The 72089-nt window shown below is 36.3% G+C and overlaps 2 protein-coding genes across 5 annotated transcripts; one reads left to right on the forward strand and one right to left on the reverse strand.

The window, feature by feature from the left end:
* Positions 1 to 16789: 16789 nt before the first annotated feature.
* LOC104214074 (uncharacterized) lies at positions 16790 to 19667 on the reverse strand. The gene is made up of 7 exons (XM_009763681.2): positions 19322 to 19667; positions 18753 to 18957; positions 18125 to 18418; positions 17988 to 18075; positions 17727 to 17863; positions 17216 to 17432; positions 16790 to 17098 (listed from the first exon to the last, which is right to left on the reverse strand). Exons 1-7 carry the CDS (start codon positions 19665 to 19667, stop codon positions 16790 to 16792), a joined length of 1596 nt encoding a protein of 531 aa, XP_009761983.2.
* A 2160-nt stretch (positions 19668 to 21827) lies between these two features.
* Positions 21828 to 39296, forward strand: LOC104214073 (putative late blight resistance protein homolog R1A-10). Of its 4 annotated transcripts, none has more exons than XR_707803.2 (4): positions 21828 to 22469; positions 34007 to 36546; positions 37183 to 37237; positions 38845 to 39296. XR_707803.2 is itself a non-coding variant. In XM_009763680.2 (4 exons), exons 2-4 carry the CDS (start codon positions 34251 to 34253, stop codon positions 37185 to 37187), a joined length of 2226 nt encoding a protein of 741 aa, XP_009761982.1. In that variant the 5' UTR covers positions 21828 to 22469; positions 34007 to 34250; the 3' UTR covers positions 37188 to 39296. The 4 variants fall into 4 exon arrangements, 2 of the variants coding, with proteins under 2 accessions (XP_009761982.1, XP_009761980.1); XR_707804.2 differs by having other exon boundaries at positions 39006 to 39296; XM_009763680.2 differs by having other exon boundaries at positions 34007 to 36170; positions 36246 to 36546; positions 37183 to 39296.
* The last annotated feature ends 32793 nt before the right edge of the window (positions 39297 to 72089 follow it).

Genomic DNA, 72089 nt, shown 5'->3' on the forward strand with positions numbered 1-72089 from the left:
CTCTTCTTCCTTCAAATTAATGGTTTTTTGTGATTCTGACTGGGAGACTTGCCCAGATTCACAAAGATCTGTCAGCGGCTTCTACATTTCACTTGGCTCTTCTCCAATTTCTTGGAAGTCGAAGAAACAAACCTCCATTTCTCTTAGCTCCGCTGAAGCGGAATATCGATCCATGAGGCGAGTTGTGGTTGAACTAACCTGGTTAGTTTGTCTTTTTGAAGATCTTTCTGTCCCTATCTCTCTTCCAGTACCGCTTCACTCTGATAGCCAGGCTACGATACACATCGCCAAAAATCCAGTATTCTATGAACGAACGAAACATGTCGAACTCGATTGTCATTTCGTGAGGCAACAGTTTCTTGCCGGTCTGATCTCCCTTTCTTATCTCCGCTCCTCCTCCTAAATCGCCGATCTTTTTACTAAATCTCTTACATGACCTAATCATCACAATTTGTTAGGCAAGTTGGGGGTTCTTTCTCCCCCCTCCAACTTGAGGGGGGGTGTTGGTGATGATACAAAATTTAGCAAAGAAGAAGGTTTATCAATGGAGTTTAACAGAGAAGGTTTACCGATGGAGTTTTGATAGAGATTCTCGATACTTCCTATGTTTATGTCTGAAAGAGAATATTAGGTTTAGTGCCAATGGACGGATGAGATTAAATCAACCAGTTGGCACAGTGTTTTGGACTTAATGGATCATCAAATTTGCTCATGAACAACTTTCACTCGGTTGGGTTTTCTTAACAGCTTGGGCCCAAAATCAAAACAACTCTCTTTGGGCCTATTAAAAGGAAGCAGCAAACAAAATCATTTATCAATTTCTGTACATACAAATTAGTTTATTCTTTGATTTTATCCTTTAGTTTGTTACAAGACAGCTAATAGAAATTGTACAACTGGCTAGGTAGTTAGAGAATAAATTCCTTTTCAGTGTATTTATACAATAGGCTTTACAGACGTTTAACTCATCAGAAAATATACAGAAAATTTTCCTAAATTCTTCTTCAATTCTGTCAGTAGAATCCACCTTAAGATCCAGAAATTTTGCTCCCCGGGGCTGAATAAAATTATGCGTACTCCCACCGTCCAACAACACCTGAACAGGGGAGCCATTAACAGGGCCACAAAATCGTAAGGTGGTCGGGGAATTTCCACCCGCTAAGGCATGGTAGGATATAACTGAGTGTGATTGAACCTCGAGGCATTGAAGCTCCTCGGCCAAGATATCATCGAGAACAAATGAATCAGAGAAGTTAACCAAGTCAGATGTTTCATCTGTGATGATCAAGAGATGGGGAAAAGGTTCACATTTATGACCAGGAGAGTATATTCCATCGCAAGAAAAGCAAAGTCCCTTCTCACGTCGTTGTTGAATCTCAGCTGGGGAAAGGCGTTTAACAAGAAATGTCGAGGTGGAAAAAGATGGATTGGAGGTAGATGGGGGAGGTGGAGGTAAGGCCAGTCTGGAAGGAGGAGTTGGAAGCAAAGGTGGTTTAGACACCGAAGGGCTTGGCAACAGAGGGGGCTGTTTGGAGTAAGGAAATTTATTTATGGGCTCTTTAGACACTAAAGACTTCTGCTCATACTTATTGGCCAAAGAAATAGCCTGGTCTAGTGTTATGGACTCATGCACTGAAACATCAGTTTGTATGTCCATCCGCAGTCCAGAAATAAAACACTCAATTAAAAATTCATCTGGTAGAGCCACGGTCTCATTAGAGATAGCTTCAAACCTGGAGAGATATTCTGCGACGGTGCTCAACTACCTAAGTTTGGACAAATGACCCTCCGGTTTCAGCAACAAACACTTTTTGAACCGACTACGAAGCTTAGCCGCAAAATGATCCCAGTCAATCAATTGCTTATTTCTATAAAGCCAGCGATATCAATCCAAAGCTTCCACATCCAAATAAAATGACGCAAGGGTCAGTTTATGTGAATCCTCAATGGAATAAAATTTGAAATACTTCTCTGCTTGGAAAAACCAAGCCTCAACATTATCACCATGAAAACGTCCAAGTTCGACTGGCACCGGCTTATGCCGTAAAGTTGGATAGGACACCCCCTGGGACAAGGGATGAAGTTGTAGATCAAGACCACGGTGACGAGTAGTATCAGGTATAGATGGACGTTGCTGGGAAGGTAAGGTAGCTAGTTGAGACACAACATCTTGCATTACCTTCTGATTTTGTGCTAGAGCGGCGCGAAAGTCAGCCAGGTCGCGTGAAAATCCAGACTGAGTTTCACACATCTCTGTCAAAGGATCTGCGGGATCTTTAATCTTGTCCGACATAGAGAACAAGTCAATGAAAGCACCAAATGTTATAATCTCAAATATCACACAATAATTCAAAGGAAACTAACTGGATTTCTATTAAAGAAAAGTACTTGCAAACTAATAGAAGTTTGCAAGAGAGATTCTATCAAATTCAACCTACTACTACTATGCTACCAATATGCTATTTAACTGATTCCCACACATTGCTATTTAACCGTATTCCCCATTACCCATTACAGTTCATCCATGTTTCCTACTACACAGGTTTCCACACGTAGTCCTTCAATCTTTGGGCTAGTCGTTTATTTCATTTACTGCTCCTCAGTAGTCCAGTTGGCCCATCAGATTGTTCTCGTGTTGGCCCATCATCCATGTTGTCATCCTACTCAATATCATGTTAGTAAAAATATAAATGAACATAAACAGAAATAAAAACAGAAACAGAATTTTAACCCGAGCCCACTAAATTCACAGTATTTCCTTAAGGAATTTAATCGCCTCCTAGTACCTAAGGTTGTGGATTAGTTCCTCCTAGGATAGAACGAATTAAACACTTGTGTAGTGGTACTTCAAATCCCAGTATTTCAGCCAACACAAAATTCGATAGCAAATCACACTTACTGTTGTTTTGTTTGATGTTAAAAGTATGCAGAAAGAGGAGAAACTCAAAAAATCGTATGAAAATTCTGAGCAGAATAGTCTTGTATTTATAGCCAAAGTTGGGCTGAAATCTGAAGAGGTGCAACTCTTCAAAATGGCTATTTATGCAAAACGGCCACAGCATAAATGACATAACATAAATGGCTATTTACTCAACAATAAAGAGGGAAAATGAAATATGGTAGTTTAATTTTCAGTTACACAACTGAAAAACGGATTAGATTTAATATTAATATTCTATTATTAAAACAAATATTTAATAACATTTCTGTTAACAAATAAATTTGGTTCAATTCAATCATTTGACCAAATCCGAAGCCGAGCGAGCAACGACGACAGCGCGAGGCTTGCCTTCTTCTCAACTCTTTAAGAGCTAGAAGAAGAGCAATTGCTTATATACCCATAAAAAACATCTTCTTCCTCCAATGTGGGACAATGACCTTTTGCCAAGGAGGGAAACTTAAAATTTCACTTAAAAATTTCATTTCCCTCCATTTTCCATTCACCCTATTTTAAGCATATCATATACTTAAAAATCCCAACATATCAGTCATGACAGGAATGTTAAGAAATCATGACTGCCTCACTGTAACAACTACAGAGCGGAAATTCAAGCATTAAAGCTGGGATTGAAGTGGTGCATGGAACATGGGTTTTCCACTTCAACAGTTGAGTCTGACTCACTGTTTGATTATTCAAATGATCAAGGATGGGATTGCGATTTCCTGGCAGATTCAAGAAGAGGTCAAAGCAGGTTCAAGATATGAGTTCAAGAGGTCAACTACACTTCTCTCATTGTTGGAGAGAAGGCAATACTTCCGATCAGTTTGTAGTCTTTTAACACTTCGAGATCTATTTTTTTGAGAGCTAAATTGCAACAGTACACATGTAAAGGAGGAATCATTCTCATTTTTCTTTTGTACAGGGATATGTGTAGTCTTCCTCATATAAATTTGGAGATTTGGCAAAATGTCCATTCTCCACTTTTTGACTTATAATTCCTCTTTTGGCGGTATGAAAGTCGCACCCAACCGTAATTGGGTGTGATTTGAGGGGAAACAAGTGTCCACTTTGTTGAAGTTTGGCAAAATGCCAAAGTCCCACATTGGTTGGGAGTTAAGTTTGGGGGGATTTTTCCCCTATAAAAGAAGGCCTAATGTTTAGGATTGAAACACACCTCTCATTTGCCTTCTCATCTGTTTAAGGCATTTGTATCTTCTCTCTTTAGTATTATTTCACTTGTATTTTTGGAGTGGAATAAAATATTGGTTGTGTCCGAGGAGTAGGCAAAATTAGCCGAACCTCGTAAATTCTGGTGTTCCCTTTATTATTGCTTTATTGTCTTATTTATTATTTGGTGGTTGTCATAATTTTTGGTATAGTAGTTGTGACTTATTCACACTCTATACATTTGGCTTCCGCAACAATTGGTATCAGAGCCAAGGTACTGTCTAAGTATGCTCTGTGGTTGCAGCATAGTCTGATCTTCCACATCAGAAAAGATTTATCTTGGTAACTGAGTCAAGGTTCTGTCTGAGTATGCTCTGTGGTTGCAGCTTAGTCTGATCTTCCACACCAGAAAGGAAATAATCTTGATTTGTGTCGTCAGCTATTAAATAATATTTGTGTCAAAGATGGGAGACAATAAACAAGAAGAATCTACATCAAGTGTCAACAATACGTCATCATTGGCATCTTCGCTTATGACAAGAATTGTGTCAAATGCGAAATTTGCGGTCGAAATATTTGACGGGTCCGGACATTTTGGGATGTGGCAAGGCGAGGTTCTAGATGTCCTTTTTCAACAAGGGCTAGATCTGGCCATTGAAGAAAAGAAACCAGATGTTATTGGAGAAGAAGATTGGAGAATTATCAACCGTGTTGCTTGCGGTACCATTCGATCCTACCTTGCTAGAGAGCAGAAATATCCATACACAAAGGAAACTTCTGCAAGTAAATTATGGAAAGCACTGGAGGATAAATTTTTGAAGAAAAACAGTCAAAATAAATTGTACATGAAGAAGAGACTGTTTCACTTCACCTATGTTCCTGGTACCACGATGAATGAACATATCACCAGTTTCAATAAGTTGGTTACAGATTTGCAAAATATGGATACAACTTATGATGATGGTGACTTGGCCTTGATGTTGTTGGCGTCACTTCCTGATGAGTACGAGCACCTTGAAACTACTCTACTCCATGGAAATGACGAAGTTTCTCTCAGAGAAGTTTGTTCGGCTTTGTACAGCTATGAACAAAGAAAGCGAGAAAAACAGAAGGGCGGAGAAGGAGAAGCACTATTTGTGAGGGGTCGTCCTCAAAATCAAACGAGGACAAAGAAGGGAAGATCCAAGTCAAGATCCAGACCCAGCAAAGATGAATGTGCCTTTTGTCGAGAAAAGGGGCACTGGAAGAAAGACTGTCCGAAGTTGAAGAATAAGGCCAAACATAACAATGGAAAGGCCATTATGGATTCAAATGTAGCTGATTGTGATGATTCAGACTTCTCATTAGTTACAACAGAGTCATCAACATCTTCAGACATATGGTTGATGGACTCGGCTTGTAGCTATCATATGTGTCCCAACAGGGACTGGTTCGTGGAATTTCAAGAAGGAGAATATGGAGTCGTCCACACAGCGGATAACAGCCCTCTTACCTCATATGGCATTGGTTCAATACGATTAAGGAACCATGATGGAATGATCAGAACATTGATAGATGTTCGATATGTACCGGATTTGAAGAAGAATCTCATCTCTGTGGGAGCCCTAGAATCAAAAGGGTTCAAAATCATTGCAGAAAATGGAGTGATGAGAGTATGCTCCGGTGCACTAGTGGTAATGAAGGCTAATCGGAAGAATAATAATATGTATCGCTATCGTGGCAGTACAGTTATTGGGACAGCGACAGTGACATCCAGTGACGACAAAGAGGCAGAAGCAACCAAGCTATGGCACATGCGCTTGGGACATGCTGGAGGAAAATCCTTGAAAACTCTATCAGATCAAGGATTGTTAAAAGGAGTAAAGGCTTGCAACTTGGAGTTTTGTGAGCATTGTGTCAAAGGGAAACAGACAAGGGTTAAATTTGGTACAGCGATCCATAATACTAAAGGCATTTTGGATTATGTACACTCTGATGTTTGGGGTCCTTCCAAAACACCTTCATTGGGTGGGAAGCACTATTTTGTAACCTTTGTTGATGATTTTTCTCGAAGAGTGTGGGTGTATACAATGAAAAACAAAGATGAAGTGCTGGGAATTTTTCTCAAATGGAAGACGATGGTGGAGAATCAAACAGGCAGGAGGATCAAGTGTATTCGCACAGACAATGGAGGTGAATACAAAAATGATCATTTCAATAAGGTCTGTGAAAATGATGGCATCGTCCGACACTTCACTGTTAGACATACACCACAACAGAATGGAGTGGCAGAACGTATGAACCGGACCTTGCTGGAGAAGGTACGGTGTATGTTGTCCAATGCTGGCTTGGGCAAAGAATTTTGGGCTGAGGCAATTACATATGCATGCCACCTCATTAATCGTCTACCATCTGCTGCTATTGATGGCAAAACACCATTTGAAAAATGGTACGGAAAACCTGCTGTAGATTATAACTCTTTGCACGTGTTTGGCTCAACTGCATATTATCATGTGACGGAGTCAAAATTGGATCCAAGGGCAAAGAAGGCTATTTTTATGGGAATTACTTCTGGAGTCAAAGGATATCGCTTATGGTGTCCTATGACAAAGAAAGTAATATTCAGCAGAGATGTTACCTTTGATGAATTTGCTATGGTAAATAAGGTAACAGAAGATACCAAACAAAATGAAGGTGCTTCTAAGCAGGTGGAGTTTGAGGGAAAATTTATTTTTCCTACACAAGAAGCAGAGGAGGAAACAAATGAAGATTACCCTCTGGAAGGAGAGCCAGTAGAGGAGATTCCAACTCAGGAATCTCAACAACAACTTGAATCAATAGCAACCAGCAGGCCAAAAAGAACAATAACGAAACCTGTTCGTCTCATAGAGACGGTTGCTTGTGCAACCTCAATTGTAGCTGATGATGTTCCTACTACTTATAAAGACGCTGTTCAAAGTTCAGAAGAAGATAAGTGGAGGATTGCCATGAATGATGAGATACAGTCCCTTCATCAGAATCATACATGGAGATTGGCCAATCTCCCGAAGGGAAAGAAAGCAATTGGGTGCAAATGGGTATTTGCAAAGAAGGAAGGATTTCCTAACCAAGTAGATGTTCGCTACAAAGCAAGATTGGTGGCCAAAGGATATGCTCAAAAGGAGGGAATTGATTACAATGAAGTGTTTTCTCCAGTTGTAAAACATTCCTCCATTAGAATTATGTTGGCTTTGGTAGCACAATTGGATTTGGAACTAGTTCAGATGGATGTAAAAACTGCGTTTTTACATGGAAACTTGGAGGAGGAAATCTACATGACTCAGCCAGAAGGATTCAAAGTTGCTGGAAAAGAAAATATGGTGTGCAAACTTGAAAAATCGTTGTACGGATTGAAACAATCTTCTAGACAATGGTACAAGCGATTTGACGAGTTTATGTTGCGGCAAGGGTACAAGAGAAGCAAATACGATCATTGTGTGTATTTGCACAAGCTTAAAGATGGTTCCTTTGTATATCTTCTCCTATATGTTGATGATATGTTGATAGCTTCCAAGAATTCGGAAGAAATTGATAAGTTGAAGATTCAACTGAAGAAGGAGTTCGAGATGAAGGATTTGGGTGAGGCAAAGAAAATTCTTGGCATGGAGATAATTAGAGATAGACGTTCAAAGAAACTCTGTTTATCTCAAAAGGAATATTTGAAGAGAGTACTTCAACGTTTTGGCATAGATGACAAGACTAAGCCAGTTAGTACTCCACTTGCTTCCCATTTTAAGCTAAGTACTACTATGTCGCCAATGGATGAAGCTGAACGAGAGTATATGTCAAAGGTACCATACGCAAATGCTGTTGGTAGCTTGATGTATGCAATGGTTTGCACAAGGCCTGACATTTCACAAGCTGTTGGAGTTATTAGCAGATATATGCACAATCCAGGGAAGGAGCATTGGCAAGCTGTGAAGTGGATTCTACGGTATATTCATAATACTGTAGATGTCGGGTTAGTTTTTGAGCAGGAAGACAATCAGTTTGTAGTTGGATATTGTGACTCAGATTTTGCGGGTGATATGGACAAACGAAGATCAACTACTGGTTATGTGTTTACTTTTGCAAAGGCACCAGTTAGTTGGAAGTCTACTTTGCAGTCAACAATTGCTTTGTCTACAACAGAGGCAGAGTACATGGCTATTACAGATGCTGTGAAAGAGGCAATTTGGCTTCAAGGATTGCTAAAGGAGCTTGGTGTTGAACAAAAAGGTATCACAATTTTTTGTGATAGTCAAAGTGCTATTCAATTAGCGAAGAACCAAGTTTATCATGCAAGGACGAAGCACATTGATGTTCGGTATCATTTCGTACGAGAAATCATAGAAGAAGGTGGAGTCACGGTGAAGAAAATTCATACTACAGAGAATCCTGCTGATATGCTGACAAAGGTGGTGACTGCGGTCAAGTTTCAACATTGTTTGGATTTGATCAACATTGTTGAACACTGAAGATTGAAGATGAAGACACAACCAAAATTTGTTATTGAGAGAGAATTGAAAATGTGGAATTTTGCCAAGGTGGAGATTTGTTGAAGTTTGGCAAAATGCCAAAGTCCCACATTGGTTGGGAGTTAAGTTTGGGGGGATTTTTCCCCTATAAAAGAAGGCCTAATGTTTAGGATTGAAACACACCTCTCATTTGCCTTCTCATCTGTTTAAGGCATTTGTATCTTCTCTCTTTAGTATTATTTCACTTGTATTTTTGGAGTGGAATAAAATATTGGTTGTGTCCGAGGAGTAGGCAAAATTAGCCGAACCTCGTAAATTCTGGTGTTCCCTTTATTATTGCTTTATTGTCTTATTTATTATTTGGTGGCTGTCATAATTTTTGGTATAGTAGTTGTGACTTATTCACACTCTATACTTTTGGCTTCCGCAACACACTTTTCTTCCAAGGCCTAATATATAGACTAGTCATGAAAATTTCATTTAAGCACATCAACTAGAGGAGTGTCCTCTACAAACAAAGTAATAGGAGGTGAAGAAGATTCAGAGCTTAGAGTACTAGAAATACTTTGTTGAACTACAAACAAAGTATTTCTATCAAACATCTTATCTTATTCCTATACTATAAAGAGATTTTTACATTCATATGCGATATAGTAAACTATATTACCCTACATGCTTAAATTTTAATATAATTATCTTTTATATACTTAATTACCATTTTAGGATTTTAATGGTATTAATTAGTCTCTTAATTTTACTCAACAGTATATTCCCACTCCCCCCAAGTTTCTCTCTCCAAATCTCACCACCTCACTCACGTATCAAACCACGCCCCACGATTTCCTCTTCAATCACCCACAATTTCCTCTTCTAAAACCAGTGAAAATCTGGAAGACCTCCATTAACGCCTATTCTCAAGCTCGTGCTTCTAAAATCAGTCAAAATTTCAACTACTCTTCAAAGTTTATTCAACCATTAACGACCAGCTTCAAAGATTTTCAATGAAGAAGAACAAAGCTTCCAAAAAAGCCCTAAAAAGTTAAAGAAGCAGATGTTCATTCTTTCGATTTAGGTGATTTATCACCACATTCACTGAAAAATCATGAAAAATCTGCTCATGCAAATGAAAAAAAGAAGCATAGGCTTTCCTCTCGTGAAGCTAGGGCAGATGTTAGAACTAAAAAAAATATGATTTTGATGCTGGTGAATCTTCGAGGCAAATCAATTCAGCGAAAATGAAAGGCAAGGTGATAGATGTTGATGATGATTTTGTAGAAGATGAAGCTGTCATTAAACCTTCAAAGAAAGTTAAAGTGTCTCCTACAGTAAAAGCTCCTACTACAAAATCTCTTAAAAATATTCAACAACATTCATTTGTGAAGGTAAGAATTTAGTAATTTCAACAATAGTTTTTTTGTTTGTTTGAATTCTTAAAAGGCTCCACAATCTGTGTTTTTGTGGTTTGTAGATTATTTGTCTACATTGTGAAGATTAGTTGTAGTTTTCTGAATCTGTTTAAACTTGTAGATATATTGTTAAAATATTGTAGTTGTGTTCTTTTTGTTTTTAACGGTATTATGTAGTTGTAAATATATTATAGATATATTGTATGACAATTGTAGATATGGTGTATTTTAGATTGGAGCAGTGTATTAATAAGAGATTAATTATTTTTTTTGCAGAATCGACATTTTTTTGCACCTCATAATGTTGATTATGGGGTTCTTAGGTTTCAGACATTATCCGACCCTAGTATTCCTAGCCAAATTAAAGAGTTATTGTCTCCAAATGATTTACATCTTTTCAAGAAGACATGGTTTGGTTATTTGCTGTCAATTCCCAAAATATGTATGCAAAACCAAGCTATTCATCTTCTAATGAAGTATGAATTGAATGCATCTGATGCTTCCTATTTTTCAACTGAGTTAAAGGGTTAGAGGTTGAATTTTGGCTTGAGAGAGTTTGCGTTAATAACTGGTCTTAGATGTTTTACCCAAGTGACGGACTTTGGTTACACTCCGGATTATGACAGTAAGATAATGAGGAGTTATTTTCCAAACGAGAAAAAAGTGGAGAAGTCATACCTAAAACAGATTGTAACCAGCAAAAGCTGGGTAAATGATGAGTACGCAGTCAAGTTATGTATTTTGTATCTCATAGAATTCTTCATTTGTCCTTCAGACAAAGACAATGTTGGGTTGGTAGACCATTTTAGGTTTTATTTGGTGCACTCCGAACAGTATGCAACATACCCATGGGGTATTGAGTCTTACAAACAGTTGATTGAATCAGTTAGGCACAAGCTCAATCCTTTTGTTCATTCTTATCTCATTTGAGGATTCGCACTAGCTATGCAAGTATGGTTGTATGAGTGTTGTTCTACCGTCAACACTGATGTAGCTATAAGAGTTGTTAATTCAATCTCTCGCATACTTAACTGGTCAGCTAGTAAGGACAAGATATAGTTAGCTGCAATTGAAGATAGAATGATCAAACCTGAATGGATCAAGGTAAATGGTTTTTATTTATGAATATACAATTTAATACAAATTATCTACAATTTGTATACATATTCTGTTTAGTCAAGCTAATTTGTTTTTTTTCATTCAGTTCACCAACATAACTGAAGCAACTAAAGAGCTTTCTATGATGTCTTTGCCTGATAAAGTTGAGTACATACTTGAAGAAGTTGAACACATTTCTGAGGATCCGAAAGTTGATACTCCTCCATTGGAACCTAGAGAGTCAATTGGAAAAGAGGACAAGAAGTCTATTCTTAAACAAATTAAAAAATTAAAAGAAGGTCTTGAGAAGGTAACATGTATACATAAAATTGCATATGTTCTTTAATGTATGTTAAAGCCATATTTTGAAGCTAACTCTCTATATTTTTAATATGTAGGTTGATTCGGATCTTGCATCTTTCAGGAAAGATGTCTTTGAAGAACTAGGTAGCCTTCGAGCGCTACTAAATGACTCTATCAAGTCTGTTTTGCAGGTGATAAACAGTCGAAATGATAATGTTGATGCCAAGGTAATATTTATTAGTTTATTCATTTAACAAAACTATTTCTGTCACCTCTAAGTTATATTGTTATTCATAAAATAGATATCCTAACTAATATAAAATTTTCAATTTGCTGGGAATTCTACAAAAAATTCTGACCACCCAAAAGAAAAGAACAATCAACAATTTCAGTGCACTAGTGGAGAACCATTGCATGTCAGCAGCAGCAAAACAGGTATATACAAAAATACATACATTTTAACTACAAATTAACTACAATTTATCTACATAATACATACAACATATCTTCAACTTCAAATTAATTAGAATATATTTACAACATATCTAAAATATACATACAATTAAATACAATATATTTACACAGATCTACAAATTTATGTAGATCTCTATAATATACCTACTGTGATGACTCGACCGGTCGTCTTAAGAATTAACACCCCGATCCCCCGTTAACTGCTTTTCCCGTGTTTGTTTCTGCTAGTGTGAGTTGCCGGGAGGGTTTATTTGGAGTTTCGGAGAGTTTTGGGACACTTAGTCCCTAAATGAGAGCTTAAGTTTTAAAAATTTGACCGTAGTCGAAATAGTATGAAGACAGCCTCGGAATGGAATTCCGATGGTTCCGTTAGCTCCATGAGGTAATTTTGGGGTTAGGACCGTATTCGGATTGTGTTTTAGAGGTTCGTAGCTAATTTAGGCTTGAAATGCCGAAAGTTGAATTTTTTAAGTTTCCGGTTCGATAGTGAGATTTTGATCCGAGGGTTGAAATGGAATTCTGGAAGTTGGAGTAGCTCTGTAGTGTTGAATGTGACGTGTGTGCAAAATTTCAGGTCATTCGGACGAGGTTTGATAGACTTTTTGATCGAAAGCGTATTTTTAGAGTTTTTGAAGTTCTTAGGCTTAAATCTGATGCTAAATTGGTGTTTTGATGTTGTTTTAAGCGTTCTGAAGGTTGGAACAAGTTTGAATGATGTTATGGGATATATTGGTAGGTTTGGTTGAGGTCTCAGGGGCCTCGAGTGTATTTCGGATGCTCAAACGGGCATTTTTGGCCTTTGAGAGATTGTTGGTTTTCTGGTATTTTTGCAGCAGTGATTTGTTCATTGCGATCGCGTAGGGTAAGTTGAGGTCAGGTTTGTGAACTGCGACCGCAAAGGAAGGAGTGTGATCGCATAGGGTGAGCTTGTTGGTCACTGCGTTCGCATAAGGACCCTTGCGTTCGCATAGAAGGACTTGGTGTGGCAGTGAGGTGATGGAATTTGCTCTGTGCGATCGCATAGAGCTGGTCGCGATCACGTTGCCCGAGGAAGTTGTCTTATGCGATCGCATAGGTATTTCTGCGATCGCGTAGGGTTAAATCTGGGCAGTATTTAAATAGCCCATCTGCGACCCTTCTTCATTTTTCCACCATTTTTGAACGGGATTGAAGCTTTTGAGGGTGATTTTTGAGGGAACCAAAGGGGAATCACTCGAAGGTAATATTTTTGACTTCATAACTCATTATTATGTGATTAATGACCTAATTAGTAGTGAAAAAATTTGGGAAAATAGATAATTAGGGCTTGAGATTAAAAGACCTTAAAATGGGTATTTAAGGGGTCAATTGAACTCCGATTTTAGTATTTTTGTTATGTATAGACTCGTGAGAGTATGAGAATTCTGAAAATATAAATTTCACCCGATTCTGAGATGTGTTCTTGAGGGGCGTTTTGGTCATTTTACCTAATTTTGTGTATTAGCTTAGAATTTAATTGTAGAATCAGTTACTTGAAGTGTTATTTACATTATGCAATTGAATTGAATAGATTTGGGCCATTTAGAGTCGAGTATTGTGGCAAAGACGTGGTTTCAGGTTGATTTTGAGCTGATTCGAGGTAAGTGGCTTGCCTAACCTTGTGTAGGGGACCTTCCCCTTAGGATTTGATATATTTGGTAATTGAAATGCCTTGTACATGAGGTGACGAGTGCGTACTTGTGCTAATTGTTGAAAAATCCGATTTTCTTTAAATAATTTCAAGTGTGTTCCTTTTTTCTGTTTTATACTACTTTCAAATTTAAGCCTACTGTTAGCTTAGAAAAAGCATGTTTAATTGACTTAATTGCTTATTTGCTTAACCCGCCTTAATTGTATTATGTGAAGCATGTTATGGTAGAATGTCGAGCGGCACTATTAAACCATGTTTTATCACTATTACGGTTTTATTTGTTTTCTTCCGCAATTTGGTTTAATTTCCGCATTATTAGGCTTACCTAGTCGTAGGGACTAGGTGCCGTTACGATGGTTCATGGAGGGCGAACCGGGGTCGTGACACCTACATATCTCCTAAAAATGTCAAGCAACTACTATCTATTATAATTCAAATACTTTAATGAAAAAATAGAGCATGTGAATGACATGGAAAATAATGAGAATCTTTCAGCATGTATTGATTTATATTATCATTTTGAAGGTGCAGTTGATGAAGAAAATGTAGATATGAAATTGTACAGAAATTTTTCCTTCTGTTTCAATTTTTTTACTATTCTATTAAGATAGATATACTAAATGTAATAGTGAGGCAACATATGCATGCACATTCTCCAATTCACAGAGTCACAGTAACAATTCAAGGAGAACAGAAGAATGAGGAAGATGCTAATGTAGGTGAAGAAGTAGAGTATGTAAATGTAGGTGATTCAGACGACTCCAGAGGTGAGAAGAAGGAGGTTACACTTGATGATTTTGAGCTGCCAGATAACGTCTCCCAGTTGGTTAAGTTCGGCGAGCCTAACGAAGATGAAACAACAATGTGCATCAAGGTAGAACAAGGGCCCGTAAAGCATGCCCGATAACCATTTCTCCCTTTATACAGTTTTGGTGGCAGTACTTCGGTTGGACCTCCAATTTTTCACCTGAAGCACCCATTTACTAGTGTTATTGGTCAAGATGTTAATCTTGAGTTGTTGGAAGAATTCAACAAATGGTTATACTTTGGTACCGACAAAGCTTCAAAGAGGTTTGTTTTCACAATTTGACCCTTTGTTTTCAGTATTCATCTTTTAGATATCTACTTCATTCAACAAATTTATTTTAATTTCTATTTGTTTAAATAGGAGGAAGGCTCTGTATTATATAAAGGATAACCAAATTAAGCCATGGTTTGATCTTGGAGTGGAAAAGGTTGATAAGAAGGAGTGGTTCTATAATATGGCACACCCCGACCAAGTCCTCAGCCACACGGTAAACTCATACTCAAAATATGTAGTTATTTTGTTGAATTTTTTCATTATTTGTATCTATAACACTGATATAGTGTCATCTCCAGTATATGTAGTTATTGTGTAGATATATTGGAGACAATCTGTATAAATGCTTAACAACAAACTGAATTGTAGGTATATTGTAGATATTTTGTATTAATGACTAATATCAAACGGAATTGTACTTAGTTTGTATATATATTGTAGAAAATTTGTAATAATGATTAAAATCAAATAAAATTGTAGTTTTTCTGTGGATATTCTGTAGATAATTTAATGCGATTTTAGTTATTTTATAGATTTTTTGTAGATAATTACTAAAAGGAATAAATTACATGCAATCTGTTTTGTTGCAGCACATTGATGTTATAATGTACTACTTGAGGAAAAGGGAAAAGTATGGCCCCCACAACAAGATAATGTTTACTACCACTGATTGTATGTTCAAGACTAGAATTGAACAAATTTATAATAAGTTCATCAATTCTCCTCAAGAAAAGAAGTTTGTTGTTGTCAAACCCCAGGACGCCGTAGCAGAATACATATTGGGGTACAGATTACTCGCAAATATTGCATGGGATCTAGTTAATTATGTGATCATACTCGTCAACATTGTAGAGAAATTTCACTAGGTGTTAGTTGTTTTTGACATTGCAGGTAGAGTTCTTTATGTGTATGATTCTATGGTCTCCTCACATAATCACTCTATTGTTGAATCTGTAGTCACCAAGTTTTCTGTTATGATCCCCCTTTACTTGTCATGCACCGGTTTTTATGGCAAGCGTTCAGATATCAACTTCAAGAACACAAAGGCATACATTGAAAAAGTTGTTACCGATCTTATAGACATTCAGTAGATAGTCGGAGAGATACACAGCAAAAAGAAGGATCACTGTATGAAAAATCTTATTTCTTTCTATTTATTTAATATTTTTTTTGTTCATTGTTTGCTAAATATTGACACTTTTTTATTTTGCAGCGACAGTGGTGTATTGTTGCTGCCTTTGCAGAGTATGTCAGCATTGGAGAACTAGCAGTTCTTGCGGATGACCTTTTTGATATTGATCAACGTTGTAGACGCTATGGAGCGCTACAGTAGGACTACGCTAGGAAGAAACAAGAGAATGGTGCAATTAGTGAAAGTGAGGTGACTGGCAGATTAGCAAGGAAAAAAGACACACCAGTTGTGAAACGAGAAAACACAAGTCTTGAGGAAGAAGAATTAGTTGCAATTTTTTGTATGAAACATGTAGTTAAATTGTGTGCAACTAGTTTTGTAGAAAGATAGTAGACAAGTTTATGAACAAGATTATTGAAGTTTAATTGTAGCAGATTTGTGCTACAATTATTTTGCCCTTTGTTTTTTTTATTTTATCCAGTATACTAGTTCGATGAATCGGGAAACATTCTGTTATTTTTATATTCACTTGTTAAAAGTAAACAATACTTGATCGAATTATTGTTACTAGTTAATTCCTTTTCAACTTAATTATTATGTAGTTAGTCTGTCAACTCCAGATTATGTAGTTATTTTGTAGTTTTTTTATAGATAACTTGTAGAAGGACAAGAACAACTATCGATGGGTGCTTGAGATAATAAAACAATTGTGTACTACATATATAGAAATCATTCACAAACCAATCAAGCTATGAAAGTATTAAATCAATACAGAATACTAATTAGACAAAACAATTTCAAACTAACTACATTAAGAGTTGAAGGTGCCTCAACTATTATACATCAAATATAATTCTCCTGAATTCATCAACAATTTTTATGAAAAATTCAGTTTACTACATAAAATTTTATTTATTTTTGGGAGCATTCTTGCAAGATCTTTTGTTATGCCCTTCTACTCCGCAATTGCCACATGAAACCTTGTACTTCTTTGAATTTACTTCATCATATGTTTTGTATCTTTGTTTTTGAGGTCTTCCTGGCTATCTTTTCCCACCCGAAGGTGGATTTACAACTTCTTCAGTTATATGTTGTGGCACATTCCATTTGCTTTCATCAGGTAGGGGATTTACTTGTATTTCATAAGTACGCAAGAGGTTGTCCCTTGTGTAATAAGGAGAACGATATTGTTCAAAAGACTCATCCCTATATCTTAAAGCAGCCAAAACATGTGGACAAGGAAGTTCTTCAAGCTGGAATTGGCCACAACTACATCTCTTGTTTTCAAGACAAACAATATAGTGCATCACACCATCTAATACTGTATGGATGTAGTCTTTTGAAGCCCTCACCTACAATTACATTACAAACAAAAAACAATTCATATACTATTAAATATAAAATATCTACAAATTATCTATATTTTGTTTTAATAATTTATTTTGATGCAATAAATGATCATATCTTACTCTAAGCTTGTACGACAATGTTCTGTTGTCATCCAACTCTTTGTTGAATTTAAACCCAAGGTATGTGAATGTACTCTTTGCTTTCAATAACTTTTCATTAGTCCAACGTTCAAGAAGATTCCTCATATACTCTAATAGTTCTACTATCGGCAGCTCTCTTGCATTTTTTGTTACATCATTCAATGACTCTGCAATGTTTGATGTCATAGTCCAAGTTCTGTTCACCGTAGCATGTACTCAAGACCATCTATGGACTATGATAGTCAATATCGTATAAGTATGCTTTAACACGCGAGTTAATATCTTCAATCTTTGACATCCTTTCATTAAATTCATCAAGCGTGTATGATCGTGCCGTGGCAAAGTACAATTCGCTTAACTTTAGATGACCCTTCTTGAACTTTGCCCTTATATTTGTCCAAATATTTCACATGCAAGAATAATGTGGCATGCCGGATAAACAATAGATGTTGCCTTCAAAATACTCTCATTTCAATCTAAAACAACACACATATTTGGTCTTTCACCATATGCATGTTTGAATTGCTCAAAAAACCACTTCCATGATGCGTCATTTTCTGAATCAACAACATCATATGCCAACGGTAATATGGTACCTACATTATGTGGCAAAAAGCAATTAATTTGCTGCAGGAAAAATGTAGAGGAAGACATATACATACAAACTACAACTTTTCAACAATATATCTACAATAAATCTACAAGTACTACAAAAAATAGACAAGCTACAATATGTCTACAATAAAACTACAATGCATGTTGCATCCATTGTACTAGCTGCTAGCATTATTCCCTTGTATGTTGACTTTAAGAAGGTCCCATCAACTACTACAACTGGCCTACAATATTCCCAACCACATTGATGTACAAATCGCAACAAATGCATACAAGAAGCAGTCATCGTCCATCTTCTTCAATTTAACTACAGATCCCGGATAAGTCTTCTCCAGAATATACAAATAGCTAGGTAATTTGTTGTAGGAGTCAGCAGGATGACCTCTCAAAACCTCCAAAGCTTTTTTCTTTGCTCTCGAAGCTTGCATGTATGTTAAGTTCACGCCATGTTCAGACAACATATCAGTTTGTATGTCTTTTGGTGTGTAAATTGTCTTAGGATTAGCATATTTTGGAATAACTATGCTACCAACTACCATAGCAGTAGGTTTGCATTGTATGAATGTACTGTCCATCAAAGAGCATGTGTGCAAGCTGTTGAATGTTCTAACCTTGAACATTGCATAATCATTTATGCTAGTTGCCTTGAAGTGTCATGTACAGTTTTCACCAACACACACCAGCCAGTAGCTATAAAATAAAAACAATTTAAACACTGTTATAAAAAATTTAGATAAAAAATAGTTGTAGCATAAAAGATCATATTCTACAATTTATGTACAAAACAACTACAAACTATCTACAATTTTGTTAAATAATATCACCAAAAAAAAAACTGAAGAAGTAAAAAGTTACAAATAAACTACAAAATAAAAAAGAATTGCAAGTGCAATGTTCCTACCTTCTAGCACTAGATCTTTTCACCCTAAATTGAAACTTGTTCATGACAGAATAGTGCTTCATTGCACTTGCAATTGTTTGCTTATCTTGGTATATTTGGCCTACTTCAATAACATTTGGTGTACTTTCTGTTATTATTATACTTTCATATTCCACTATCGCCGGAGATTTTGGAATATCAATTAACTTCAGTGTTCCAGATGAACCTGCAATAAAATAAAGCCAAATACTGTTATGAACTATTTTTTGTAGATATTTTGTAGTTAATTTGTATACATATTGAAATTCTGAATTTCATATTGAGCTACAAATGATATGTGATTTTATTGTACAAATATTGTAGATAGAATGAAATTGAACACTAATATATATATATATATATATATATATATATATATATATATATATATATATATAGAGAGAGAGAGAGAGAGAGAGAGAGAGAGATAGAGATAGAGAGAGAGAGATAGAGAGAGACTTTGACATGTAGTTTTTTTGTAGAAATATTGTAGATAATTTGTACATAAGTAATATACAACCAAAATTCGATAGTAATGTTACAGAACAAACCTGCAACTGTGATTGAATTGGTGATACTCAATTCCAAATTGAAATCACGTATTGTTATATATAGCGGATAGGCCCCTAAGCTTTTGTTTTCCTTTTTCGTCTCCATGTATACACAAACACCCATATCATTCCTAATTTTCATTGGAGGACAATGTTCGTTGACAATGTATTTGATTTCTATTATTTTTTCGGATGTATCTATCATTAGATGCTCTGCTATTGTAGAATTCAATAGGCTATAACTCGCATCCTCATCGACTACAATTCCATCGACCTGAAAGTCTCTATATCTCCCATAGTTATCCCAATTCCTATTCAGTTGAAGCATAATTGAGATTTTCGACATAATTGCGGTTGTTACAGAAGAATTGTAGCTAATTTAGTCGCTTTTGAATTGTGAAATTAGAAAAACCAGTGAAACAGAGTATTGTCGTAAAAATAGAGTAGTGAATTTTGGAGAGAAACGGGCGAAATTTAATAGCGAGATTTGCGTTTGATAAAATCTGGAAGAATCGTTAATATCCCAACATTCGCGCGCCTATTAAAGGAATTGTACAGCTAACATGATTCTGTTTTTAATGATTTGTTTATATTTTGTAGATAAACTGTTAGCAGAGCGGATAATTTGCAAACTATGGACATTTTTCGTAATATAATTTCCTATATGGTATAGCAACGAAAATTTTCCTACTATAAATGAGGATAACCAGATAGCTCATGGTCAACATGTCTGCCTGACCCAAGAATAAAATTGTAACTTGGTACTACAGCTCAACACGTAGAGCCCAACTTTGAAATCAACCAAAGAGCATAGTACCTATAATATTTCGAAGCTTTTTTATTCTTATATATTTTTTAATCAATGCACCAATGTGGCAGTTAGAATTTGATTTTACTGATTTTGATTTGGAAGCGAATTCTAAATACTACTAATCCCTCCGTTCCAGTTTATATGAAATTATTTTTTTTAGTCCGTTCCGAAAAGAATGACCATTTTTAAAATTTGAAAATGATTTAGCTTAAACTTACAATTTTACCCTTAATGAGAAGCTTTTATAACCACACAAATACTTTGGACCCTTTTTTGACTTATTGAGGACCACAAATTCTAAAAATCTTTTTTTTTTCTTTTTAAACTTCGTTCCCAGTCAAACAAGTTCACATAAATTAAAACGGAGAGAGTATAAATTTTGTGCTTGATGTTTGGTGTACTTTTGTTTCTGTTGTTGATTCCAAAGAAATATACCTCATAACAACGCAAAATCCCTCTTTTGTGCCACTAGCAAAGTAGTTGGTATAATGGTATCCAATTCAATTGTCCAAAGAATCATAATAGTTCAGTTAGTAGGCGTTTGGACATAAGAATTGTAAAATTCCAAAAAATGAATAATTTTTTTTCAAGTGAAAATGGTATTTGAATTTAGAGTTGTGTTTGAGCATAAATTTCAATTTGGGTTGTTTTTGAAGTTTTATAAGTGATTTGAGTGAAAATTGTGAAAAATAGCTTTTAGGAGTTTTTTAAATTTTCGAAAATTTCCAAAATGCATCTTCAAGTGAAAATTTGAAATTTTATGAACAAACGCTAATTTTGAAAAAAAGTGAAATTTTTTTGAAAAAAAAAATTGTATGTCCAAACAGGCTCTTAGTTGGCTATGAACCCTTCTTATGTATGATAAATAAGAATTTTAAAAAGAAAATCTCATTGTCCTAATAATTGGAAGTCGCGCCACTAGTAAAAATATACTCTATGATAGTACAACATTTAATACAAGTACTGCAATCACTGTTTTAGCCCAAAGTTTCAAACAGCCAAGGCCATGTAGGATTCCACTATTAAAAAATTACTATTACTAACAAACTGAAATGATATTCGAATTTAAATTTAAATATAATTTGAATAGTTCGCAGGTTAACCCAAGTATAGTATCGAGACAAAACTACTTTGCAAATTTAAGATTGTAGACATGTGATTTTTGACCCTCCCCAAGATTTTTTATATTTTAGCATGTAAATATTTAATTTAGGCCTAATATAGCTATTTCAACTATTTTTGACTTCTTTACTTTATTTTCGTCATAAAAATGGAAAATTACAAAAAATATTTTAGCTTACGTATCTTTCATAAATTTAAATAAAAAAATATACAAAATAGTACCTTATTTTTATCTTTAGATAATCTTGAAAACACAAAAAATATATAATAGTTTCATGTTAGCTTTTGCATTATGTAGTATTTTTATCTTATTTTAAAAGGAGTCGATTAAGGTGTTGGATCATAATTTTAAGAGTTTTAGAACTCAGTTCTTGGCCCAATTCGGATTAGTCCATTAAGCCTAGGGACCCTTCTAGACTCTTTTTTGGAATAAAAAACAAACAAAAAAGACCCTAAGGACCTAATACACAAAAGACCTAGGGACTAATTGGCAAATACACACAAAAATACACCTAAAACCTAGACCTGTATTATAGGTAATGTGCCGTTTTGTCTTCTGGAAATAAAAGAAAAGCTAAAAAAATTTACAAAGAAAAGAAAGACCGTTTTTGGAAATGGAGCCCCTTCATCTTCTTCACAAAGATTTAACTCCAGAAAACCCTAGAACCTAGCTCCATCTCCATACTAGTCGCACCCTCACCACCAAAACTTCATCGCCGGACCTCCCTTCATCATGCAACAGCCATAAACGAAGCTTCACCCTCACAAAACCACCGAAGCTTCTTCTTCCTCCAAAGAACCTAGAAAAAGCTAGGTTGCTTCTTCTTCTGCCGGGAACCATCGCCGTTGTCAACTTGTCGACGACTAACGAAGCTTCATGGCTTCCGTCCTCTCCTCTCCTCCATGTGCGACGAGTTTCAGATCTGGTCGAGTGTTTGGTTAAATCCGGTGACCCTCCATTGAATCCGGCGAACTGCTATCACGCCATTCTCGTTTCTCGCCTTTTCTCTCTCTCTTTTCACTATTACGTTGCCGAAAATGACGAGATCCGGTAGCTTTGAGTGCCTCTAATGTTTCCCTGCTCGTACGTTCATTTGGTTGACTCTGCTGGGTTTCGTCATCGACGAGTTTTCAATTTGCAACCGGCGGAGTTTCATTTGAGTCGAGTTTGCCGGTTCGAGGTTCCGTCGATAACTTGTTCTGCTTCTTCATCAGGTGAAAAACCTTAATTCCTTGATCTTCAATTAACATTCTTCAAGTTTGTTGAATCTTCAAGTTCACTTTTGTGTGTTGATCTATTTTCATTCTGTCCGTAGACCTTTAATTTGATTGTTATCATATTGAAATAGCAATAAAAAAGGCGTGTATATTTGTTATGAACTGGATATGCGTTTCTGCATTGAATGAAACTTTTGTTATCATTGTTGCTCTGATTCGTGAAGTGAAGTATTGATTCTCTGTCAATACTTTGCACTGAAGTACTAATTTAGTTCTCTAGTGGATTGTTGTGCTTTATTCTGGAGACTAGGATTTGAATTAGCAACATTTGATTGAATATGTGCGTTGTTGTATATCAAGGAACAAAGCTGTACAAGTGACCATTTTTGGGTATAACTTGGCAAATTGCAATTGACGTGGGCATACAGACGATAATAAAGTTAATTTCTTTTACATTGTCACTTTATATAAGCACAATATAGGTTAAATAATCTCTTAAACATAGTTGTGAGGTCTTCTACATGTTAAATGCTGTTATAGTGCCAAAACATTCATATTATTCAAGTGGCTTGCACAGTCTGGTCTAAGCTAGTTCACACTCTATGGTATTTGCAAAGTGGTGGGCAGTTGTTGCTATTAATGCAAGTTCATCCCATATTAGTACCATATAACTAATATGCTTATTTATGAGTTTCATGTCACTTATTACTTATAAACATATGTGGTTTGCTTTAGTTGAATACATTCTTTTGAAATAAATTGAGGCGTGTCATGCCAAATAAAATCCCAGAACCTATGGCCCTCACTTGATTAATTTTGAATCCTTAGAAGTCGAGGCGTGCCATTCAGTTGAATTTTCCATGGCCCTCGCATAGTTGAAAGTGCGTAGTTGTTTTAGACGCACTTTAAAATATTACTTTCTTAAACTTGGGTGTGCATTTATGTGACCCAAATCCCAATCTCAACAACGTTAGATAAAATGTGTTGCGGACTGCGGGTGCATTTATGTGACGTGGTTCAAGACACATTTTAAATAACGTTGTAATTTTCTTCAATAATTACCAAAAACAGTTTTAAAGTTAAAAATGCACATAAGTTTAAAAGTGTTCTAAAATCAGATAATTGAGCCGATTTTAACAGTTGAGCGACCGTGCTAGAACCACGGAACTCTGGAATGCCTAACACCTTCTCCCGGGTTAACAGAATTCCTTACTCAGATTTCTGATTCGCGGACTGTAATACAAAGTCAATCTTTCCTCGATTCAGGATTTGAACCGGTGACTTGGGACACCATAAAATTATCCCGAGTGATGACTCTGAATTTTAATAAAAATAATCTCGTTTCGATTGTCATTTTAAGTTGGAAAAAACTCTCTTACTCCCCTCGGGTGGTAAAAAAGGAGGTGTGACAAAGATAATATGTGTAATGTTATCTAATAACAATCAAAAAATTTAACATTTAGTGATTCAAAGAACAAAAAGTCTGTATACATAGCGTATTTAAAATTTAAAATCTGTGGTTAGAGATATCGATAAACTCAAAACGGAGTCATACTGAAATAAAGTTTCACTGGATAGCCGGAATCATTTAAATTTTTAGATAGCCGATTAAAGTTAATTTTAAATTAAGGATGATATCTTCACTTGCATCATTATAAAGATAATCATTATTGAAATATATATAAAGTTTTAGAAATTAAAATTTTAAAATAGAAATATTTTTGAAGGATAACAACATACCAAATAAGAGTTCAAGTCGTAGTAAAAGAGTCACGTCATAACCAAAGAATCCTTCATCTTGTGTCAACCTTTGTGCTTTGCCATAAATACGAGTTATCATTTCGCTTTGTGGCGATTTTTAGGTTTCAATGACACCATAAGAATGGTGCAAAAATAAAATTATCACTACGAGATTTGAAAAAATGTGTTAGTTTTTTTTTCATTTAGTGTTTCTTAATTAATACCTAACGATTATCTATAATTATCTAGAAGGTTTAAATTTTTAGGTTATTCACATATAATTCAAATAACTCAGATATTTAACATTGTTAATATCAAATATCAAAATAGAGTCATACAGGGGGGGATTCACTAGCTAAATAATTTTTAAACTTTTAGATAGTCGACTAAAATGAGTTTTGAATTAAGGATAATATTTTCACTTACATTATTATAAAAATAATTATTATTGAAAAATAAAGTTTTAGAAACTAAAATTTAAAAATAGAAATATTTTTTGAAAGATATCAACACACCAAATAAGAGTTCAAGTAATAGTGAAAGAGTCAAGTCGTATCCAAAGAGTCCTTCATAGTCTCAATCTTTGATTATTTTTTCATAAATATGAGTTATTATTTTGCTTCCTGACTATTTTTAGAATCCAATGACACCGGCGGGAATGGTACCAAAAAAAATAAAATTATAACTAGGAGATTTGAGAATTGTTAGTCTTTTTCACGTAGTGTTTCTTAATTAATATCCAATGATTATCTATTTTTATCGAAAAGGTTTAAATTTTAAGATTATGTACATATAATCCAAATAACTCAAATAGTTGATATGGTTAATATCCACGCATTCGCACATGTGCTAATACTAGTACTGTATGATAGTACAACATTTAATATAGGGATTTTTACATTCCTATGCCATATAGTAAACTATATTACCCTCCATGCTTAACTTTTAATATAATTACCTTTTATATACCTAATTACTATTTATGTACATTTTAGGGGTTTTAATGGTATTAGTTAGTCTCCTAATTTAACTCTACCGTATATTCCCACTCCCCCCAAGTTTCTCTCTCCAAATCCCACCCCTCACCCACGTATCAAACCACACCCTACGATTTCCTCTTCAATCATCCACTATTTCCTCTTCTAAAACCAGCGAAAATCTATAACTCCTCCACCATTGACAACCATTAAAAAACTTTGAAGCTTTGAATTCGAATTTGGATTTTCAAAAGACATTGTTTGTTTGGATTGGATGTTGTTGCAAAGAATTGAGAATTTTCGCTACGTCTCTCTCAATCCCAAATTTCAGTAATGTAAAGCAAATGAAAAGAGAGCAGCAATTCCACCATTGACAACCATTAAAAAGCTTTGAAGCTTTGAATTTGAATTTGGGTTTTCAAAAATCATTATTTGTTAGGATTGGATGTTGTTGCAAATAATTGGGAATATGGTTTGGAGTTTATATCTCAATTTTGAGGGGTTTTGGTGAAGATTAGACTTGGTTTTGGCTGAATTTCAAATTGAAACTCGAAGAAGAAGAAGAGGACATGACATACATTATATTGCAGAAATTGTAGAAAAATTGCATTTTGTTGTTTATTTATTTTTCTTTTATTCATTTAACTATTGTATGAACGTTGAACAACATTGTATAAAAAATATATTTAAGTGGTATTATATTGTAGTTGTATATAACTGAGTAGAAATAATGTACAAAAGTTGTATAATATATATTTAGTTATATGAAATTTGTTTTTACTATGTATAAATCAGATACAAAATATACAAAAGACATATTGTATAAAGTTTGTATTTAAGTTGTATGTTATTGTAGTTGTATTTAACTGGGTAGAAATAATGTGTGAAAGTTGTAGATAAATTGTATAATATATAATTAGGTGTATGAAATTTATTTTTACTATGTATAAATTAGATACAAAATATACAAAAGACATATTGTATAAAATTTGTATAAAAATTATATTTAAGTGGTATTATATTGTAGTTGTATATAATTGAGTAGAAATAATGTATGAAAATTATAGATAAGTTGTATAATATATATTTAGTTGTATGAAATTTATTTTTACTATGTATAAATCAGATACAAAATATACAAGACATATTGTATAAATTTTGCATAAAATTTGTATTTAATTTGTATTAGCAGTAATACAACAGTCTTTTATTACAAGGAGTCTCAATAACATGTGAAATTAAAATAAACAAGCATAATGAATCTTCTTTATCGTACTTGTAAAAATAGATCTTAAAGACGGTGAATGTCTGTAGACTCTATACACTATTAAGCACGGCAAACTTTCTAATGTTTTCGACTATTCCAATAAAAAGATTAAGACAATAAAGATGATTAGGAATTATTTCAAATCTTTGCAAAAGAAAGTTGGGAGCACGATAAAGATAGGTGTCAGCATGTAGACAATAGACAATTGAGACTTCCATTAATTAGTCAATAGCACATGCACAGTTGAATACTCTCTGCTGAGATAAAGTCAAACAAGAACACATAGACCAAGTCAGTTGACCCAGAAAAATTCATAGGTATTTTAAAGATCCATTGGAATTGTGACATATGAGTGGAAACATAAGGAAAGAGAAGAGGAGAAAAAAAAAGGAAAAAGATGTAATTAAATCTCTTAATTGAAGGCACTAATAATGGATTAGAATATATATATTTTGTAAACAAAACATGTGTAGGTAGTGTAATTTACTAAACATGAACATTTAGGAAAAAAATAGTTTTATATGGGCATAAGAACGTAAAAATCCCTTAATACAAGTACTGCAATCACTGTTTCAGCCCAAAGTTTCAAACAGCCAAGGCCACGAAGGATTCCACCGATCCATGGGCTTTTAAGATTACGGGAGTAATTCAAAAATAGCCACATTTATAAGTGGTCATTCAAAAATAGCCACAATTTTTAAAGTAATTGAAATTTAGTCACTTTTTATGTAAAGATAAATATGAACAAAAATACTGTTCAAAATTCGAAAAAATACTCCCGTATAATATACTGGAGTTCCAGCATAATATACCGGTCCAGCATAATATACTGGAGATTGGAGCACCGGTGCTCCACTCCCTAGTATATTATACTGGAACTTTCCGCGTGTTGGAGTTCTAGCATAATATGCTGGAAGTTCATACACAGGTGCACCGATCTCCAGTATATTATGCTGGAACTTTCCATGTTGCACCAAAATAGTGGCTATTTTTCAATGACTTTGCAAACACTGTCTATTTTTGAATGGTCAGTCCGAAAACTTGGTAGCCCGTGCTATTTTTACTCTTTAAAGAGGAAATTTGAAATAAGTCATAGTTTTGAAATTAATCTAAATTTAACCTAATACTACATATAGACTGATAGTTTATTTAGCCAATCTTAAAAAATGGTAAAAAGTATTTTTTGTCAAATATGTTTTTTCGAAAAAGCACTATTGAAAAAAACAGTTAATGTTTGACAAATTAACTTAAAAAGCCCTTTTGCTAATATTAGAGTAGCTTATGTTATCCCTTATCTAAAAGTACTTTTTTTTTAAAACCCGAATCTCCAAAAATAAGCACCTTTGTAAACTTGTTTCAGCACTATATTATGCTCTAAACGGATCTCGTGATAGTGTATATCTCTTTATTCATTTAGTCACAAAAACAAGCAGATATAAATTCATTCAATTTTTTTATCAGAGAATGACATGAGCTAATATCGAACTCTATATCGCAAACACAAATGCAAGAATGAACCAAAACCTCCGAGACTCCGAATGGAGAAAATAGAAAAACCACAGAAAATTAGAAACTCGACTAAAACTGGAAGAACAGGGGTTTGAACTCGAACCGGGAACTCGATTAAATACTGAATAAGCAACAACACCGCCGCAAAATAGTGCAGATATGGTGTTTGTGAAAATGGGTAAATGGAGAGATTTTTTGTTAAGTCTGTTTTCAGTGAAGAAATAGTTCTTTCTCTGGAAGGAAGTGCTCATAGTGTTGTATTTCAACGGAGAAGATGATGATTGACGTAGAAAGCTATGAAGGCGAGCTGAACAGCTATGTGGGGGGGGGGGGGATTCAGTGTGTTCGTATTGTGCAGAGAGTGTGTGTATGTGAGAGTGAAAAATTGAGTGAATTTCTTGCAGAGTGTGTGTGAGTTGGTATTTTTCTCTTATGAGACATTAGATTAATTTTACAATTCCATTCTGTTGCGGAAGCCAAATGTATATAGTGTGAATAAGTGACAACTATTATACCAAAAATTATGACAACCACCAAATAATAAATAAGACAATAAAGCAATAATAAAAGAAACACCAGAATTTACGAGGTTCAGCCAATTTTGCCTACTTCTCGGAACAACCAATATTTTATTCTACTCCAAAAATACAAGTGAAATAATACTAAAGAGAGAGATACAAATGCCTTAAGAAAATAAAAAGGCAAATGAGAAGTGTGTTTAAATCCTAAACATTAGGTCTCCTTTTATAGGGTGAAGTACCAACCAAAATTGGTACTTCACCGATGTGGGATTTCTGCCATTCAACAAATCTCCACTTTTGCAATATTTCATATCTTCAATTTTCTCTCAATAACAAAATTTTAGTTGTGTCTTCATCTTCAATCTTCAGTGTTCAACAATGTTGATCAAATCCAAACAATGTTGAAACTTGACCGCAGTTACCACTTTTGTCAGCATATCAGCAGGATTCTCTGTAGTATGAATTTTCTTCACCGTGACTCCACCTTCTTCTATGATTTCTCGTACGAAATGATACCGAACATCAATGTGCTTCGTCCTTGCATGATAAACTTGGTTCTTCGCTAATTGAATAGCACTTTGACTATCACAAAAAATTGTGATACCTTTTTGTTCAACACCAAGCTCCTTTAGCAATCCTTGAAGCCAAATTGCCTCCTTCACAGCCTCTGTAATAGCCATGTACTCTGCCTCTGTTGTAGACAAAGCAACTGTTGACTGCAAAGTAGACTTCCAACTAACTGGTGCTTTTGCAAAAGTAAACACATAACCAGTAGTTGATCTTCGTTTGTCCAGATCACCCGCAAAATCTGAGTCACAATATCCAACTACAGACTGATTGCCTTCCTGCTAAAAAACTAACCCAACATCTACAGTATTATGAATATACCGTAGAATCCACTTCACAGCTTGCCAATGCTCCTTTCCTGGATTATGCATATATCTGCTAATAACTCCAACAGCTTGTGAAATGTCAGGTCTCGTACAGACCATTGTATACATCAAGCTACCAACAACATCTGCGTATGGTACCTTTGACATATACTCTCGTTCAGCTTCATCCTTTGGCGATATAGTATTACTTAGCTTAAAATGGGAAGCAAGTGGAGTACTAACTGGCTTAGTCTTGTCATCTATGCCAAAACGTTGAAGTACTCTCTTCAAATATTCCTTTTGAGATAAACAGAGTTTCTTTGAACGTCTATCTCTAATTATCTCCATGCCAAGAATTTTCTTTGCCTCACCCAAATCCTTCATCTCGAACTCCTTCTTCAGTTGAATCTTCAACTTATCAATTTCTTCCAAATTCTTGGAAGCTATCAACATATCATCAACATATAGGAGAAGATATACAAAGGAACCATCTTTAAGCTTGTGCAAATACACACAATGATCGTATTTGCTTCTCTTGTACCCTTGCCGCAACATAAACTCGTCAAATCGCTTGTACCATTGTCTAGAAGATTGTTTCAATCCGTACAACGATTTTTCAAGTTTGCACACCATATTTTCTTTTCCAGCAACTTTGAATCCTTCTGGCTGAGTCATGTAGATTTCCTCCTCCAAGTTTCCATGTAAAAACGCAGTTTTTACATCCATCTGAACTAGTTCCAAATCCAATTGTGCTACCAAAGCCAACATAATTCTAATGGAGGAATGTTTTACAACTGGAGAAAACACTTCATTGTAATCAATTCCCTCCTTTTGAGCATATCCTTTGGCCACCAATCTTGCTTTGTAGCGAACATCTACTTGGTTAGGAAATCCTTCCTTCTTTGCAAATACCCATTTGCACCCAATTGCTTTCTTTCCCTTCGGGAGATTGGCCAATCTCCATGTATGATTCTGATGAAGGGACTGTATTTCATCATTCATGGCAATCCTCCACTTATCTTCTTCTGAACTTTGGACAGCGTCTTTATAAGTAGTAGGAACATCATCAGCTACAATTGAGGTTGCACAAGCAACCGTCTCTATGAGACGAACATGTTTCGTTATTGTTCTTTTTGGCCTGCTGGTTGCTATTGATTCAAGTTGTTGTTGAGGTTCCTGAGTTGGAATCTCCTCTACTGGCTCTCCTTCCAGAGGGTAATCTTCATTTGTTTCCTCCTCTGCTTCTTGTGTAGGAAAAATAAATTTTCCCTCAAACTCCACCTGCTTAGAAGCACCTTTATTTTGTTTGGTATCTTCTGTTACCTTATTTACCATAGCAGATTCATCAAAGGTAACATCCCTGCTGAATATTACTTTCTTTGTCATAGGACACCATAAGCGATATCCTTTGACTCCAGAAGTAATTCCCATAAAAATAGCCTTCTTTGCCCTTGGATCCAATTTTGACTCCGTCACATGATAATATGCAGTTGAGCCAAACACGTGCAAAGAGTTATAATCTACAGCAGGTTTTCCATACCATTTTTCAAATGGTGTCTTGCCATCAATAGCAGCAGATGGTAGACGATTAATGAGGTGGCATGCATATGTAATTGCCTCAGCCCAAAATTCTTTGCCCAAGCCAGCATTGGACAACATACACCGTACCTTCTCCAGCAAGGTCCGGTTCATACGTTCTGCCACTCCATTCTGTTGTGGTGTATGTCTAACAGTGAAGTGTCGGACGATGCCATCATTTTCACAGACCTTATTGAAATGATCATTTTTGTATTCACCTCCATTGTCTGTGCGAATACACTTGATCCTCCTGCCTGTTTGATTCTCCACCATCGTCTTCCATTTGAGAAAAATTCCCAGCACTTCATCTTTGTTTTTCATTGTATACACCCACACTCTTCGAGAAAAATCATCAACAAAGGTTACAAAATAGTGCTTCCCACCCAATGAAGGTGTTTTGGAAGGACCCCAAACATCAGAGTGTACATAATCCAAAATGCCTTTAGTATTATGGATCGCTGTACCAAATTTAACCCTTGTCTGTTTCCCTTTGACACAATGCTCACAAAACTCCAAGTTGCAAGCCTTTACTCCTTTTAACAATCCTTGATCTGATAGAGTTTTCAAGGATTTTCCTCCAGCATGTCCCAAGCGCATGTGCCATAGCTTGGTTGCTTCTGCCTCTTTGTCGTCACTGGATGTTACTGTCGCTGTCCCAATAACTGTACTGCCACGATAGCGGTACATATTATTATTCTTCCGATTAGCCTTCATTACCACTAGTGCACCGGAGCATACTCTCATCACTCCATTTTCTGCAATGATTTTGAACCCTTTTGATTCTAGGGCTCCCACAGAGATGAGATTCTTCTTCAAATCCGGTACATATCGAACATCTATCAATGTTCTGATCATTCCATCATGGTTCCTTAATCGTATTGAACCAATGCCATATGAGGTAAGAGGGCTGTTATCCGCTGTGTGGATGACTCCATATTCTCCTTCTTGAAATTCCACGAACCAGTCCCTGTTGGGACACATATGATAGCTACAAGCCGAGTCCATCAACCATATGTCTGATGATGTTGATGACTCTGTTGTAACTAATGAGAAGTCTGAATCATCACAATCAGCTACATTTGAATCCATAATGGCCTTTCCATTGTTATGTTTGGCCTTATTCTTCAACTTCGGACAGTCTTTCTTCCAGTGCCCCTTTTCTCGACAAAAGGCACATTCATCTTTGCTGGGTTTAGATCTTGACTTGGATCTTCCCTTCTTTGTCCTCATTTGATTTTAAGGACGACCCCTCACAACCAGTGCTTCTCCTTCTCCACCCTTTTGTTTTTCTCCCTTTCTTTGTTCATAGTTATACAAAGCCGAACAAACTTCTCTGAGAGAAATTTCGTCATTCCCATGGAGTAGAGTAGTTTCAAGGTGCTCGTACTCATCAGGAAGTGACCCCAATAACATCAAGGCCAAGTCACCATCATCAAAAGTTGCATCCATATTTTGCAAATCTGTGACCAACTTATTGAAACTGGTGATATGTTCGTTCATTGTGGTACCAGGAACATAGGTGAAGCGAAACAGTCTCTTCTTCATGTACAATTTATTTTGACTGTTTTTCTTCAAAAATTTATCCTCCAGTGCTTTCCATAATTTACTTGCAGAAGTTTCCTTTGTGTATGGATATTTCTGCTCTCTAGCAAGGTAGGATCGAATGGTACCGCAAGCAACACGGTTGATAATTCTCCAATCTTCTTCTCCAATAACATCTGGTCTTTTTTCTTCAATGGCAAGATCTAGCCCTTGTTGAAAAAGGACATCTAGAACTCGCCTTGCCACATCCCAAAATGTCCTGATCCGTCAAAAATTTCTACCGCAAATTTCGCATTTGACATAATTCTTGTCATAAGCGAAGATGTCAATGATGACGTATTGTTGACACTTGATGTAGATTCTTCTTTTTATTGTCTCCCATCTTTGACACAAATATTATTTAATAGTTGACGGCAAAAATCAAGATTATTTTCTTTCTGGTGTGGAAGATCAGACTAAACTGCAACCACAGAGCATACTCAGATAGAACCTTGACTCAGTTACCAAGATAAATCTTTTCTGATGTGGAAGATCAGACTATGCTGCAACCACAGAGCATACTTAGACAGTACCTTGGCTCTGATACCAATTGTTGCGGAAGCCAAATGTATATAGTGTGAATAAGTCACAACTAATATACCAAAAATTATGACAGTCACCAAATAATAAATAAGACAATAAAGCAATAATAAAAGAAACACCAAAATTTACGAGGTTCAGCCAATTTTGCCTACTTCTCGGACACAACCAATATTTTATTCCACTCCAAAAATACAAGTGAAATAATACTAAAGAGAGAAGATACAAATACCTTAAGAAAAAAAAAAGACAAATGAGAGGTGTGTTTAAATCCTAAATATTAGGCCTCCTTTTATGGGGTGTTACTTCGCTGATGTGAGATTTATGACATTCAACACATTCCTCTTAGGCCATAGCTCTTGCACAAGCTTGCTCCAAAGAGTGACAGATAAGTACAATAGAAAATCAAGAATCTTTCTTGAGTTAAGTTATTCCAGTTCAGTGCTTAACAGATTGAACAGTTATATGCAATATAGAAATTAATAATTACGTCAAGATTTATGGCCTAGAAAAATGAACTCTCACATGGTTGTACAAGACTTCTTAATGAGCTTAATTAAAGAACCTTAATCTGCACTCTCGTGCTTCTGAAAAGGCAATGTGTATTTATGCTTTTATATCTTCTGTGGCAGATAAAAACAAACTTTCTCACACTCTACACCTACCCTCCTCACCTACCCTCCTCACCGGCCTGGCCCCAAAAATCCAATAGAAAATTCTCAGGAAAACAACTTGGTGTTAGGTGAGTGTTTGGAGGGGGAGGGGATATAGAAGCACTCGTGTATTTCCATAGTTCTTTTTGGCTGAATTTACTTTCTTCGTATTCCCACTAGAGAAACCCTCAAACGGGATCTAGCTAGAGAGATATGGCTTATGCTGTTGTAACTTCCATTATGACAACTATAGAGCAAGTCTTGCAATTCAATCCAAGTTTGATTTCTGAATGTAGGGAATCCATTGATTCACTTTATGGCACACTTTCGTACTTGCAAGCTTTCCTTGAGGATACGGGAAACCGGATCAATGATCAAGAAGCATTGAAACTTTTGGAAAAGAAGATCAGAGATGCAGGATATAAAGCAGAAGATACATTTGATTTGTGCCTAAGAAGAATCCATGTGGCTAATACTGAACATGATCAAAACAACGCTCGGTGTAAGCTCTATGACGAGTTGCAGCAAATAACAGAAGTGATGGATTCCATACGAGTAGGGGTGATGAAGTTCAAGAATGACCGTCACAATAACCAGCAAGATATCAAAGATCTTTCAGCAATAACTTCTTCACCTTTGCGCTCATCAGAGCGTGTCTTGGATGAGGAAAATACTCTCGTTGGAATGGAGGATGATTTCAAAATCATAAGAGATCAACTCTTTGGGCAAACACCAGAGCTGAACGTTGTCTCAATTGTTGGTATGGGCAGTATCGGTAAGTCGACTCTTGCTAAAAGTTTATTTAATCATCCATCAGTATCCCGTCGCTTTGATATTTCTTCATGGGTTACTGTTTCTCAAGCATATGATGCAAAAGAAATGCTTTTGGATGTCCTAAGCTTCGGTACTCCAGGTGGGAAGGCAATGTACCGCAATATGAGCGAAGATGAATTATTGGACCAAGTGCATAGAAAATTGAAAAGGAAGAGGTATTTGATAGTTTTGGACGATATGTGGACTATAGAGGCTTGGGACCAAGTAAGAAGATCATTTCCCGATGATGAAAATGGAAGTCGCATAATGATAACTACTAGGCTCCTCGAAGTAGCTAATTGTGCTGGCAATGATTTCCCTCCTCATCACATGCCTTTTCTTAGTCTTGAAGATGGTTGGAAATTACTATCTCTTAAGGTTTTTGCAAATGAAGATTGTCCTCCTCAGCTTGAAGAAGTAGGAAAGCAGATAGCGAAACAATGTCAAGGGCTAGCTCTCTCAGTTGTTGTCATCTCTGGGCTTCTGTCGAAGATCAATAGGACATATGATGATTGGCAACAAATTGCTGATAATGTGAATTCCCACATAGGTTCAACCTCCCAGCAGTGTTTAGCAATATTAGCTCTGAGTTACAACTACTTGCCTTGTAGCTTGAAAGCTTGCTTTCTTTATATGGGGGTTTTCCTTGAAGATGCAGATATTTCTGCGGATAAGTTGATTAGAATATGGGTTGCTGAAGGTTTTCTGAAGCGAAATAGTCATAAAAAGCCAAAGGAAGTAGGAGAAGAATGTTTAGAGGAGCTAGTTAGTAGAAGTTTGATTATGGTTAATAATCGAGGATGGGTAAGCGGAAAAATTAAATGTCTCAGAATTCACGACCTCATTCGACTAATATGCTTGAGAGAAGGGAAAGCCGAGAAGTTTTTTCATGTCATAAATGAATGTTACGAAGTGTCCTCAGAAGGCGTGGAGAGTGAACATCGACTATTTTTGTATGAAGATGCTGTACAAAACCAGAATATCGGCCTAGAGAAAGGCAATCTGGATTCAGTTCGTACCATCTCGTGCACGCATAAACCACATGCTTCTTTACTCGACTATGAATGCTACAAAATAGTGGATTCTCGTTTTCAATTGCTAAGGGTATTGGATGTACTACTGATTTATTTTCTACATTTTCCAACTGAGATAACACAACTAGTGCACTTGAGATATCTTGCATTGGTCACTTCTACCAGTGTTCCGGCATCAATATCTAATCTGTGGAATCTACAGACATTGATTGTTCATTCAGTTGCGAATGAATTATCCTGGCCATTAGAAATTTGGAAAATATCAAGTTTGATACACTTCTATCCAGGGAAAATGTATGTACCTGCTCCTCCTAAGGCACCAAATTTTTTGGGTCTAGAAAACTTAGAAGAGCTTTCACTAAGCACTGCTAGTTCTTCCAACTTGAAGGAAATCTTTATGGCAATCCCTCATGTAAAGGTATTGGATGTTGACCTCAATCAAGATGGATGGGATAATCTTATAGATAATCTAATCTATCTAGCTGATCTTCGGAATCTAAGAATTCTTCTCCGTCTTCCGTTTGATGCACAATTATTCCGAAGGCCGAGTGCTCGACCATATGACGTGTTCCCAGCAAACCTCAAGAGTTTGATACTTGCAGAGACACATCTAGTATGGACAAAGATGACAATGCTTAGTTACTTACCCAACCTTGAGGGGCTCAAACTAGAACTTTTTGCTTTTCAGGGGAGTAATTGGAATCTAGATGAAGGGGGTTTCAAGAAACTCAAGTTGCTAGACATTGTTCAACCGGAGCTGGTGCACTGGCATGCAACCAGTGAGAGTCTTCCAGTTCTAGAGTATCTAGTCCTAAGACATTGTTATAAGTTGAAGGAGATTCCTACAGAGATTGGAGATATTCCCACATTGAAATTGATTGAGTTGCATTATTGTAGCCAATCTGCTGTCACTTCTGCAGAGGAAATTCTAGATGAACAACAAAGCTTGGGAAATGAAGTTCTTGCGGTCCGCGCCTACAACACTAGAGGTACGTAAAAGTCATGCGCGCTCGAGAGAGTTTTAGTCTGTGCTTTCCTTTTAGTTTATCTTTAATTTGCAATCTATTGACTTCATTGGTATGCGAGTTTGAAGTACAATTAGGTGTCAAGTGGCCTTTTGCTACTCATTTTTCTCTTAGCATTTTGTAAAATGTAACGACTCAGTCACTTGTTAGTCAAATCATTTTAAAGTGTTAGAATTATTCCTTTCTTTTAGCTGCAAAAAGGATTATTCATTTTGTGAAGGTGTTTGACTAAGCATATAGCTTTAAAAAGCAAGAAATACTTTTAAATCATGTGATTTAAGCATCTCATGACATTTATGTAGCTACAATTCATGTCAGTAAAGGCATAATGAAAATTTTAAAGCTGAATTATTGACAAAAGTCGATTTATAAAGGGAAAAGTGTCACCTAAAATTGAATAAAGGAAGTGCCATAATTTTGTGATGTTTTAGCTCTTTATGTTACTGTATATTCGGGTTCGTTGGTTGGAAAGAACTTTCTTTGCCGAATTACAAAGATCCCTTCAGTATCTCTGTTATCTATATTTTACTTCAGTATTTGCTTATTCCTTTTTTGCTTAATCTATTTGTCTAAGGCAGTGACGATTTGTTGGTTTACCAGGCTAAGAAGTGGAAGAAAATGAAGAAATACGAGACATTCTCAACTAAGAATATAGGTATGTTTGACCCTTTTATGCTTCTAAATGTGATGACCGTTGATGAACTGAATAAGCTGAAAACAAAATGGAAAACCTTCTCTGGGAGTTTGCATAAAAGAAATTGCTGATATTAATTAAGACATGACGAGATTGCACAGAGTGACTATAATTTTTTAAAAGTTTTTAGTAATTGAAGTTATGATTTCATTAACAGCAAAATAAACAGTTCTATGACGTCATGCGGCCTTCTTTTTTTTATTTTTTATTTTTTCCTGGGTATTTGTATTTGTGATTGATAGCTTGGAGAGGAAATATTCGCTACTTATTTGTTTGAATTTAATGATTATAGTTAGATACTGCAAAATCCGCTTAAGGGAGGTTTCAAGGTGGTTTATTAAGATCTTAGGCTATACAAAATAGTACATTCTTTAAAAAGAAAAATAAAAACTAGTACCCAATTTATGCGGCATATTTTTTTTTTTAGTCTGTCCCAAAAAGAATGTTATACTTTCTTATTTAGAAACAATTTAACTTTAAATTTTCTTTTTTCCCTTAATGAGATGATTTACGGCCACACAAATTTCTATAGCTTGTTCAAGTCTTCCAAACCATAAGTTTCAAAAGTTTTCTTTTTTTCTTCTAAACTCCATGCCGAGTAAAACACCGCCATATAAATTCGAACAGAGGGAGTACCCTAATTAAGTATGAATTGAATAGTTAACTATTTTCATATGATGTCAAAATGAAGTTTCAATAAGTTCACAATCCTGGTAAGTTCATTTGTAGTTGCACACCTTCTTATTTGCTCTCTCATTTTTCCTTTTTCATGTGGATTCTATTATTATGGGTATATCCAAGTCTTCTTTTCCCCATACTAACTATAACCCAAGACAAGAGTATATAGTGTACAATATAGGGAGCAACTCAAGAATAAATGCCTATATAAACTAGCTAAAATTAAATAAAGGAGTCTCCATGAAACCTATGTTGCGTGGACTCTCCAAAATAATGCCGTACCCGTATCGGATTTGTCAAAAATGCATTACTTTTGAAAGATTCGACACGCACCCGGAGAAATTTTTGGAGAGTCCGAGCAGCATAACACAAAACACTGCGTGGAGCTCACTGACATATGTCTTCCTCAAGTAGCTATCGATCTTTCAGCAGCCCTGTCAATTCCTATATATGTAAAAGAAAAAGAGCAAAAAATGGGGTGAGTTCACCAACTCAGTCAGTAGTCACCTAATCCAAACCAGACTGAGGACATACATATTGTAGCAAATATACATACATTTATGCTGCTCACCCTCAGTATAGAACCACAGTTCACTAAATGTCTTTTAAACAAGTGATTTCTCCTAATCCCTGAGTAGCTAGGATCCCTGGTGTGCTACCCCCAACCCCAACGTCCAGACTGTTTGGATACAATTAAATTCCACCACATGGATTAGCGATTCAATCCGTCTATGTTTTACTTACTTGTGTACGCTAATCGTACCACAAGACTCATAAACATGACTAAATTATGTCCTAAACCCAGTGTTAGAAATAATTTGAGTCAGTCTTCTCAGTGGACATGTGGTCTTCCTAGACTTGTTGGATTGATTTAATATTGAATGGTGCAGATGGATACAACACAATACATCACAGCTGTGTATATGCATGATTCTAGAATATTCTTACACACGAGATACAAATACACAACTCATAGTTATTTTTCATTCTTTGTACAAAGCTTATAGTACTAGTCTTTTGAACTTCTTCCTAGCTAATGTTGAATCTGCAGTGGCACCACTCTGGGTGGGACAATCTTGCCAACTGCTGTCACAATCCTTTTTCCATCTGAAAGATTCCACAGTGATAATTAAATGAACTGTATCCAGAAGTGAAATGGATTGATCTACCATGTGGATTTTATAATTCAAAGTTTGCACCTTCGCTTTTTCCTCAACATCTAGTATGCTTGGACTTTCTTGTAATTTTTTTATGTATCAATGTGACAGTTAAGACTTTGATTTTAAGACGAATTGTAAATATAAGTTGTGTGCTTGATGTTGGGCCTACTTTTTCTTTTTGCTGTGGGTTCCCAAAAAAATATCCGTCAGGAAAACAGATTTTTTTTTTATTTTATGTATCACTACCAAAGTAGATAGTACAATTTTTTTTTTGGTTTAAGTAGTTGGTATCCGAATTCCATTGTTCGTGAAATTCTAGAAGTCTAGTTGATTGGCTACTTAAATTTTTACTTTGTTGGTAAGGATTCGATTTTTTTGTGAGAATGCACGGGAGAAAAATATGATATTATTGACATGTGTCAAACAAGATACAATGAGCCCTATATATATATACAAACACACACACACATAACATGTCCTACTCCTAATACATATGAGATTAAGATTATTTACTCCTATTTACATAACTATTCTAACACTCCCCCTCAAGTTGGTGCACATAAATCATATGTACCGTGATTGTTACATATGTAGTTAATACGAGGACCAGTGAGGGACTTGGTGAAAATATCTGCAAGCTGATCATTCGACTTCACAAACTTTGTAGCAATATCTCCCGAGAGTATCTTTTCTCTGACAAAGTGACAGTCAATCTCAATGTGTTTAGTTCTCTCATGGAACACTGGATTTGACGCAATATGAAGAGCACCTTGATTATCACACACAAGTCCCATCTGACTAATCTCACCAAATTTCAACTCCTTAAGCAACTGTTTGATCCAAATTAGCTCACATGTCGCCATAGCCATCGCTCGATATTTTGCTTCTGCACTAGATCGGGCAATCACATTCTGTTTCTTGCTCTTTCACCAAATTTCCTTCTACTAAGACACAATATCCAAACGTAGAACGTCTATCAGAAGGTGATCCTGCCCAATCAGCATCAGAGTATCCAACGATCTGCTCATGGCCTCGATCCTTAAACAATAAACCTTTGCCTGGAGCTGATTTTATATACCGAAGAATGCGAACAATTGCATCCCAATGACTATCAAACGGAGAATCTATAAACTAACTCACAACACTCACAGAAAAGGAAATGTCAGGTCTTGTCACTGTAAGGTAATTTAATTTACCAACCAACATCTATATCTTGCAGGATTGCTAAGAGGCTCCCCCTGTCCTGGCAAAAGTTTAGAATTCGGATCCATCGGAGTGTCAATAGGTCTACAACGTGTCATTCCTATCTCCTCAAGAATATCTAAGGCATACTTTCGTTGTGAGATCACAATACCTGAGCTAGACTAAGCGACCTCAATACCCAGAAAATACTTTAATTTGCCCAGATCCTTAGTCTGAAAGTGTTTAAAGAGATGTTGCTTCAATTTAGTAATACCATCCTGGTTATTACCGGTAATAACAATGTCATCAACATAGACCACCAGATAAATACAGAGACTCGAAGCAAAATGCTGATAGAATACAAAGTGATCAGCTTCACTCCAAATCATGCCAAATTCCTGGATAACTGTGCTGAACTTACCAAACCAAACTCGAGGAGACTGCTTTAGACCATAAAGTGACCGGCGCAAGCGATATACAAGGCCATGAGACTCCCCCTGAGCAACAAACCCAGGTGGTTGCTCCATATAAACTTCATCCTCAATGTCACCATGTAAAAAAACATTCTTAATTTCCAACTGATAGAGGGGCCAATGGCGAACACCATCCATGGATAGAAAAAGGCAGACTGATGCTATCTTAGCCACAAGAGAGAAGATATCACTGTAATCGAGCCCCAATATCTGAGTATATTCCTTGGCAACAAGACGAGCCTTAAGACGATCAACCTTACCATCCGGACCAACCTTGACTGCATATACCCAACGATAACCAACAATAGATTTACCTGAAGGAAGAGGGACGAGCTCCCAAGTACCACTCATATGTAAATAAGACATCTCGTCAATCATAGTCTATCGTCATCCTGGATGAGACAATGCTTTACTTGTAGACGTAGGGATGGAAACAGAGGACAAAGAAGATAGAAAAACATAATAGGGTGATGACAAATGATGATAACTCAAACCGACATAATGAGGATTGGGATTAAGGTGGTCCATATACCATTCCGAAGTGCAATCGGTGTACTAGGAAGAGATAAGTCCGCAGTAGAAGCAGGGTCAGGTGCAAGACGTGAATCAACTGGGCCTGATGCTGGGTGTGGACGACGATGATATGTCAAGAGTGGTGTTCCTGTGGCAGAGAGTCTAAGAGGAGCCATACTAGACTTCCCAATGGTTGGAATGGGTAAGACTTCTGTAGCGGAAGGTGAAGGAGGAGCTATAGTAGACTCGGGTAAGACATGTGGCGGAAGGTGAAGGAAGAGCTATAGTAGACTCCTTAAAGGTCGGTATAGGTAAGACCTCAGATATATCAATGTGGTCAGAATGGTCAGAAGAGGTAAAGAAAGGTTTAGACTCAAAAATGTGACGTCAGAGGACATAAAGTACCTACGAAGATCAGGTGAGTAACAACGATATCCCTTATGAACACAAGAATAACCAGGGAAGACACACTTGAGAGCACGATGAGCTAATTTATATTTCCTAGGGGCTAAGTTATGAACGAAACAAGTGCTCCCAAAAACACGAGGGGGAACAGAGTATAAGGGTGATTGGGGAAACAATACTGCATACCGTATCTGATTCTGGATGGGAGTGGAAGGCATCCGATTAATTAAATAACAAGCTGTGAGAACTGCATCGCCCCAAAAACGCAACGAAACATGAGATTCAATGAGAAGTGTGCGAGCAGTCTCAATGATGTGCCTATTCTTTCTCTCTGCAACCCCATTTTGCTGAGGGGTATAAGGACAAGAGGTCTGATGAATAATTCCTTGAGAAGTCATAAACTGCTGAAATTGAGAGGATAAATATTCTGAGGCATTATCACTGCGAAAAGTGCGAATAGAAACACCAAATTGATTTTTAATTTTAGCACAAAAATTCTGGAATATAGAAAAAACTCAGAACGATCTCTCATTAAGAAAATCCAAGTACATCATGAATGATCATCAATGAAACTAACAAAATAACGAAATCCCAAGGTTGAACTGACTCTACTAGGACCCCATATATCAGAATGAACTAAAGAAAAAATAGACTCCGCATGACTCTCAATACTACGAGGAAAGGAGGCTCGGGTATGTTTCCCGAGCTGACATGACTCACACTCTAATGTAGATAAACTAGACAAACTAGGCACCACCTTCTGAAGCTTGGATAAGCTTGGATGTCCTAATTGTCTGTGAATTAGGTTCGAAGGATCTGTAACTAGACATGCCTTGGAGGAATTGAGTGAGTTAAGGTAGTTAAAGCCTTCTGATTCAAGTCCTGTTCCAATCGTCTGCCCCGTACTGCGGTCCTGTATAATAAAGGAATCATCAATAAAATATATACCACAATGGAGTACACAAGTCAAATGACTAACATATGCAAGATTAAAAGGACAACCAGGGATATAACAAACGGAATCTAGAGTGACAGAGGGTAGGGGGTTCGCTTGTCCAACTCCTTTTGCTTTGGTTTGAGACCCATTGGCTAAAGTAACAGTGGGAAGAGACTGTGAATACGCAATATTTGACAAAAATGCTTTATTACCAGAGATATGATTAGAAGCGGCTGAGTCCACAACCCATTGTCCAAGAGTACTAGATTGGGAAACATAAGCAAAAGAATTACCAGCAACAGAAGTATCAGTCTGAGCAATAGAGGCTACTTGTGGAGATATCTGCTTACTTGCTTGATATTGAAGGAACTCATTATACTCCCCTTCAGATAAAGAAAATCCCTGGTTACCTGTAGTCTCAGTCTGAGCAACATAAGCATTTTTGGGTGGGCGACCATGTAAAGAATAACACAGATCACGAGTGTGTCCAAGTTTATGACAATAAGAGTACTTGAGTCTAGATCTTCCAAAATGACCTCCTCCTTGTCTATTCTCCATAGTATGAGATGCCCGATTGTCCACTATCTGGGATGCGAGAACAGATGAGTCAAGTGTCTGTGATGAGATAACTGGGTGACTTGGTGCTGCAGCAAGGCGAAGTAATCGAGAGAATAATTCATCAACTGTGGGGACAATCGGACTAGCCAAAATCTAATCGCGTACTGAGTCAAGATCTTTAGGAAGCCCAGCAAGAGTAAGAACTAGAAACATCTTTTGTCGCTGCTCTTGCTGCTTTGCAACACTAGCAAAAACTGGCATCAACTTCTCAAATTTCTCCATGACTTCCTGTACTTGTCCTAAGTAAGTAGACATATCTAATTCATGTTTCTTTAAGTTTGTCATCCGCGATATCACATTATAGAAACGAGATATGTCATTAGTGTATAAAGTGCGAGCCTTTTCCCAAACCAAATAACATGTCTGGAATGGACGAAACAAGGGCATCAACTTGGAATCAATAGATCGCCACAGAATTCTACATAATTGAGCATCGATCTTCTCCCAAAATGCTTTGGCCTTTTCATCTCCTTCACTAGACTTAATGATTAGATGATCTCAATACCTTGCCCTTTACACCACAACTCGACAGACGAAGCCCAAGCTAAGTAGTTTGAACTTCCCATTAAAGGTTCTGAGGTAATCATAATACCGGAATTAACAGAACCTGGGTTTTTAGACCTGAAAGTATCGACTCCCAAAGACATTGTTGGATTGAAATGAGGTTTACAAAATTATCACCAAATAACAGAAAAAATCAATTGAAAACTTGCAAAAACAGACGAAAGAGGCACTGTTTCAGTCGGAAATTACTGTATTTGCCGGAAAAATTCAAAGTGGTCGGAACTAAAAAATAAAATTATGGATAGGCTCGGAATTTGAGGGCGATCCAACTACTCTAAAGGAACTAAGTCAAAAACTGCCCGGAAAGTGCTCCACGCACCGGCGCGTGGAGTAGATCTCGCCGGAAAAAATCTTTATGTTCGGCGCGTGGAGGCGCGTGAGATGGATGCCTGCGGAGGTGTTTGTTGGGGTTCGGTCGCCGGGGGTTGGGGGACCTTGTAGTGGTGTTGGTTTTTGCACAACACCTATGTAAATTGGTTTGACGAAAAACAGCCCTAAAAAGGTTGCCGGAATTGAAGCACAACGACTTTCCCGGATATTTTCTCACTGCTGCTCTGATACTATGTAAGAATGCATGGGAGAAAAATATGATATTATTGACATGTGTTAAACACGATACAATGAGCCATGTATATATATATATATATATATATATATATATATATATATACATAACACGTCCTACTCCTAATACATATGTGATTATGGTTATTTACTCCTATTTACATAACTATTCTAACATTTTCACAGTAATCTGTTGTTCGTTTATCATTTTCCTCCCTTTATGTATATGTATAAAAATCTCATTGTCCTGACTAATTCGAAGTTGTGCCAAGTATCAGAGAAAAACCAACAAATTGCACGGGGCGCCCTATTTGGTCGCCCCCATTTAACCTATACCCATTTTTTTTAAAAGTTTTAACTTGTACCCACTTTTTAAACAACTCCAGCCCCTTTCTCCTCCCCCTCCTCCTTCGTGTTCTTCTTCTTCTCCCCTTCTTCTGTTGGTGCTGCTATGAAACTTCAGTTCAGGGGATGATTGCCATAAGTATGTTTATCAAATTAGTTAAAAATAAATTATAAATAATTACGTAAGTTAGTAGACAATAATTTGTGAATATGTCCATGTAATTCTGTTCTTTTCACGTTTATTGTTTCCAAAATTTATGATTTAGATATTGTTGGCGATCTGATTATTTTATAGTAGTAATACACTATGAAAGAATAAGGTGATTATTTATTTAGTATGTTAGAAAGATTTTTCAAAAACTTCAGCTTATATGGTGGTGAAGTTTTTACAAATGAACTAAATAACTTCAACATCTTCTGTTGAAGTTTTTGAAAAAGCTTTATGACAAAACTAATGAATCCAGGACAAAATAATTTCAGCTTATATAGTGTTGAAGTTTTTACAAATGAACTAAATAACTTTAGCATCTTTTGTTGAAGTTTTTGAAAAAGCTTATCCAGGACAAAAAAACTTCAGCTTATTTAGTGCTGAAGTTTTTACAAATGAACTAAATAACCTCAGCATCTTTTGTTGAAGTTTTTGGAAAAGCTTTATATCAAAACTAATGAATCCAGGACAAAAACACTTCAGTTATTTTAGTGTTGAAGTTTTTACAAGTGAACTAAATAACTTCAGCATCTTATCCAGGACAAAAAAAACTTCAGCGTATTTACTAGAATGCTGAAGTTTTGCATGATTGCCTTTGCTACTTCAGCCTCATATGTTGAAGTTATGAGAAAAAGTGGGTACGCTTGCAATTTTTTATGCAAAACGAACACAAGTTAAAATGTGACCCAAAAAACGAGTATAGATACAAATCCCCCGAGAAAAACTCACTTATAATATAGTATTTCAGGGCCAAGCTTGTGTTGCGCAGAATTGGACAGTTGAACTGAAGTCAAATAAGCATAGCCCAAGTTGTAAAGACCAAATGCCTATGGAAGTGCACGGTTAGCCACTAATAACACATGTATTTACTTTTAAGCTACTGTTTAAAATGTCCTTAGTCTTTAGCTACTGCTTTAATAAATTTTAACTGCCCAGACGAAAATACCCTTTTGCTCATGTCCTTAACTTTTGAACTTAACTTCAGGACTTCAGGCCTACATGTCCTTAACTTTTGAACTTGGAACTCTAAGTTCAGGACTTCAGGACTTCAGGACTACATGTCCTTAACTTTTGAACTTGGAACTCTAAGTTCAGGACTACATGTCCATAACTTTTGAACTTTAACTTCAGGACTTCAGGACTACATGTCCTTAACTTTTGAACTTTTAACTGTAAGTTCAGGACCAAGTGTCCTTAACTTTTGAGCTTGTTAGTCTAAGTTCAGGACCTATTATCCTTAACTTTTGGGCTTCTTAGCCTAAGTTCAGGACCTATTGTCCTTAACTTTTGGGCTTCTTAGCCTAAGTTCAGGACTTATTGTCCTTAACTTTTGAACTTGTAACTGTAAGTTCAGGATGCAAGTGTGCGTTTGGAGAGGCTTGTCGTTCTTAGTTGTCACGCTTGATTCATTTTTTATTTTTAACTTTTATATAGTACTAGAATATAAAAATCGATTACGAAAATAAAACTTACTCCATACTGAATGATACATTCTATATTAGTCTTTATCAAATAGTACTAATAAATTAGAAAATTACTGTGCTAAATGTCCAACATCCAGTCATTTCGACTCTTAATGTATATCCCACAAAATTGACCAAAAAAAAACCAGGCTTTTTCCGATGCAAAGAATGTGGTTGATATGCTTACTACAAGATTAGCGACAAGCCTCTCCAAACGCACACTTCACAACCCCTGAATTTTGTCTCTAAAGAAACTAGCGAATGATACAGTCCAATATTTCCAATGTGTTTGATGCAGAGAGAGAAGCGAGGGTTTGGGAAGAAAAGCAAGGGAAGAAAGGGTAAAAATATCTTTTCATATTTATTTTAATAGAGTAGTGACTATTTTTGCTCAACATTAATATTGCTGGATAAAAAATAAATACCACATTAAATAGTGGCTACCCTATGCCATTTCTACTTGCGTCGGTTGACATGGGCCTCCATTCTTGTGAATCCCATGTTTTTCTTTTGGTATTCAGAAAATCATTTACTCTCTCAATGATGTCCTTAATCACCTAGCTTATGTACTAAACGTGGAACTGTTACACTATAAATTTTAAGTTGTGAAACTATTCTATGGGTATAAATTTTGATATTTCCTGTAGCAATAGGAGAACCAGATAAAGCACTAATTTAAGATCCAAATAGATAAACAAAAGGAACTGTTAATTAAATCAGAATGTAAGGAAACATATTAAACAGTAAAAAGTCGGTCGTGCAATGATTGAATGAACACAAAATACAGATAATGGACAACTGTGCGGTCGTTAATGTTAACTTAAGTGTCAAAAACTCAACAGAAAAGCACACTTTCAATTTGAAAAGAAATTCTTAGCAACTACCTCAAGATATTGATTGCAATGTTGACTTTTGTTTTATTCAAAAATTATAAAGTCGGTATATCCTAAGGAGTCGTTTGATAATGTAGGGATTTATAGTGCAAGAGTAATATTTCATTCTCTTCGTTTTAATTTAGATGATGTATTTTATTTATTAGTCTGTTTCAAAAATAATAATATTATATTATATTTAAAAATAATTATCTTTTACTCATTTTACTCTTAATGGGAAACTTTTATAATCATACAAATATCACACATAATCCCATATCTTTTACCCCTTAGCATTACAAGTTTTAAAAATTTTCTTTTCTCTTTCAATTCTGTTCCGAGTTACACTACCTCATCTAAATTGAAATGAACAGAGTAAGAATTATCTTTCCCTACCGGGGTGAATGCACTAGGAACAAAAATATTAAATATTTATTGTAGTATTCTGTAAAAAAGAAGCAATATATAATAATGATACCATTTTTTTTGGCATAGTGTACTTCTTGGTTCATCGGTCAAACTTATATTTGGGTTTGTAAAAATTGTAGGTTCGAGGCTCGACCTGATATTCTATTTTTTAAACATGTTCGAGCGAGCATTTTTGCTAAAAATTTGAGGCTAAGGAGAATCGAATCTAGACCTCCCTTTGCAATAATATTCAACTAAATCATTGGCCCAGACTTTTAGCTTGTGGAAAAATGATATTAGATAATATTTATTTATTATTATTTATATAAATACGATACCCCTACAAAAAGTTTTGCGTACGTTCCTGTTTCCTAACACGTTACACTCCTTGCTAATTGTATTAAAAAACTAATTAGTATAATGTTAGGATTGTCAGTACAATCTAAGTTTGTTAACTATAGTAATTGTTAGTTTTGACTATAATGCAAGAGCATAGAGACTTGCAAGTTACAAAGTAAGCTATTGTTTACTGAAATGGTAATTCTTGCGGACATAGTGTAGAATTCTTTGTAGTGTATTTTTGTATACGGGTAAAATCGAGCCCTTTGGACCACTTGATTTTCGATTTGTGTAAGCGGGACAAGAATGCAAATGTGAGGAGTCAGAATCGAGGCGAGAAGCTCCTTAAATCGAGGTCCACGTAAACATCTGCTCTCAGAGTAATTGGAGTCATACCTTCGAGACCGCTTCGAACCCCTAAACCTCGGAGAACGTTATCAAACAATCAAGCACGACTGACCAAGGGCCGTGATATCTATACCCAGCCGGGTATAATGGCGTGAATCTCGGCAAGCACCGACGAAAGATCAAGGATTAGTAAAACGAAAGAATTTACCTGTCACACCTCCTTTTTCCGCCCCCGCGGGGGGCGTAGGGAGTTTTTTCAATTAAAGGACAATCGAAACGGGATTTGTTTATTTATTTCAGAGTCGCCACTTGGGAAATTTAGGGTGTCCCAAGTCACCAATTTAATCCCGAATCGAGGAAAATATTCGACTTTCCAAATGAAGTCTGCGAACCAGAAATTCTAAGTAAGGAATTCTGTTGACCCGAGGGAAGGTGTTAGGCACCCCTGAATCCCGTGGTTCTAGCACGGTCGCTTAAACTGTTGTAATGGCTAAAATATCTGATTTTAATACATGTTCAAAAACTATAGTGCAATTTTAACTTTTAACCGCTTTTATTGTTATTATTATTATTTTTACAAGAATGTGAACATTGTTTAAAACATGTCTTTGGATTACGTCACATGAAATGCACCCGCAATCCGGAACACATTTTATTCAATGTTTTGGGATTTGGATTTGGGTCGCAAAAATGCGCACCCGTGTTTAAGAATGTATTATTATTAACATCGTGCCTAAAGCGATTAACGTATTATTATTTATGGGTAAGACCGTGGAATTCACTAAACAGTCCATCCCGAATTCTAAATACTCAATTAAACATTTATTGAGGGCCCCGCAATTGGTGCATTTTATTGGGCGAGGCTCATCTCATTTTATTTTTAAAGGACAATCCTAAAATGCCTACATTTTTCTCTTATTAAATTTGTCTCTACAAAATAAAAGAGAAAATATCTTAAATTATTTACATACTTTATAGATGGATTTTGAATATGATTCATAAATCTGAAATTGATGCAAACCGGACAGTCTGTTGCCACTGCGGGCCCAGGCCTAACGTGTATGACTTAAAACTAGACCTGGGCCGTCTTATTCACATGTTGCTACCTAGTTACATTATACGAGGCATGTTTTCAGTTTGTCAAATTAAAAAAAAAATTAGCAATCTAATTTTAATCCTAAACCATTTACATGCTGAAATTAACCAATATTATTTAACTAAACAATATTACTACCCAGTTCCTACTAGATGGCCTATTCGTTTGATGACTCGACGGAGTTACTACACCATTTGCTAACTACATGATTCTAATTTTTTGCAAGCTAAATAATTTGTACATACAAATAAAATTCAGAATATAATTAAAACAAATTTAGAATTTAAACTCTTCATTTTTCGTATTCATGCTTCATATTTCGGATTACAATTACCAGCGTGTCAGTTGTGTACCTGATATTGGAAGCAAAAGAAAATGAAGATGAGAATCAGCAGCAGTAATAACAATATAGCACAGCAACAATAGTCCAGCAGCAGTAACAACCCAGGAACAGAGTTTGCAAACCGGTGGAGTATTAATCCCAAAACAAAAGCTTCAAGCTTTGATGACACAACAAAAATTAATGCTAATTTCAAACAATGAAAGAAAGCAGAAGATTTTTTTTTAGTTTTTTTTTATATTTTTTGAAAGTTTAAATATTTTTTGGAATTTTCTCTCTCTTAAATGTTCAGCCATTTTTTTCTCTCTTATTTTCTTTTTTGTTCTCCTCCCTCTTTTGTATCTGTCTATTTAATCTTCTTCAAGACCTCTATATATAACCCCAACCCTTTAATCAATTAAAATCAATCAATTTCTCCTACCAAAACCATTATCTTCCCACTCATCCCCATTACATTAAATAAATATATCAACCCCACCCCATTATATTTTGTTCCCCATGCTTCACTAAACAAATACAAGATTCCTCCCCACTAAATTTTGTCTTGTCCCCCTTTATATTAAACAATTATATCACAACCCACCCCATTACATTTTGTCCCCCATGCTTCACATAAAAAAATTACAAAAATGTACAATTCCTAAACTACCCCTCCGACCTTATTGAAATTATCAAACTACCCATGAACGTACTGCAAATTACCAAACTACCCCATCAGCTATAACAAATCAATTAATCACACTCAACCAAAATATAGCCAATATGACCAATTTCTACACAAATTTAAACAACAAATCACATGAACATGATTTCTTCAACATTTCAACAACAAATCACATGAACACAAATTGAACAACAAAGAACAACTAAAATTTGATTGAACAATATTTTTTTAGCAACAAACAATCCTATTTTCAGATTCAACAACAACAATAACAAACAAGTATATTCAGATTTCTAAATTCAATAATATTGAACTTAAAATCAACTCTAACAACATTACAACAAACAATTCCTATATTAAACTTTAAATAAGATTATGAGACAAATTCAAGAAATAATCATAAGTGATAAACAAGAAATCAAACTATACAAATTTCGGATTCAAGATCAACCAAACAAAGTATGAACATGAATGAATCTATTTTTTAAAACAACAAACATGACGGATTAAATGACTCAAACAACATTAATAATTTCTGGAAAACACATAACAACATAAACAAATTGAAGAAATAATCAATTAAAACTTCAATTTGAATCTAACAAACATTAAACTAACAATCCCTTTTTTACAAAAATGAATAAAATTAACATGAAATAAACATGAAAAACAACTAATTAATTTTCCATTTGAATCTGAAAATTAAATTAACAAAACACATGAACAAACTAAAAATTAATTCAAACTATAGACATGAACAAAACAAGGATCGAACATTTATCGATTTTTTACTTCGAGAAATATAAAAACGAAATATGGACAAAAATAAAACTCAAAACCAACTATGCCTTTCCTGAATCCAAGCTTAATTACTTGCGAAGCTTACTTACATTTTGGCTTTCATGGCTGAAGATAAAAATAACTAGTTGCAAATAAATCAAATGATCAACAATCCGAAGCTAAAATATTATCCATACGACTTGTCAGACATCAACGAAAAAGGGACAATATCATCATCTTAGATTTTTAATTCTCGACCAAATAAAGATAATTAACAAAAAAGGAATAGGAATAAGAGGAGAAGATACAATAGGAATTTTCATGTAGAAGCCGTGGGAAGCAGTTGGAGAAGGAAGCAGAACAGTAGCAGCGGCGAAGCAGAAACGGAAGCACGGAGGAGCTGGAGGTCGACGAACCATTCGTCGTCGATGACTGGATGTAGCAGCTGGTTGTTTGGACTTAAGGTTGAAGGCAACCATGGACGTCGAGCTCAAACTCGAGCTTGACGTCGAACGACGAAGATGAAGCCGCGATGGTGGTCGTTTGGTCGGAGACGGAGGCAGCGGGCAATCCATGGCTGCGTGATGAAGAGGAGGGTAGCCATTGATGCTAGGGAGGGGAGCTTGAGAAAGAAGAAAGAAAATGAGGGGGGGGCGGACGGTTTAGATCTTTTTTAGGGTTTTCTTTTGTTTTGTTTTGTAAAAATGTAAGATATTAGGGGTGTTGGCTCTTTGGGTATGGATTGGGTCGACCCGGTTTGAAATGGACTGGGTCGTTTGGGAAGATTGGGCCATTTTTTGGGCCTGTGGCTTGAATTAGAAGAAGAGGCCCAATTCCGACTTTCTTTATTTTTTGCTCTCTTTTCTTCTTTTATTTTTCTAAAACTAAATTATAAAAATACTTAACTTATTATTAAGAACTAAATTAAGTTATAAAAGCGCAAATTAACTCCCAATAACAATTAACGCACAATTAAGTAATAATTAAGCATAAAATTGTATATTTGGACATTAAATGCTAAAAATGCAAACGATGCCTATTTTTGTAAATTTTTATTTTTTTGTAAACAAACTTAATTACTAACAAATTGTAGAATTAAATCCTACATGCAAAATGCGACATATTTTTGTATTTTTTATTAATTTAGCAAATAAACAAGCACAGACAAATACAAATAATTATTCAAAATATCACAAAATTGCACACCAAGGAAAATTATTTTATTTTTTTGAATTTTTTGGGAGTAATTCTCATATAGGGCAAAAATCACGTGCTTACAGCTGCCCCTCTTTGCCCGAAGACACGAAGGGTTTTCGTGCAAAGATAAAGCGAGCGATTTTTGCCCATCTGAGTACTCCGTGTGAAGCATTTTTTTAAAAAGATTTGACCGAACCTTTGCTTCAAAGGTTTTCTACATATCCTGGGCTAAACAGGAATCAGGTCAATGTAGTTCGGGAAGTTTTGGTAGCTGGGACTACCGTGAGACTGCAATGTTACTGTTGTTGCATGCTATTACCACTGCTTACCGATCTCCTTGTTACACCATGCTTAAAAGAAAACAAGAAGCTAGGCTAGAGTACAATTTGTTTTTGTTGCCTTGCTTCCTTGTCTGCTTGCGTTTCTTCCGGTGCTTTTCTTCCGATGCTTTTCTTCCTTTTGCCACATGCACTTGAGTTTGTGCTGGGACCTCTTGTTGCAACCTTCTGCTTCCCGGTGCTGGGGATTTTTATTGTTTCCTGCTGGGGATTCCTATTGTAACCCTCTGTTTTATTGTCCTCTGACTTGATCCTGAAATGTATGCCTCTGTTGTATGGGCGGGCTCCCAACTTCAATACTTGAAAATTAAAGACTGAAATGTATGCCTCTGTTATCTGGGCGGGCTCCCAACTTCAATGTTTGAAATGTAAAGACTGAAATGTATGCCTCTGTTATCTGGGCGGGCTCCCAACTTTAATGCTCGAAATATAAAGACTGAAATGTATGCCTCTGTTATATGGGCGGGCTCCCAACTTCAACACTTGAAATGAAATGACTGAAATGTATGCCTCTATTCTATGGGCGGGCTCCCAACTTCAACACTTGAAATGAAAAGACTGAAATGTATGCCTCTGTTCTATGGGCGGGCTCCCAACTTCAACACTTGAAACGTAAAGACTGAAATGTATGCCTCTGTTCTATGGGCGGGCTCCCAACTTCAACAACAACCTTAAAAATAAACGTCATTCCTCTCTTCAGGCGGGCTCCTGACTTCAACCAATAAATCATCATTCTGTTATTCAGGGGGGCTCCTGACTTCAACCAATACTTGAACTGTGTGTCTCCGTTCTTCAGGCGGACTCCTGACATCAGACTTGAAAAGTATGTCTCTGTTCTCCAGGCGGACTCCTGATTGCTAAATTTAAAATTGAATGTCTCTATTCTCCAGGCGGACTCCTGACTTTTGAAATTTAAACTGTATGGGCGGGCTCCTGACATCAAACTTGAAAAGTATGTCTCTGTTCTCCAGGCGGACTCCTGATTGCTAAATTTGAAATTGAATGTCTCTATTCTCCAGGCGGACTCCTGACTTTTAAAATTTAAGCTGTATGTCTCCGTTCTTCAGGCGGACTCCTGACGTCAAACTTGAAAAGTACGTCTCTGTTCTCCAGGCGGACTCCTGATTGCTAAATTTGAAATTGAATGTCTCTATTCTCCAGGCGGACTCCTGACTTCAACAACAACTTAGGAGGAAATGCCTCTCCTATGGGTAAAATAAACTTAGGAGGAAATGCCTCTCCTATGGGTAAGACTAAACTTAGGAGGAAATGCATCTCCTATGGGGTGAAACTAAAACAAACTTAGGAGGAAATGCATCTCCTATGGGTGAAACTAAAACAAACATAGGAGGAAATGCATCTCCTATGGGTAAAACTAAACGTAGGAGGAACTGCATCTTCTATGGGTAAAACTAAACGTAGGAGGAAATGTGTCTCCTATGGGTAAAAACAAACTTAGGAGGAAATGCCTCTCCTATGGGTGAAACTAAACTTAGGAGGAAATGCCTCTCCTATGGGTAAAAATTAAACTTAGGAGGAAATGCATCTCCTATGGGTGAAACTAAACTTAGGAGGAAATGCCTCTCCTATGGGTGAACCATTTCCTTCTTCCTGAATTATTTACTTACCCGTGTTGTCTTCCCTCGAAACTGCTGGGGATTATTTTGCTGGGGATGAATTTTCCTTTTCTTCCTTACCCACTATGGGTTGTCCGACCCTCTTGAAACTTGGTCGAGGATGCTTCTACATCTCGATGATCCACTGGGGATAACACTGCTGAGTAAATATGTTATCTTACTCCTTCCAAAATTACTTCTTTTTGAGTAGGATGTTTCATTCCTCTGCAAACTACTTCCCCCTTTTTCTTTTTTTTTTTTCGTTTTTTTTAAATGAAAAGACTGAATGTATTCCTCTGTTATATGGGCGGGCTCCCAACTTCAACCAACAAATCGCCATTCTGTTCTTCAGGGGGCTCCTGACTTCAACCAATAATGTCAAAAATAAAAACGCCATTCTATTTTTCAGGGGGGGCTCCTGATTACTTAAAATTTGAATTGTATTCCCTTATTCTCCAGGTGGGCTCCTGATTGCTGATACTTCCATTGTATTCCCTTATTCTCCAGGTGGGCTCCTGATTGCTGATACTTCAACTGCTCTTCCTTGTTCTCCAGGTGGACGCCTGATTGCTAATACTCCAACTGCTCTTCCTTGTTCTCCAGGTGGACGCCTGATTGCTGGGGATAATACTACTGGGGAAGTCTCCTTTCTTCCCCTCCTTCACTGGGGATAATACTACTGGGGAAGTCTCCTTTCTTCCCCTCCTTCAAATTTAATTTTTTTTTTCTTTTTGTTTTTTTTTGTTTTTTTTTTCAACACTGCTGGGGATAAAAGTGTTATCTTCTCGGGATAACGTTGTTGAGGATAACGCTGCTGGGGAATTTTATCCCTTCAAATCGATGCTTCATTCTTCTGGAAGCTGCTGGGGATGATAATGACTTTTTGCTTTTCTGAGCACAAGTGTCATCCCTTTATTCTGTCTGCTGGGGAATACTTCCTCCATTGAAACTTATTATGTTGGGGCAACACTGGTTCAAACACCCCTTCCCTTGAGACTGGTGCTATCTTTATTCTTCCTCGAATGGGTACCTGACTTCCAGAAAATTTTCCAAATGAAAGGAAAATTTTCTGCCCCAGTTTGACAGTCTCCCTTATGGCATGCATTTCTGTCATCAATGCCATTTCCTTTACCTGTTTCAAATCAAACAAAATTTGTTAGTTTAAAACGTGGTGGTTGGTTGTGATACTCCTACTGGGATGGCTTTTCCTTTTCTCCTTCCTTGCTCTGCGCTCCACAACTTGTTGGGGATGATATTATTTGCTGGGGATAATCCCTTTCTGCTGGGGATATCCCTCTTCTTTTGTGGCATAGCTCGGAAACTTGCATTTTTCCGACCTTTTAGTCTCGCATGAATTTCTCCAAATCATGCTCACTGCTTTCCTTGCTTTGTTCATGGGCCTTGGCCTTGAGGTTTATAACCTTGGTTTTGGCAAGGATATCCCTCTTGACACTCGTCAATCCTTTTGTCAATTCCCTTTTGCTGGGGATATCTTTTTTGACACTGGCCTCGCGCTTGTTCCTTGCTGACTATACCACCTGGATGTACTAGTCAGATCTCATCTTGCATATTTGGAAAGCTGATGGCATATTTTGAAGTCAATTCACACTTGTTCTGACCAAACAGACTCTATTGGGGCTTTTTCTGTGAAAGGAAAAAGATAAAAAGGGAACAGAATAAAAAGACAAAGGAAAAAATGACTCTTTAACAAAAGAATAAAAATCTATCAAATGTAGATACCGACTCTAATGGTCATGACATGCGTATGTGGCCTATCCTCTACCGTCAATCATCTTTCAAGATCTTCAATTGGCGATTCCCCATTGGATTCTTAATCTTATTCGACTTGTAGTGCCCAAAGGGTTTTCACTATCAAGTCTCTCTCATTTTTTGTTCTTCTCTCAGCTTTCATCGCCTTATGGTGCCTGTGAAGGTTTTCACCGATATGACTCTCTCATTTGTATCACTTTCCAGCTGGGGATTTGGAGTGTTGCCGGTATGACTCTCTCTGCTGGAGATTAGAGTCCTTTCTGCTGTGGAACAGAATGTTATGTTCGCCGGTAAGACTCTCATTTGTCTGACTTGGCATCTTTTGCAGACTGGTCAGAAGGTCTTTCTTTGGACCGTAATGTGGGTTTTTGGACAGGCTAGAAAGAAAGGGTATTAAAGGCTCAAAAACAAATCAAATTTGGGGTTCAAAATTACAACCTTCGAAATCATATTTGTTTACAACAAGCGCAACCCTTGCCCCAGTTTCTTGCTTGGGGATTATTTATTATTATATTTTTTTTTTATTACACCATGTACACTGTGACCATTGTGGCCATTATGCACCCTATGACCGAGCCGTGAAGCGCCTACGTATCATCTTTGAGGAATCAGGTCAAACGTAGTTCCCAATTCCTCTGTTTTCATTTGCCTTTCTTTTGTTTTTTTTGTTATCATTTTTCTCTTCTTCTTTTTTTTCGTTTTTATTTTTTATTTTTTTTCTTTACCTTCCAGGCTCGTATTTCCTAGTCGTTGCTATTGATTCCGACGAGGGGTATGAAAGAAAATAAATAAGGCTCAAAAGGGGGTAACGAAGGATAAAGTGTTTAGATAGCAGAACAAAATGCCTTCGTCATTCCAGTCTTCAAAACATGCCAAGTGCAAACAACACAATTGATCATAGATTTATAGTCTCTTCCGATGGTGCTGGACTTGACAATTATGTTAAACACTTGCTTTTTCATTTGTCATTTCTAAAGCACCGTTGGGCGACACTCTCACTCTCATGAACGACCCTCATGCCAATTTGGCGAATCTTGCATTTAACGATTTTCTTTATGTTTTACTTGCCCCAGTTCTACATGACTCGGGCTTCAAATAATCTCAAACCGTTCTTATTTCCTTTAAATGTTCTGATTGCCTTTCCGGGGTTTTATGATTAACTTTAAAGACTAGGCCCAAACTGTGTGCGCATGTCATGTTACTAGAATCGGCGCTGACCAAAATGATAAAAGGACTAAACAAAAGATGACTGGAAATAATAGAAGACCGGATTTTGCATTAGACTACCGGTGAAATGGTTTGAATAACAAAAACAAACCAGAATAAAATCCTAAAACAACCTGGACAAACTTAAACAAACCGCTATGACAAAACGGAAAGATAAGACAGTTTGACACGAGACAATATCCGAATTACAACCCTAATAATCCGAACAACAGAAATGACAACAAAATAAGCCACCACAAGCTTCTCTCTTGCTAACCAAGGAACGGAGCGTCCTCCCACTTTATCAAAATTGGCATCTTAGCCACTGAGCTTCGCATCAGTATTGTCCAGACCATTGCCAACTTCGATATCATCAACCTTAGTCAACAATTCCCCAATAGGATTCGAGTGCTTCTGTCATCAGGCCTGATCCCCGCAAAGTGTGTATCATGATGTGCAGGTAAAGGATTCCGCGCGATATTCTGGGTGTCATTGTCCGGCTTACCACAAACCAACCACCTTAACTTTCTTTGTGATTCAAAACAAAACAGGTTAAAATGGACTCAGTCGGTCCTCATTATTAACAACATCTTTTTTTTTTTTTCATTTTTCTTTTTTTTCTTGATTTTCTTTTTCGATTTCTTTTTTCTTTCTTTTTTTTTCTTTTTTTTTTCATTTTTTTTTTGTGGTCGAATCTTATGGAGATTGCCTACGTATCATGACCCCGCATGAATCAGACCTTGCGTAGTTCAGACCAATAAAAGATAAACAATACTCAACATTTTTTTAAATTTTCATATTAAAACAAACTGGGTTTTAAAGGTTTGAAGATGACCTACAAACTCGAAAATCAAACAACCCACGTATTCTAATTAAAAGATTTACAAACTCCAAAGCAAATGGCCAGCTTCCTTTCTCCGTTTGACAAATGCAACCGAACGGTTATTTTTGCAAACGTGGCCCCTTCCAAATTCCACATGAATTTTGAGGTCGGGGAGGATTATTTTATGACACTTTTACAAACTTGTCCGTTCTTTTACGAAAATAACCTTTTGACAATTGAAAGATACTCTAAGGCTATTTCGGCAAGAACGGTTTAAGACACTGCCGAAGTTGTCTCGGCTTATTTTTGACTAAAAAAATTCAAACGGTATTCATCTAACCGCTGACTCTTTGTTTTTTTTTTTCAAATTATAGTGAAAACGTGGTGTTGCAAACACGGCCCTTCAGCGCCTCGGGGACTAAGATTTTTAAGGCTGTGTGGGTCAACTGGACCAAACTCCTAAACATGACCCAAAAGGTGGCTGTTTATGCAAAGTCAGCCTTCCGACGTCCCTTTCGGGAACATTCGGCTATTTTTGACAAAAACAGAATCACCCTGACTTATTTATGACTCTTTTTATCATTTTTAAAAAATAGAAAACTCAACACTGCAAACACGGCCTTTCAACGCCTCGGGGACGAAGATTTTTAAGGCTGTGTGGGTCAACTGAACCAAATCTTAACCTGACCCAAAAGTGGCCGTTTATGCAAAGTCAGCCTTCCGGCGTCCCTTTCGGGAACATTCGGCTATGTCTTGATAAAACAGCGTCACCCGACTTCTTAGAAATTTGACATATATATTTTTGCTATTTTTTTTTGTAAAAGGGGAAGTTGGACATCACCCGACTTATTTATGACAAAATTAAAAATCTTGACATATTTGTTTTGTTTATTTATTTGTTTTTGGCTATTTTAGCAAAAGATTGGGTTGGACCCGATGAGGGTTGCCTACGTATCTCACATCCGGTGAGAATCAAACCCGCGTAGTTCGGGCAGATTGGATACGGGTGAGAATAAAAAAAATAACTAATTTAGAGAAAACGTATCTTTTTTTTCTTTTGCTTTTACTTAAAAGGTGATGAAACGTGTAAAATCTTTTGGATTTTCTTTTTCCCTTTTTTTTATTTTTGATTTTTCAAAAATGATAAAAAGTGCAAAGATTTTTTTTTTTAAATTTTTCATTTTTTTAAATTGTTTTTTTAAATAAAAATATAACAAAACATAACCGGGCCCTATTTGCTTTATCTTCGCACTTCACCCTCTCTTTTTTCCTTTTTTCCTTTTCATTCACTCTCAATTATCATTGGTCCGCCAAATGACCCTTTTACCCTTGAAGGAATGCAACATGTAGCACATAGGATGCATCAAGATGGTCTTTTTCATTTCAGGTTGCTAGCCCTAGACAGACCCAACCCCTGTGTTGAGTCCCCTAAGTCAAATGCAACATGATGCAAATAATCGTTCCTACTAGGGATCCGGCATGAAGTCATGTTATTTTATGTTCAAAACCTGAGTCGGTGTTCTAGACTGTGTACCCGAGCGGACAACTCAAGTCGAGAAGGGGGCAACTTACCGGGAACCAAAAGGCCATCCGGCTTCGTAACTTGTCTGAGCCTCTTTTTTATTTCAGGGTATGACACTAACAGAATAGGGAGTCTCAACCAGTAAGCACATCCCCGGAGGTGAAGAGAGAAGGATTCGGAACAGTTTATATATATAGTCAAATAATATCAAAGCGGTAAAAGCAGCATTTAGCACATTAGGCTCAAACATGTAAAAATCAGATAAAGCCAAATATAACAATTTGTCTAAGCTCGAATTTCTAACCCTGAACCAGTGGTTCTGGGTTCAAAAAAAATCCCCAGCAGAGTCGCCAGAGCTGTCACACCTCCTTTTTCCGCCCCCGCGAGGGGTGCAGGGAGTTTTTTCCAATTAAAGGACAGTCGAAACGGGATTTGTTTATTTATTTCAGAGTCGCCACTTGGGAGATTTAGGGTGTCCCAAGTCACCAATTTTAATCCCGAATCGAGGAAAAGAATGACTCTGTATTACAGTCCGCGAACCAGAAATCCGGATAAGGAATTCTGTTAACCCGGGAGAAGGTGTTAGGCATTCCCGAGTTCCGTGGTTCTAGCACGGTTCGCTCAACTGTTATATTTGGCTTGACTATCTGATATAATACGTATTATAAACTTATGTGCAAATTTAACTTTTAAAAACCGCTTTTATCATTATTTATTTTATACAAAATTGCAACGTCGTGAAAACGCATCTCGAGCCACGCCACAACCAGTGCACGCGTGATTTGTTGACGCATTTTGACTTCGTCAAGATCGTGATTTGGGTTACATAAATGTACACCCGTATTCAAGAAAATAACCTTATTAAATATGCGCCAAAATACTACGCGTTATGATATTATTAGGTAAGACCGTGAATTTTACTAAATCGCCCATCTTGAAATCTAGGTATTTTCTTATATAAAAAAATAAATAAATAAGATTGGAGGACTGCAATTTTTTGTATTATTTATATTTATTTATTTGTTAGCGAGATCCTCCCTTATTTTATGAATACCCTTTAATGACTATATCTTTATTATTACTAAGTTTGTCCATAATTATGAAGTCAATCTCTACATACTTAAAAATAACATATTAATTACTAATTCAAAACAAATATTAATGGAAAGTAATATTACTAAAATGATAATTACGAACAACATGGAATTGCCCAAAAAGTAAAAAAAAACTAATTATCCCATAGTTGGATTAAAACATATTGTTAGTATGACTTAACCTTATTGAAATTAATTATTTACAAATACTGAAAATTAAAAAAAACTTGATTACTAAACCATATTTCTAAAAGTTAAACAATTTAAACTTAACTAACTTTGTTTTAATTCACAAAAAACCTTATGAATAAGGAATTAATCAATTTTTGCCAAACTGATTCAATAACGCCATTTTTTACGTTATTTCTTCTATTTTGATTATTAAACAGTTTTAATTAGTAATCCGTCTTGAATATATTTCCTAATAATCCGGTTAAGGCGTTATTTAATATATCGCTATAACATGTCTAATTATGCCAAATGACAGTGATTGACAGAATAATAATACATGAATAATCTAAATACAATACAAAAAAAATTAAAACTAAATTAAAAATTTAACATTCCGTTCTTCATTTCAGCTTACAAAATGCCAAAATTACAGTTGCGTACCTGGTATTGCCAATATAAGAAGAAGAAAGTCAGCCACGCAGTAATAACAATACAGCACATCAACTAAAGTCTAATAGCAGTAACAACCCAGGAACAGAGTTTGCAAACCGATGGAGTATTAATCTCAAAACAAAAGCTCCAAGCTTTGATGAAAAACAATTAATTCTGATTTCAAACAATGAAAGAAAGCAAAAGATTTTTTTTTGAAAGTTTAAATATTTTTTCGGAATTTTCTCTCTCTTAAATGTTTAGCCTTTTTTTCTCTCTCTCTTATTTTCTTTCTGTTCAGATTCGTCCTTTCTCTTCTGTATTCTCTCGTATCTGTCTGTCTTCCCTATCTGATTTCAAGACTTCTACTTATATAACCAATCCCATAAATCTTTCAATTAATTAAAATCAATACTTTTTCTCTACCAAACCCATTATCTTCCCACTCATCCCCATTACATTAAATAAACATATCACACCACCCCATTATATTTTGTCCCCCATGCCTAACATAAATAAATACAAGATTCCCCCACTAAATTTTGTCTTGTCCCCCCTTTATATTAAACAACTATATCACAAATCACCCCATTTCATTTTGTCCCCCATGCTTCACATAAAAAATTACAAAATGTACAATTCCTAAACTACCCCTCCGACCTTATTACAAATTACTATTTTACCCCCGAACGTACTACAAATTACCAAACTACCCCATCAGCTATAACAAACAATTAATCAAACTTAATCCAAAATATAGACAATATGATCATTTCTAACAATGTTCAAACAACAAATTTCATGAACATGATTTCTTCAACATTTCAACAACAAATCACATGAACATGATTTCTTCAACATTTCAACAACAAATCACATGAACACAAATTGAACAACAAAGAACAACTAAAATTTGATTGAACAATATTTTTAGCAACAAACAAACCTATTTTCAGATTCAACAACAACAATCAAACAAGTATATTTAGATTTCTAAATTCAATAATATTGAACTTAAAATCAACTCTAACAACATTACAACAAACAATTCCTATATTAAACTTAAACAAGATTATGAGACAAATTCAAGAAATAATCATAAATGATAAACAAGAAATCAAACTATACAAATTTCGGATTCAAGAACAATCAAACAAAGTATGAACATGAATTAAATCTATTTTAAACAACAAACTTGACGGATTAAATGACTCAAACAACATTAATAATTTCTGGAAAATACATAACAACATGAAACAAATTGAAAAAATAATCAATTAAATTTCAATTTGAATCTAACAAACATTAAACTAAATTTTTTTTACCTAAACAATAAAACAAACATGAAATAAACTTGAAAAACAAATTAATCAATTTACCATTTGAAATATGAAAATTAATTCAACAAAACATATGAACATGAACAAAACAAAAAATCAAATATCTAACCATAGACATGAACAAAACAAACATTCGACGATTTTAGATTCGAAAAATATCCAAACGAAATACGGACAAAATAAAACTCAAAAACTACTAACCGGATCGAAACGAAATATATACGGACTGTTTCAACGAGCCTCAACCAAAGCTCAACCAAACGAAGACGAACACGAACCTAAGAAGTTGACGCCGAAGCAACAACAACAGCTGACGCGGCAGAAGTGATGAAACGGAAGCAGCTGGGGGTTCGTTTGCGAAGGAAAATGAAGGCAGAAGAAGCAGCGATGAAGACTGGCCATGGTTGTTCGAGCTGAAGAAGACGAAGTGAGGCAGCAGCAGCTCAGACGGCGAGGTTGAAACAGAAGTAGCAGCTTGATGGGTCTGTTTGGCTCGAACGGGACGTCGAGCAGCTGTTCGTCAAGGAGGAAGATGAAGCAGCAGCTGCAGCGACGTCGGGGCAGTAGCGTCGGAGGGTGACGAGGTTGGAGAGGAAAACGCAGTTGGGTGTTTGTGTTTGTGTTGTGGTCGGATTTGTTGTTTAGCAATGGTGAAGAAGGGGTAAAGGGGGCAACAGCTATGGTGATGGGTTGACGCGGGGGAGGCAGCCATAGTCGAGCAAGCTTTGAGCTTGACGAGCTTCAATGGAGGATAAGGCTGGGGTCGTTTAGTTGAGCCGGGGTCGTGAGGGTGACGTGCGTGTGTGTGTGTAGCCATGGCTGTTTGAGGTTGAAGGCAAAGGCAAGCCATGGGAGGTGGGGTTTGGAGGTTGGAGAAGATGAAGCAAATAGGAGGGGTGGCGGATGGGTTAACATTTTTTAGGGTTTTCTTCATTTTTTCTTTTTGTTTTGTGTTGTTTGTAAGATAATAGGGGTGTTGGGTTATGGACTGGGTCGACCCAGTTCGAAATGGACTGGGTCGTTTGGGAAGATTGGGCCATTTTTTGGGCCCGTGGCTTGAAATAGAAGAAGAGGCCCAATTCCAACTTTCTTTATATTTTCGCTCTCTTTTCTTCCTTTATTTTTCTAAAACTAAATTATAAAAATACTTAAACTATTATTAAGAACTAAATTAAGTTATAAAAGCGCAAATTAACTCCCAATAACAATTAACGCATAATTAAGTAATAATTAAGCATAAAATTGTATATTTGGACATTAAATGCTAAAAATGCAAAAGATGCCTATTTTTGTAATTTTCATTTTTTGTAAACAAATTTAATTAGTAACAATTATAGAATTAAATCCTACATGCAAATGCGACATATTTTTGTATTTTTTATTAATTTAACAAATAAACAAACACAGACAAATACAAATAATTATCCAAAATATCACAAAATCTCACAAAATTTCACACCAAGGAAAATCACTTTATTTTTGAATTTTTTGGGAGTAATTCTCATATAGGGCAAAAATCACGTGCTTACAGCTGCCCCTCTTTGCCCGAAGACACGAATGGTTTTCGTGCAAAGATAAAACGAGCGATTTTTGCCCATCCGAGTACTCCGTGTGAAGCATTTTTTTTGAAAAAGATTTGACCGAACCTTTGCTTCAAAGGTTTCCTACATATCCTGGGCTAAACAGGAATCAGGTCAATGTAGTTCGGAAGTTTTGGTAGCTGGGACTACCGTGGGACTGCAATGTTACTGTTGTTGCATGCTATTACCACTGCTTACCGATCTCCTTGTTACACCGTGCTTAAAAGAAAACAAGAAGCTAGGCTAGACTGCAATTTGTTCTTGTTGCCTTGCTTTCTTGTCTGCTTGCATTTTTTCCGGTGCTTTTCTTCTTTTTGACACATGCACTTGAGTTTGTGCTGTGACCTCTTGTTGCAACCTTCTGCTTCCCGGTGCTGGGGATTTTTATTGTTTCCTGCTGGGGATTCCTATTGTAACCCTCTGTTTTATTGTCCTCTGACTTGATCTTAAAATGTATGCCTCTGTTGTATGGGCGGGCTCCCAACTTCAATACTTGAAAATTAAAGACTGAAATGTATGCCTCTGTTATCTGGGCGGGCTCCCAACTTCAATGCTTGAAATGTAAAGACTGAAATGTATGCCTCTGTTATCTGGGCGGGCTCCCAACTTCAATGCTTGAAATGTAAAGACTGAAATGTATGCCTCTGTTATCTGGGCGGGCTCCCAACTTCAACGCTTGAAATGTAAAGACTGAAATGTATGCCTCTGTTATCTAGGCGGGCTCCTAACTTCAATGCTTGAAATGTAAAGACTGAAATATATGCCTCTGTTATCTAGGCGGGCTCCCAACTTCAATGCTTGAAATGTTAAGACTGAAATGTATGCCTCTGTTATCTGGGCGGGCTCCCAACTTCAACGCTTGAAATGAAAAGACTGAAATGTATGCCTCTGTTCTATGGGCGGGCTCCCAACTTCAACTCTTGAAATGTAAAGACTGAAATGTATGCCTCTGTTATCTGGGCAGGCTCCCAATTGCTAACTTTGAAATGGAATGTCTCTATTCTCCAGGCAGACTCCTGACTTTTAAAATTTAAACTGTGTGTCTCTGTTCTTCAGGCGGACTCCTGACATCAAACTTGAAAAGTATGTCTCTGTTCTCCAGGCGGACTCCTGATTGCTAAATTTGAAATTGAATGTCTCTATTCTCCAGGCGGACTCCTGATTTTTGAAATTTAAACTGTATGTCTCCGTTCTTCAGGCGGACTCCTGACGTCAAACTTGAAAAGTATGTCTCTGTTCTCCAGGCGGACTCCTGATTGCTAAATTTGAAATTGATTAGTGCTTGTTTTTCCCTCCTGGAGAATTCCTCTTCAACAACTAACTTTTCTCCCCCTGCTCAATCAAAGAAAATTTCGTCAGTTTAAAACGGTGGTTAGTTGATGGCATTCTTGCTGAAAAATCCTTCCACTGCCTTGCTTTGTGTTGACTAATTTCCACGCACTGACCCTAAACCGCTTGACTTTCTGACCAACTTTTAAATTTCCCAACCTCTGGCGACCTAAATGTTTTACACCCCTGCTGTTATTTCACTTTTCTGACCTTTTTGTTTGAGCTTTCGCCTTTCCCACGACATTTCCCAATCATTTCACCGATGAAACTTCCGTTAATTCCCTGTATTCCACTTGACATCAAGTTGTTTTTGACATGCTCTGACCACGTTGTGCTTTACAATTCTAGAAGCTGGTAGTGAACTTTGAAGTCCTTTCTGCTTGCATTGAACAAAACTGGCACTGAAACATCTCAGCTAGATAAAACCCTCAAAAGAAAATGAAATGCAATGATTCTTGAGTTAAGGATAAGAAGAATCCAAAACCAGATGACTGTTTGAAAAGAGAAGGAAAAGAAACTTATCTGAGCGAGACAACTAGTACCAATGGTCAAGACATGCATTTTGGATTAATCAGCCCAATCTGTCCAACCAAACAACTCTCAATTGTCGTACCTCATTGCCCAGAACTTCCATCACTTGTTTGATTTATCCAGACCTTAACCTTGTTTCCCTGCGGTACCGCGAAACGGTTTCTATCAACAGACCTTTCTCAGTTTTCCATTTCTTGTCTCACCTTCGCCTTGAGGTGCCCGTAAAGGTTTTCACCAACATGACTCTCTCATTTATTTTTCTCTCAGCTCCCGTCGCCTTACGGTGCCCGTGAGGGTTTTCACCCATAAGACTCTCTCATTTATTTTTGTTCTTCTTGCTCGAACCAGAGTGTTGCCCCTGTCGTGGGTTATTCCTACCTGTTCATCTTGGCATTTCTCAAAACTGATCATAAGGTCTTTCTTTGGACCGTAATGTAGGCTTTTGGATTGAGTTAGAAAGAAAGGTATAAAAGGCTCAAAACAATTCAAATGGGTTCAAATTACAACTTTCGGAATCCCACTTTCATAACAATCACCACTTCTGCCCCAGTTTCTTGCTTGGGGATTTTTGGATTTCTATTTGGTATGACTGAACCTCGGAGTAAGGCTGCCTACGTACCCTTTCGGGATCAAGTCAAACGTAGTTCACTTCATAGAGACTACGTTGTTATGTTTCTCTTCTTTCCCTTTTTTTCACTTTTCTTTCTTTTCCTTTTCTTCTTTTCTTTTTCTTTTTCTTTTTCTTTTCTTCTTTTTTTTCTTTTCTTTTCTTTCCTTCTTTTCTTTATGTTCGTCACATGTGTTCTCTTATAGTGCCGCTGATTCCGAAAGAGGTGTATGAAAAATAAGTAAGGCTCGAAGGGGATAACAAGGGATAAGAGTGTTTGGATAGCAGAACAAAATGCCTTCATCATTTCAATCTTTAAGATATGCCAAATACGAACAGATACATTCAGAAAATAAAGAAATCATACATAATATCTCTTGACCGCATCGGAATTGATGGCCATTTCTACACATTCTCCTTCCATATCTGTCAAATACAACGCTCCGTTAGACAACACTCTGGTTACTACAAATGGTCCCTGCCAGTTTGGGCAAATTTTCCTTTTGCCTCAGCCCAATGAGGCAAGATCCGCCTCAGTACTGATTGCCCGACTTCAAATTTTCTCAGCCGAGCCATAACTCAATAACTGAGAGCGCGGGCACAAATGCTCAATCATCCACATTTGTAACAATAAGTTACATCCCTCAAAAAATTTGCCCCCAGCTTTGCACGCAGTGAGAGCTCTGAAGATATCAGCCACAATCATAGGTGCTAAAGTGCTTTTCCCCATGGTTTGCAAAGTACTGACGACGCCTGCTACTTTCAAATCAATATTACCATCTTTCCTTGGGAATATTACGAGACCCAAAAAAGCTACCATAAATGCCACTCGCCTGTGTTCCTCCCATTTTTGTCGGCTATTTCTGCTGCAAAGCTTAAAGTCTGGATTATTGAACCCGCCCACATGGCCATATCTATCATACACGAAGCGGAAACTGCAGAAACCCTTTCCAAAATCTAGGTGATGAACTGTCCGGGGTACTTTCAAGGAATCCAGGAATCGATGTATGGTAATGGCTCTAGGAGCAATCAAGTATTTGAATCTCAATGGAGCTTGGTCACTTCCAATGTACCCCGCTATTTCTTCTATTGTTGGGGTGAGTTCAAAGTCTGAAAAATGAAACACATTATGTGCCGAATCCCAATGGGCGACCAATGCCCTGATGATATCCCCCCGAGGCTGAATGTCTAATAAATCCGGAAGGTCTTTCAAATATTTTCTCACTTCGTCTTGCCCTTCTTTGCCCAAATCATTCCACCACAATTGCAGCTCAAAAGGGATTTTGGTCATTATTGAAAAAGGCTCATTTATTGTCGTGCTCATCCTGCACATTTATTAAAGCGTTTAAGCAAAAGAAAACTTTTATTTAACTCCAAAAACTACTATCTATATTATCGACTCAAAATTAACCCTATATTTCAAATGAAGAACTCAATTCTTAATTCTAATATTTTTAGATAAAAGACCCGATATTGCGACACGGCCTTCCTGTGCCTCAGAGGCGAAAATTTTAAGGCTGTGAGGGTCAAAAAATCAAAATACGACCAAAGGTGGCTGTTTATGCAAAGTCAGCCCTCCGGTGCCCCGTTTGGGAATATTTGGCTATTTATGACATAACAACATCACCTGACTTATTTACTCTTTTTTTATTGTTTTTCAAATTAGGAAACTCAATATTGCAAACACGGCCTTTCAACGTCTCGGGGACGAAGATTTTTAAGGCTGTGTGGGTCAACTGGACCAAATCTTAAATATGACCCAAAAGTGGCTGTTTATGCAAAGTCAGCCTTCCGGCGTCCCCTTCGGGAACATTCGGCTATGTCTTGATAAAACAACGTCACCCAACTTCTTAGAAATTTGACATATATATTTTGCTATTTTTTTTTTGTAAAAGGGGAAGTTGGACATCACCCGACTTATTTATGACAAAATTAAAAATCTTGACATGTTTTTTTGTTTTTTTATTTGTTTTTGGCTTTTTTAGCAAAAGGGGGTTGGACCCGATGAGGGTTGCCTACGTATCTCACATCCGGTGAGAATCAAACCCGCGTAGTTCGGACAAATTAACCGAACTATTTTAAAACATGACTCTTTTCCATTTTTATTTTTTCCTGGCAAGACAATCTATTTTCCTTTTCTATTTTTGAAAAAGACAAAATAACGATTTTTTTCCATTTTCAACAAACAATAAAACAATCTATTTTTCTAAAAAAATAAAAGACTCTTTTTTTCTATATTTTTTAGTAAAACAAAATAAAATATTTTCCTTTTTTTTTTCAAAATTTCGGCAGAGTTTCGCCAGTAATTGGTCATTGATTTTTTTCTAAAATAATCAATTAACTCCCTAACTGATATATTCTTTTTCCCTTTTTTTTTCAATTTTCCAACATTCCCGAGATTCAGAAACCGGTCAACATGCAAGTTCGAAACAAATATATGTACAGAGCAAGTAGGATGCATCAGAATGGTCTTTTCATTTCAGGTTGCTAGTCCTAGACGGACCCAACCCCTGTGTTGAGTCCCCTAAGTCAAATGCAACGTGATGCAAATAAGCGTTCCTACTAGGGATCCGGCATGAAGTCACGTTATTCTATATTCAAAACCTGGGTCAGTGTACTAGACTGTGTACCCGAGCGGACAACTCGAGTCGAGGAGGGGGCAACTTACCGGGAACCAAAAGGCCATCCGGCTTCGTAACTTGTCCGACCTCTTTCTTATTTCAGGGTATAACACTAACAGAATAGGGAGTCTCAACCAGTAAGCACATCCCCGGAGGTGAAGAGAGAAGGGTTCGGCACAGTTTATATATACAGTCAAATAATATCAAAGCGGTAAAAGCAGCATTTAGCACATTAGGCTCAAACATGTAAAAATCAGATAAAGCCAAATATAACAAAAAATAAAATGATTTTTCTTTGGTGTGCAATTTTGTGATATTTTGTGATATTTTGAATAATTATTTGTATTTGTCTGTGCGTGTTTATTTGCTAAATTAATAAAAAATACAAAAATATGTCGCATTTTGCATGTAGGATTTAATTCTACAATTGTTAGTAATTAAATTTGTTTTACAAAAATTAAAAATTACAAAAATAGGCATCGTTTGCATTTTTAGCATTTAATGTCCAAATATACAATTTTATGCTTAATTATTGCTTAATTATGCGTTTATTATTATTTGGAGTTAATTTGCGCTTTTATAACTTAATTTAGTTCTTAATAATAAGTTAAGTATTTTTATAATTTAGTTTTAGAGAAATAAAAGAAGAAAAGAGAGCGAAAATATAAAGAAAGTCGGAATTGGGCCTCTTCTTCGATTTCAAGCCTCAGGCCCAAAAAATGGCCCAATCTTCCCAAACGACCCAGTCCATTTCGAACTGGTCGACCCAGTCCATAACCCAACATCCTATCATTTTTTTATTTTAACAAAACAAAAACAAAAAAACAAAAAAGGGCCAAAAAACCCTAAAACTACTAAGTCATCCGCCACCCCCCCTCATTTTCCTTCTTCTTCCTCAAACTCCAAAACACCCCATCCATGGCTGCCCCCCCCCTACAAACCCCAGCCTGCAATGTCGACCACCCTCCCCCACGAACACTCATTCACGTCCAAACGCCACCAACAAACAGCTCGTCTGCGTCGTCACTTCATCTTCTTCGTCCTTCGTCAAGCTCGAGCTTGAGCTCGCTTCCATGGCAGCTGTTTCCGCGTCGACTTCTGTGTCTGCTCCATCTCCAAACGACCATAGTCCTTAAAACACCCAGCTCCACCATGTCGACGAACAGCTCGTCGACCACTGCTATGGCGCGTCGTTGCTGCTGCCGTTCCAGCAGCTCCGTCTTTCTCTGAGACGAACAGCTGCTCGTCATCCTCCTCGACGGACAGCTGCTGCCATGGTCGACCAGCTGCTCCTGTGCTGCCCGTGTCCAGCTGCGACGAGCAGCCATGGCTGCTCCGAACGGATGTCGCCGCTGTTTCTCCTTAACCCCCATTGCTACTGCTTCGGCGCTGCTTGGTTCGCTTCTTAAATTCGCCTCCATCGTCGTTTGTTCGAGCTTTGGTCGACGCTCGTCAAAACAGCCCCTGCGTAATCAAGCTCGTCGTTTGTTTAGTTGTTGTTCGTCGTTTCGGTCCGGTTAGTAGATTTTTGAGTTTTATTTTGTCCGTATTTTGTTTTGATATTTTTCGAATCTAAAATCGGCGAATGTTTGTTTTGTTCATGTCTATGGTTAGATATTTGATTTTTGGTTTTGTTCATGTTCATGTGCTTTGTTAAATTAATTTTCAGATTTCAAAATAGAAATTTAATTAGTTGTTTTTCATGTTTATTTCATGATTGTATTATTGTTTAGGTAAATATTTGTTAGTTTAATGTTTGTTGGATTCAAATTGAAATTTAATTAATTATTTCTTCAATTTGTTTCATGTTGTTATATATTTCCCAGAAATTATTAATGTTTCTTTGAGTCATTTAATCCGTCATGTTTGTTGTTTTAAAAAATGGATTCATTCATGTTCATACTTTGTTTGGATGATCTTGAATCCGAATTTTGTATAGTTTGATTTCTTGTTTATCATTTATGATTATTTCTTGAATTTGTCTCATAATCTTGTTTAAGTTTAATATAGGAATTGTTTGTTGTAATGTTTTTAGAGTAGTTGATTTTAAGTTCAATATTATTGAATTTAGAAATCTAAATATACTTGTTTGTTGTTGTTGTTGAATCCGAAAATAGGATTGTTTGTTGCTAAAATATTGTTCAATCAAATTTTAGTTGTTCTTTGTTGTTCAATTTGTGTTCATGTGATTTGTTGTTGAAATGTTGAAGAAATCATGTTCATGTGATTTGTTGATTAAAATGTTGAAGAAATCATGTTCATGAAATTTGTTGTTTGAACATTGTTAGAAATTAATCATATTGTCTATATTTTGGTTAAGTTTGATTAATTGATGTGTTATAGCTGATGGGTAGTTTGGTAATTTATAGTACTTTCGGGGTAAAATAGTAATTTGTAATAGGGTCGGAGGGGTAGTTTAGGAATTGTACATTTTGTAATTGTTTATATGAAGCATGGGAGACAAAATGAAATGGGGTGAGTTGTGATATGGTTATTTAATATAAAGGGGGGGGGGGGACAAGACAAAATTTAGTGGGGGAATCTTGTATTATTTTATGTTAGGCATGAGAGACAAAATATAATGGGGTGGTGTGATATGTTTATTTAATGTAATGGAGATGAGTGGGAAGATAATGGGTTGGGTAGAGAAAAAGTATTGATTTTAATTAATTGAAAGATTTA

Source organism: Nicotiana sylvestris, chromosome 4 (genome assembly GCF_000393655.2).
Source record: "Nicotiana sylvestris chromosome 4, ASM39365v2, whole genome shotgun sequence".
Lineage (NCBI taxonomy): Eukaryota > Viridiplantae > Streptophyta > Magnoliopsida > Solanales > Solanaceae > Nicotiana > Nicotiana sylvestris.

Excerpts from the sequence above, each read along its gene's own strand:
- LOC104214074 (XM_009763681.2), bottom strand. The coding sequence starts at position 19,667 with ATGTCGAAAATCTCAATTATGCTTCAACTGAATAGGAATTGGGATAAC. Across the intron at positions 18,958-19,321 it reads CAATTCAATCACAGTTGCAG|GTTCATCTGGAACACTGAAG; the intron begins GTTTGTTCTGTA and ends ATTTTATTGCAG. Across the intron at positions 17,864-17,987 it reads CAATGGATGCAACATGCATT|CAAATTAATTGCTTTTTGCC; the intron begins GTAGTTTTATTG and ends TTTTTCCTGCAG.
- LOC104214073 (XM_009763678.2), top strand. The coding sequence starts at position 34,251 with ATGGATTCCATACGAGTAGGGGTGATGAAGTTCAAGAATGACCGTCAC.